This window comes from Lactuca saligna, chromosome 3 (assembly GCF_052625555.1).
Source record: "Lactuca saligna cultivar CGN05327 chromosome 3, ASM5262555v1, whole genome shotgun sequence".
In the NCBI taxonomy this organism is placed as follows: Eukaryota; Viridiplantae; Streptophyta; class Magnoliopsida; order Asterales; family Asteraceae; genus Lactuca; species Lactuca saligna.
The window spans coordinates 39,957,994-40,028,579 of record NC_136419.1 but is presented as its reverse complement, the minus strand read 5'-3'; the positions used below and the strand labels follow the sequence as shown (position 1 = coordinate 40,028,579).

Sequence of the window (70,586 nt, the reverse complement as noted above, 5' to 3'; positions counted from 1 at the left end):
TTCGTTAAAGATTACTATATGATGGACCACGATGTGACCCTCATAGATCTTACTTATTTGCTTATTTTTGTTGAATCAACAATGATTTGGCGCATTGGTCAAACAAATTTGACTGGTAGATCAACCTCCCAAACTTCCATGGACATTAACAATGGCAACATTAGAAGTCAATAAAAGTCTTCTCTTCCCAATGGAAATGGGTCGGCCAAGGTCAAATCGTTTGACCAGATGGTAAAGATAAAGGTTGTCCCATGTGTTGTTCCAAAAAAGTCCATTTGTTTCTACTGCCAAGAAGGAACATTGGTTACGGAGCTTTCATACTTACCTGAAAGATCGCAAGGATGGGAGACTTAAGATGTATGACCTTGCTTCAGGTAAAATCCATTATCTAACTCTATTAAGTTCCTATTTGTAGATTCTTAATACATGATGTGATAAGATTGCATTTTGATGTTTTGTAGGATCGAAGAAAAGAAAGGAAGCTTAAAGGATGAACTGAATCTGGTCGCAATGAGATGTATTTCAATTGCATGGTTCGATGATTGGATTTTTGAGCTGCTTCTTAGGAGTTATGATAGATTGCTTAAAAAAATTTAGTAACAGTTTTCATTTGTAATTGCGTTGTAATGACAATTTTTTATGTGTTTTATAAATAAAATAAATTTTGTTTTTGTCTTATTTATATATATCCTTGCAATGACTTTTGTGAAAATTGATGTTTGTATGTTTCTATTGCTAGCAATATTGAAAATGGATGTGATTCTTAGTTATGATATTTGTGGAAATGTCAAAAATTTACCAAATAAGGAATGATTCTCATCACCCAAGTTTCAATCGGACAAAAACTTGGAATCATACAACTTGTTTTGTGTAATGAATGAAAACCTTTGTATTTAGGAAATTTAGACTAATTCCTTGTTCACATAAGTATGCGAGTCAATTGAAGGACTAGGAGATCTAGTATACATTGTTGTGCATCAGGTCAAGTCCACCACAAAGAACGATAAGAACATTCGTCATGATTTGCTAAAAGTTTAGTAATATGGTTATGCTTACAAGATTAAGTGTAATTCTGAATCACTGAAAAGGTTTCAATGAAAAGCAGAACGAGTAGGAAGAATCAATTAGGTAGAAAGATAAAAGTTTCTCCAATCTGAAAAGAAGGGAGAGTACTTAAGTATCGTGTTTTATGATCATCTTAATGATTATGAAACTGTGTCACAGTTGATCCTCTAAGGACACCTTAGTGCACTAGTATGGCTAAGAAGAGGAATCAGAAATTGTTGAAATGGTTAAATCAAAAGGTGAATCATACATCGTTCCAAAATCAAGTCTTAGAGTCGTACTCTAAGATTGTGAATTGAGTGACATCATCTTAAGAAGGTTCACAACACACTCATCAAATGCGGAGTAGAAAATTTCTTCTTACTCTTGCACATTTGAAATTGGTGAGTTGTGATATCTTAGATAAGACAAAGACCAACTAAGACTAATTGTGTAAAATGTTTGTCTTGATAGGAACCTGCACTATCTCTTGAATATTTGTTTGTCAAAGAATGTTTCTTGACAAGAGAATCTTATATGTTAAGAGGTAAGTGGGAGTCTATATGATCTTGAAAATTTTTAAGAACTAATCAAGAGTAAACCTATTGTTAAACACTAGCACACGACTTAAGGTTTGTAACCTATCGTGTTGACACATTCTTGTTTCTGTGTCATTCTAGTTGAGTTGACTATACATGTGAGTTCTATGGGTTCTCATTTGAATGCATAAAGACAAAGCACCTTAATCCATGAAAGTTCATTGATATGTATGAGTGAGCTGCTGAACAACTTTGAAGCAATGGTAAGCCCTTGCGCTTCCAGATGGCAAGAAATAAAGATTGAACAAGTTCAGTGCATATGAGTTTGGATTTAAACGTTGTCTTGTGATAATGGTTATGACAAATTCGCATGGATAGGAATGCATACACCATAAAATCTAAGTGATAAGGTTTCTCTCCGCTTCATGAAAATGATTGCGAGGAAACGCTTTCAGTAGGAAGATTTTAAGGAGATAGCGATTGTCTAAATTGCATTCTCAAATTCGATTTTGATTACAGCATCCTTCTTCATAGTTTAAATTGTGAGAGTTGGCAATTAGTTTGAACAATTAAGACTTATTGTTATAAGTTCTGAAATTGTTTAGACACACATATGAGCTTTCTCATAAAAAGTGTATGAGCTTGGATAAAAGCTTATCGAAGCGTTTCATATCAGAAATATGAACTGTTTGGTTAGAAAGTCAATAAGTATTGATTTCTAGAAAATCCAATTGATTTCTGAATATATATCAAAACTAGTTGGAGCATAAGTGTAATGCTGATAATTATAATGTTAGTGGGAGCATAATTATGTTGCGAGTTAGCAATGTTAATTATAAAAATACATAAAACTATTATTTTATTATTAATATATTTTTTGATGGGATGATTTTACCGTGTGATTGGAGTGAAGACAAAATTTAGTGATTGAATTACACTATTTTTGCGTTTTATTTGGTGCAAAGGTTGGATTTGCTCTAAGGAAAGGAAGAAGGAAAAAAAACTATGTATTTAAAGAAAAAGAGCACCTAGCTATATGCTATGCCTTTTAGCCATTCTAAAAGACAATATTCCTTCCTTAAGCATATATATAACAAATAAAAAAATTAATATTAAAAATAACCATAACACATTCAAAATATTATTAAAAGACAGGTATATGTTGTGATCAACTCAATTTTGATTTCCATTATTTACGAATATCGTCACACATGACATATATAGTCCAACCAAAGTGGACGTTGGTATAATTAAATCGAAATCCTCATAAAACAAATAAACAAAAGTAACTTGAAAAACCAAAAAGTCAAAAATGGTATCTCATAACATGGGTCATCGGAAGAGATTTTATATTACTTTTCATGGGAATAATGCTTCAGCCCTACATCCTTTTTAATCAAATTAATTAATATGTATCAATAATTTTTATTCAAATTCATTTTTAATTATAATATCACTGAATAATAATAATAAATTATATTTTTTATTTTTAATCACTTAAAACTCTTTAAAAAAACTTAGATGGTGTTTGGATAGGAAAAAAAAAATCTTATAGCTTATTGTTTATCCTCACAGTTATAAATTAAGTTTAAATATTTGGATATGAAATATTAAAAATCAGTTTATTATGGTGGGGATAAACTAAATAAACTAATTAAGCATCCTCTTCTTATAGTTTATAGTTTATTTCTAATCCAAACATTTTTTTTATAAAAGTTGTTTTCTCACACCATTATAAACTATAAACTAATAAGCTTATTTCTAATCCAAACACTTTTGTTCGGTTGTAGTCAAATTTTATTTTTTAACTTAAAACCGATTACATACAATGACATATTCAAACCTTTTGATAACTTAATAGGGTAAATTAATACAATGATATATTCAACTTTTTGATAACTTGTAACGAGCAAATAATACAATGACATATTCAACTTTTTGATAACTTGTAACGAGCAAATAATACAATGACATATTCAACTTTTTGATAACTTGCAACCTTAAACATGATATAGTAAAAGTTTGATTAATTCAAATTAGACATGTTCAACTGTTTGCATGTTCTGCAATGCATGCATGTAAATGTACGAAAAGGGAGAGAGCAGGTTACCAAAACCACCATTATTATATATAATTCCAACTTTATCCACTGTAGTCTCTCTTTCCAGTTGGCAAATGAATGATATTTATATAGAATAAAATAATATAAAAAAATCTTAATCCTACAAGTCATTGAAAATCACAGTTATGGCACAATCCCAACATCTCCAACAACTCATGAGCTTATAAACTAAATATCCATCAACTACTTCTTTTCACGATCAACGGTATGTCTTGTGTGTTTTAGTGTCTGTATTCTTCTTTTATGTCTTATACATGCATAAGTAGCAGGTGAGATTTCTGATCGACATCTGGAATCTTACTTCTACTTTCAACTAATCTCAGTTTTATTAATCAATCAAGATAACATTGATTAGATAGTTTAATATGATACGATATGACTTAAATCCAGGTGTTACTTGTTTGCATTCTCTATAAATTCTATCCGAGGTTAACGAATCTGTACAAAAAGAAGTGGGAGAGAAGGTGAAATTAAAGGCGACAAAAATGAAAGGATTTTGCTTGATCATTCTGGGTGTTCTAGCAATTCTTGGATCAGTTGAAGGTGATTTGGAGATGGGATTTTATGGGAGTTCATGCCCTAAAGCTGAAAAGATTGTTCAAGACTACGTGAATCAACATATCCCCAATGCTCCATCGCTTGCAGCTGCTCTTATCAGAATGCATTTCCATGATTGTTTTGTCAGGGTTAGTATGATTTTTTTGCATTCTTTTAGCAAAAGTTTTAGCTGTGTTCATAATTTAATCCATAAGTTACATATAATGCAGAAAATTAAACAACTTAAGTGCATCACAATATGTTCAACTTTATAGAGTTCAATAATGCAATGTTCATATCATTATTATATTTTACATATCCAGTAAACACCAACTAAACATTCCACATTATTCAATTTTTCCTGTATTGTGGATGATATAATAGATAATGTTATGAAATAGGCATTTCAACTTAAATCCATTTTTTGTACGATTTTACCTTTATTTAGTGTTTATAATCACTTTCACAAGTGTGCCATAGCTTTTTCAAATATCATTTAAACGTCTAGAGAAAAAAAAAAAAAAAAAAAAAAAAAAAAAAAACATAGCCTTACTATAGCATGGTATTCAAGTCGTTCATTTTAATTATTGTGGGTCCTGTTTTTTTTTTTTTTTTTTTATTTCTTCTCTGCTAATTAAGCAGGTAGACCCCTGTACTTTCACGTTTTTTATGCATGCGAAATGACTATTATTGTCTTGGAGCCCTTAACTTGACACGACAAATTATCAAGAATTCAATATAGGTTCTTAAAGTGACAATCAAAATATGACACGTTGTTTAGTTTAATCAAAACATAATCTGAAATGGATATTTTAGTTTTGAATAGTAAAATGACCATTTTGACCCTGCTAACATTATTGTTGTTTGGAAAATGGAATAGGGTTGTGATGGATCAGTGCTTTTGAATTTCACTTCAGCCTCAGGGAACCAAACTGAGAAAGTGGCAGTTCCAAACCAAACAGTTAGAGGGTTCGATTTCATTGATAGATTGAAGAGTTTGCTTGAAGCAGAATGCCCTGGCATTGTTTCTTGTGCTGATATCGTTGCTCTTGCTGCTAGAGACTCGATTGTTCTTACTGTATGACCAATTCTAACATTTTTTTAAGACCCATTAAATTTAAAATAAAATATAACAATAACGTTTTTTTTTTTTTTTTTTAAATTATTATTTCCGGTTTAATTAAATAAAGGGTGGCCCTTCATGGAGAGTGCCTACGGGTCGAAGAGATGGACTGATGTCAAACGCATCCGAGGCATTAGCCCAAATCCCGGCTCCATTCGACAACATTACAATCCTCACACAAAAGTTTGCAAATAAAAGTCTTGATTTGAAGGATCTCGTCTTGCTTTCTGGTGTGTATCTTTTTATATGTTGATTCAATTAGTTTATGTAAAAAGATTATTCTTCCAGTAACCCTTGACCTGACCCACACTGATCTCATGTTCCCCACTTGGCTGACAAAAGCTCAGTCATATTGAAATTGAAACTCTTAGACTGCTCAAACTGTAACCTTTGGCCGTTTGTTTTGTTTCAGGCGCCCATACTATTGGAATCTCACATTGTCCATCGTTTACGAACCGTCTATACAATTTCACGGGTGTGGGCGATCGTGACCCGACACTGGATAGTGAATATGCGGACAATCTCAGATCGAGAAAATGCAGGACACAAAATGACACGACAACAATAGTTGAGATGGATCCCGGAAGTCGTAAGACTTTTGATCTTAGCTACTACGCGTTATTACTAAAGCGTAGGGGATTGTTCGAGTCGGATTCAGCTTTGACTAGGAACTCCAACACGTTGACTTTCATCAACCAACTCCTTCAAGGATCAATTGCTAATTTCTACACTGAATTCGGATTATCCATGGAGAAAATGGGTCAAATTGGGGTCAAAACCGGAACCACGGGTGAAATTCGAAGGAACTGTGCAGTTGTAAACAGTTAAAAGAGTGTGGATTTTGGTATAGGATCTCCGTTTATATGTTTTGGTTATTTCGTATTTAAATTTTATTGGGTTGCTTTACTTGATAGAAAACAAATAAAAACGTAATTGTGAGTTGTGAGTTTTTATTACTGATACTGTAAAATAAACGAATAAAATGATATTGAAATGGCTTTGTTTTTATTTTCCAAGTACTTAATATTTTGTCGGTGGCAACATATAAAAACGACATAGTTTTGACTCGATACTTCATACTAGCCAAAATCACGTGGTCACCTCAATCCAACATTCCAACTACATCCGGTGTCTTTCTTTAACCCTTTATTTTCCATCAATTCCCTTAATTGTTGGATTTCATCCCATAAACCACATTTAGCGTACATATTCGACAATAAAACATAAATCCCAGTATTCATAGGATCCAATTCAAGTGCTCTTCGAGCTGCAAACTTCCCCAAATCAACATGTCCATGATCACAACAAGCACTCAGCAACGCCCCCCAAACAGAGACACTTTGAGTCGCTTTACTTGGCATGTTTTTCACCACATTCCAAGCCTTTTCTAACTCACCTGCTCTACAAAACAAGTCAACAAGGCACCCGTAATGCTCTGGATTTGGGTTTAACCCAAAATCCCGACCCATGGACTTGAAATATTCGATGCCAAGATCGATTTGACCCGTGTGACCACAAGCTGAGATAACAGTAACAAATGCCACCCCATCTGGTTTAATTTTATTTGTTAACATGTTTTTGAAAAGTTGAATTACTTCATTGTGATTCCCGTTTTTACCATATACGTTAAGCATTGATGTCCATAAAACCACATCGGGAGATTCTGCCATGGAAAAGACTTGTTTCGCTTTGATTAACAGCCCACATTTTCCATATAAATCGATTAGTGAACTCAAGAGAAAGACGTCGGATTTTGCATTGTGAATTGTTCGAATTACTTTTGCGTGTAGTTGACTACCTAATTCGATTGCATACATCCCAGAACATATATTCAAAGCCATGGAAAAAGTCCAATTATCATAACATAAATGTAAACCAGGCATACTTCTAAGTAATTTGATACCATTCTCCCACATTTTAGCATCGGAATAAGCTGAAAGAAGTGCATTTGCGCAGACTGTGTTCTTCAGAGGAATTTCATCGAACACCTTTGCTGCATCAAGAACAGCCATTGATTTTGAGTAGAAATCAACTAAGGCACTGCCTAGGAACACACTAGAACCCCACCCGGATTTCAGTACATGGGTATGGATCTGTTTCCCGAACCCGACATCTCGAGTCAAACAAGACGCTGTTAACGAGCTACACAAAGCGTATGTGTCTATTGGAACGCCATTGACATGCATGAAAGTGAATGTTTTGAGAGCAACAGAAGGATGTCCATTTCTAACATAACAAGAAAGGATTGAATTGAAGGGAACCGGGTGTGTGAGAATGGAGGAATTGAAGAATTTGGTTAGTGTTTGAATGTTGTTTTCTCGAGAACAATTCGTATGTGCGTATGCGAGATTGGTTTGGAGGGTGTAAGAAATGAAGATTATGCCTGTTCTAAGTAAATGAGCATGGACTTTCTTGATGGCTCTAAGATTGTTTGTTTGCGAAAATTTGGCCAAGAGGTTACCGAATGATTCATTGATTGAAGCATCAAGAAATGAGGGAGTTCCAGTAAACATATAAATGTTGGAATCCAAACGTTCGACAAATAATTGGGTGTTTCAAACGGCTTGCTTTGTATGAAAGTATATTAGTCTAATCTTTGGTAGAGAGAATTGGGGATGCGCCTCCTGATTACTTTTGTGATTTTATTCATCGCTGATCGCCCCCAGAGAAAGCGAGTTTCATAAGGCCTTGTTCACAACTGGTCCTCAATTTCTTTATCACGATTGCAAAACCTGGATTCCAATACTTCCTGCTACAAAATTGTGGGTCGATTTTTCCAACTGAAACACCCAATTATTTGTTCAGAATTGGGATCTTGAGCATATCGGTTTACATACATGACCTGATGTTCCAATTTTGAAAAAAAAAAAAAAAATTAACTTGTTGAATAACAACCAATTTTACAAATGGTTCTTACAGCAAAACAAAAACTTATATACATAAAAATAAATGAAAAGAATAAACATAGTAAAAAGAACTCATTTTCATTTTATTGTTTATACAACCAAACAAAAGAATTGATTATCAAGAGTATTTCTCTATTGAATTCTATGTTGTACAAAAGAGTGGAATAAATTCAGTATTCTCAACTTAATCTCTTTCGCATTTCCACTATCGCTACAATTTTATTTCTCTGTACCAAATTCTTTTGCTCTGTATTTGTATTTTCATTTTCTGCTATAATTTCATTTCTGTTGAATTCTATGTTTGTTATTACATCTAAAAATATCCATTCATCATTCTAGTCCCACTTTTGATGTTATAACACATGAAAATGGATAACATCAAATAACATGTGATAATACCTATTATTATTTTTTTTTTTGTTTTTCGTTTTGATGTTGTTAATTTCTATTTTTCTTATTTGTTTTATTTTTTAATTTATGTCATAATATTTTAAAAAAAACATATAAATTAATAAAACATAATTAAATTAAATACTTAATTAAACATTCAATTTATAAAAATAAAATAAAAAAAAAACAAAAAAAAAACGATATTATAAAGGAAGAAAAAAAACATTGACCGAAAACATATGATAGTCCTAATGCTTTTAAAAACATAAAACCGATACACTATTCTTCGCCTAAATATCTTTGCTCGATTTTCGCCTTCATTTTTCGGATCACTTTCGCACATCCCGATGGCATATTCTCCTCGCTAGTTTGAAGAATTGTTAAATCCTTCGTCAAGCGATCTTCCTCGGTTTCTCGACGAAGGAACTCCAAATGCTCATGTAACAACTCATATCTTTTAATCGCGATTTCATTGTGGGCGTCAAATTTTTGTTTAACTTTCCGCTTACTCTTGAAGTCTACTTTCGCTTTCCTTCGCATATCGTTGAGCTCATCTTGCTTTGTCGCGACCTGTCGGTCGTCAAGGCGGGGAGATCTCTTCGATGTCATTGAAGTCATCCGGCAGCTCACCTGTGTTCGCATTGAGGTCGATGTTCGTACGTATATCTGAAATGTCGACCGAACCCGAGCCGCGAGACCTCTTGGATTGTTGTTCCGAAAATGTCTCTGTTCGATTCCATTTTAGGTCGTCCTTAACAATCTCCTAGATCTTTTCGTGCATGTTTTCTTTGCGTGCTCGAAAACGTGATCCACCTCAACATGATATTGGTCTCTCACCACTCTATAAAACATCAAAATCCTTTGCACCACTTTACTTGTGCGAGGAAAGTTTACTGTAGATGGAATTGAACTTGGTGCACTTCCTACTTATTTGAGTCCACTTGCTACTCAACATATCGTGATTGCGATAATTTTCATCATTTTTCAAAATAGTTCGAAATTTCCCGATTACAGCTTCCTAAAAAGCGATTTTTCTCATATCGTTTCCCTGAGTTTGATATTTTGATGTCTCGCACCACGAAACTGCCAACGTGTATTCTTCCTCCGCAGTCCACCATGTTGGAGGTTCTTATGTTGATTGTTCCACCGCGACCGCTTTCCCTTTCCTTATTGCTCTCCCTTTGTTGGCCGTTTTTTCCGACTCACCCCCCCCCCCCCACTTGTGTCTCGTGAACCGTTTCTTGCGTGGCTTCTATGGTATTTTGTTTCATGGTAGTGAATATGTTGAAAGGGTTTTGTGGAATGGTTGTAGGAAATTATGGTGGGGGTGAGGCGGGATTGAAAAAGTTGGAAGAAATTGAAAGTTACGGTGTGCTTCGGGAATTTAGGATGTGCACGTACACCTCATATTATGCAAAATCGAGAGAAGTGGATGTGTTTGTGTTTAGAGGAGGAATGTTGGGGTTTTGATCCATAATGATGGAATGAGAAATTGTTTGATGATTTATAAAACAAGATGAGAGAAATAATTTGGATTTGTAGGTAAACAATGAAGTTAGATGTGTATATATAGGTGTAAAAATTAGAGATAAATTTGAAAAAATATTTTTTTTTGGGTTTAAAAACGGTTCAATTTATCACCGTTTGAAAAAATCGATCGAAATCAAGTCGTTTTCACCCGTTACCACCCTAACGCATCATAACATAACACCGAAAAATGTTTGTTGGGGGCGGTGTAGCCGACGTTATAACAAAGTTTTTTGTGTGCCACCTGTAACACCCTGTTTTGAATCATTTCATAATTTGGGATCGTGATCCCAAGACCGATTATCATAAGACTTAGGGCCTTCAAGAAAGAGACTTAGAACACCCCCCCCCCCCCCCCCCTTGTGTGTGGATAATATAGGTTGGATGATCTTGGAGTTCGGTTTGTGTTTTGGAGTACAAGGGTATGTCAGTAAAATAGCAGTTCAGGTCTTTTATGAATTTTAGATTTTAGTTCAGAATGTTTTATGGCAAAGGGGAGTTGATAAAAGTGTAGAGCTTCTCATACCTTTTTGTGGATATAAAGATCATCGAAATCGGATCTGGAACGAAGAAGTTTTAGCTTTCGGAAGTTAGAGGCTTTAAGCTAAGCCTAGTATGTCGAGGGGGTATATAGGGAGTATGTCGGGCGTACTAGGCAGAAGGATCGTAAACATCTATTGGAGTACGTTGGGTGTACTGAGAATACACGCGGTGTACTCCAGTCTCATGTAAACCCTAATTTAGGGTCTTGGACCCTATTTAATGATCTTAACTTCACTCCAATCCCTCCTATCTTCAACCCCCATCCCATTAAACCCTAAATTCGAAATCTTAGCTTTTATTTGAGCTTTTTGTGGTTTTTGGTGTGATTTTTGGTGTGCCATGGAGAAGAATGAGTTCTTATTGGAAGCATTGCTTGGCTTGGAGCTTGTGGATCCAAACTCTAATCATCTTCATCAACTTCCAAGAGGTATAAAGTTTCTAAATTGATGATTCTATGTGTTAGATCTACTATATGATGTGTTTTGGGTTTATTTTGGTCCTTAGAGTCATCCTTGTGAGTATGAGCTACTCGAAGAGCTTAGACTGTTGGATCTTAGAAATTCTGAGGTTGTGGGTGCATAAAAAAAATGCCATCTTGATGGGTTTGGGTGAGTTGTGATTTAGTTGGTGTTCATATTATGGGTTTAAAAGGATAAAAATGGGTTTTGGGTCCCATTAGGGCATGCAAGGGAGTAAATTTGGTAGCTTTATGGTTTAAAACCATGTCTAGGGATCAAATCTGTGTTTGGACAACTTGACTTAACCCAATAAGAGCTTAATATGGATTTTTACGCCTCTAATGAGTACGCTGGCAATACATTTAGAATACGCTCAGCATAACGCTAGTTTTTGCATCGTTTCTTGCACGTGGTGCTTCGAGGGGTGGGTACGCGGAGCGTACATTTATGATACGTAGGGCGTACTCCCCAGAGTGTCCATTTTGGGTCGTTTAGAGTTTGTGCCTTGTTGAGCCATTGGACTTCTAACCTTGGGTCATAGATTAACTATGGGCTTTCTTGTAACTAGGTCCATGATGGTTTTTGGGCCCAATTAGGAATTTGGACCATATTGGGCCTTGGGATGCCATTTACGATATTTAGCTTTTGAGCAAATGGGTTGGGCCTTGGTTTTGGGCCCAGTAAGAAAAGAATAAAATGGTCTTTTACCCTGGATATTGAACAAGTAATTTAGATTCTTGATTGTGGGGAGATCCAATTATTAATTTGATATTATTTGATGATGTTAGCATGGGGTGTCCCGGATCAGCAGACCAAGATTTTATCTGAAAGATTCAGTGGCTTGACGTGAGTTTTCCTTCGTTGTAACCATGGGTTGAATGCACCAATGCCAACCCACTAGTTTATGATATAATGTAATGATTGTCTTTGTGCCACTTGTCAATTATGCCTGTATTTTCTTGATGACTATATGATTCTTGTTATGATATTATGTGGTAGTAGTATGGGTGAAATAGACCTAGAATCCGGTTGAAATGGACCGAAGGGGTAGACAAGCACCCATATATACTTGATAGTATCCAGTTGAAATAGATTGAAGGGGATGGTAAGCACCCAGATATGCTTGACAATATTCGGTTGAAATAGAATGAAGGGGGTAAATAAGCACCCAGATATGCTTGATAGCATCTGGTTGAAATAGAATGAAGGGGTAGGTAAGCAACCAGACATGCTTGGTTGTATGTTTTTTTAGTATGTGGTATATTGGGGAACACAATACGCTTTGTGCTTACGGTTTTCATTTTATGTTTCAAGTATCTCAATTTCAAAAAGGTAAAGTTCGGGATGGCTGCATTGCACACACCACATTGTTCCGCATTTTATATAACCCTAATGTATTTAGGTGGTCATTGACATACTCCGAGTTCACTATGGTTTTATGTTATTGCTTTGGATAATGGTTTTATTAACATAAAAATGGAAATTTGTGTTCTTAATTGTTGGGACGTTACACCACCTACGATTAACGTGTACCCTCATTGCTCGCTCTCACCTGTTTTAATCGAGCAAATCAGCCTAAAGTGATTATGGGTAAAAATAATGAATTTAGGTAGGGATGTCAAAACATTTTGTGAAACTCCGAACCCATATAAGGGATATTTGTTAAAATAATCGGGGCGGGATGGAAGCGGAGGCACAGTTAACCCCCGTTTTAATTCTGGGGGTGGCGACGGGGATAGGCAGTCCTGTCCCGGAGCCACATGGGGACCCTGTTAAGATATTATGCATATTTATGTATATGTTAGTTATATAAATATAATACATAATATCAATGATTTTGAGCTTCCAAAAGTCAACAAAAAAATCATGTTTTTAATTTGTTAGTATAACGTTTTTGAGATGTGATAACATTTTTATTTTTAACATTTAAAATTATGTTATAAATAACTATTTTAACACAAAATAATAGCTTCTTTAAGTCCAAAAAACAATTTATTTTAGCCCAATAAAATAATATCCCAAAATCTATCGCAAGGGGGGGGGGGGGGGATCCAGGAATTTTGGGGTGGGGGCGGTGGTAGGGACGGTGGGAATTTCGGGGGTGGGGCAGGGGATACAATCCTCGTCCCATTTTCCCGAGTTGACATCCCTACTTTAAGGCTCTATTTGATATGCGTCTGACCGAGTCGAGCTAAAGGCGTTTGATAAATCAATTTTGGTCATCTAACTTGGAAAGCAATAAATTATTGGGTAAAAAGAAGGAAATTAGTTCAGAGACAAAGAGAGAAGCATTTACAATTGTATCGTTGCCCTAGCGTAGGAAGTTTTAACGCCTCCAACAACATCTGTCGACGATTTGCCTCTGTCACCCAACGATCGATGCAAAGTTCTTCTCCTCTGCCACCTAACCCAACAATCGACGATATTAGGTACAATTTTCTGATTCCGATTTTTCTGTTCATGTTTGTTGTTCTCCAAAAGTTTTGATTTTTTTGTTCTTGAATGTTTGATGTTCAATTAATATTGTTGTTGACGTTTGATGTTCAATTGATTTTTTTGTTGACAATTTGTTGTTCTGAATCATGTTTGTTGTTCTCATTTGGGTTTTTGCTCATACACACTGTTTCGCTGTCAAACTAACAAATAATGGGATAAAATAGAATAATAAAACTCAAATCACTGCTACTTCATACACTAAAGATAGTATAGAGTAAGCAGGGTCGATCCACAGGAATACGAGACTTCTTATTTAGCCATATTCTCACACATCGTACAAACAATATTAAAATGAGGGATTATGTTTGAACTAGAATTAAAATTCATACAGAAGTAAGATTGAAAACTAAATTCAGTATAAGAAATACATTTCTTATTCGGATTTCTATACATGCATTATGTTGTAGGATGTAATATGATGGTGATTCATGTTCAATCTAGGTTGGTAATTTAGATATTAACAAGCTCTAATACCCAAGTTGACAAAAGTGTTTTATTCAAAACATGTTCTTTAAATAAAACTTCATTTAATTGATTCAATTCAAACAAGCTCTTGCATCAAATCATTAAATGACATTAAGATCTTGCAACAATTACCAACAATATCCAACATTCCTCATAAGTTCGGGAATATAAACATCTAATCTTTGATTACACTAATTTTTGATCTATTACAACCAATTAAGTGCATGTTACTAACATCAAATCATAAAACATATACGAATTTCATAATTTGATTAACTAGATTGATAAGAACCCTAATTTATTTATCAAGTGAAAAGAGAACCAATCAAACATATAATGAAGACCAAATCAAAGATTACTAGATGATAAAAATGAAGTCAAGTGCAAATTACAACTTAACAACAAACACTTAGGAATCTAGAATCAGAAATGATTTAGAAATCAACCACACATGTCTAAGTGAAACTACAAATCTAACAAGTATGATCTTCAAATCAACTTACAAAAAGCAAATTAAAGTGTTTCGAAAGTGTTAGATGATGATATAAACTCCCTAAAATCGCCCCTTTGAAGTTCCAAGTCGAAGTTCATTCTGAATGTCCCCAAAAACTATAGATAAATCAGAAGTTAAGATTTTGAAATTCCATCAGATCACGTTACACGGCCCGTGTAACATATGCCTTGTCATTACATGTGACATCCCCATTTTCATGACCAGAAAAGACCGATTTTGTTTATGCTTTATAAAAATCAGAGTTCTTCTTTTAATAAAAATGTTGCGGAATTCGTTCCCAGAAAAACACGATAAATACGTTATTAAAACATTTTCGAAGAAACATATTTTATTCATTTTAAAACGTTTGGGATGTCATCGTCAATACAGGAACATAAGCATAAACAGAACTTACATTTATTTACACTAGTGATCTACATCTCTTTAATCTCTCAGTGTAATGTGACTTCATATCAACACCTGTGATATCAATAAACTGAGTGGGTTAGGTTGGGAAACCTGGTGAGTACATAGGGTTTTCAACCCACAATAATATAATTATTACGTTTAAATAATCAAACAATCAACCCAATTACCCATCCCCATTATCTTCTTTATTCTTAAGGGTCTACCCTAAGAACCAGCTATTTCTCATTCATTCATTCCTAAATATCATCATAAGGAAACAACATGAAGTCCATTGTTTTCCAATGACACATTGGTCAAGCGCAACTGCTAATCTTGTCACTTAGGCGCAGCTGCCAGAATTGGGACATTTTCTATGAGGCGCTTCTGCTGGTATTGACCTTTAAACGCTACTGTCATGGTCATAAGGCTCCCTATTAGGCGCAACTGCCGATACTGTCCTTAGAGCGCAGCTACTAGGACGTTTACCGTAGATCTAAAACATCTACGGTTTGTGGCACAGCTGCCAGTGCTCATCTATAGGGTACTAGGTCCACTGTTGCCAATGTATACCCATAGGGCACTAGGTCCATGCTACTAATGTTCCTCTATATCAACTTTTATCGCTGATTATTCATCTACCCATGTTTTACCCAACATATTTTGTAGATATAAAATACTTTATACAGTTTACATCATTTAAAACATGTATAAAAATCTTTCATCAGCATAGACAACAAGTATTCAGACAATATGCACACATAGCACGTAATTTATAATAAAATACTTCATATCTATGTGTAAGATGAAAGGGACCATGCACTCACTTGATAGGTGGTGACTCAACACTCGGACAACGCTTCGATACTCTCAAAACAACTTTCCTTCCATAAAACCTAGTATCAACACCACTAGGGTTTAGTCTACCGATATCCGCGGCAAATTAATAGTTTGATTATTATTATTATTATATAAGCGTTAAATAACACTCAATATAACTCATAATAATAGCACAAATAATTATTTTAAGGTCCTAATAATGTTACTATAATTAATTAGAAGCTATATTAAAACTAACGTAGGCGTAGCTCACTTACAGCGGGTTTTTCGCAAAACCGGGCTTCGCTAGAGCAGCATTTCCCGAGCCGAATGGCTCTTTTCTCAGAGCCATCGGGCGCTCCGGGGCTTCCGCCTCGTACTAGGGAGTTACCCTAGGCTTTAGGGGGTTAGGGAGGCTTAGAGAGAGAGTTTAGAGAGAGAAAGAAGGTTTGGGAGGTGTGAAGAAGAGTTACCCTAGACCCGTCACCTCTATTTATAGTGCAAAAATCTGATGGACTCGCCGAGTAGCGGGGACCTACTCGCCGAGTTGGTCCATGTGGTGGCCTTCTGGTGGTGCCACGTGTCCAATTCTGGTTGTGCCACGTCACCCCCTATCGGGTATCAGCCTTCAAACTTAGAAAAATCATAACTTTCGCATACGAGCTCCGTTTTCGAGGTTCTTTATATCCACGCGTAGGTAAAATCAAGATCTACAACTTTTGTTTAGACTTCGTCGGCTAATTCTCGACCGATCTCAAATTTAACAGTAGGAGGCGTTTAGACTGTTAAATGACCGCAAAGAATTCATAACTCCTTCATACGGACTCCGTTTTCGTCTGTCTTTTTACCGTTGAGTTCCTATTAATGAGATCTTCAACTCTCATTTAGGTCACGTAAGCCAAAAACCGCTCGAACTAAAATTCGAGTTTCGGGTTGTACACTGCTAAGCCGAATCTTAGAAAAATCATAACTTCTTCATACGAAGTCAGATTTGGGCGTTCTTTTTATGGATTTTCTCGGTTTAACATATGCTACGACTTTTGTTTAGATCACTAAGGCTAAAAAGTCCTCCATCATAAATTCACTATTTACGCTTCCTGGTGCCGTGCCGGTTCCGTCGCGAAACTTCGACGGGCCATAACTTCTTCGTTATAACTCGGATTTCGGCGTTCTTTATATGTACGGAAACCTTGTGACATATTCTACAACTTGGTTATTATTATTTATTCTAAATAATCTTTTGTCGAAAAGTCATTTTCGACCCCTATTGCCTCTAAATTGACTACCCCGGATCTGCGGGCGTTACATTACACGGTCGTGTAATGATCCCGATGTGTTGAAAAGCTTCCAAAACACGGTCGTGTAACGTATGCCTTGCCAAAGCGCGGGTCGTGTAATGAACTGTAAGATAGCTAATCTCCATTTTTCTTCATTTCTTCAATTTTACTCTGAAATTTCACCGAGAGGTTCCCTTGACCATCCTAAGTATGCTCCAATCTTCAAATCACCCTCCTGAAACATCCACAAAAATGGTGAAATATCAATAGATCCTCGATAATGTCCTTAAATGCAAAATGAATGAATATTACACTAAAAATGCAATGCAATGCTATAAATAAACATGAAATTAGCTTATGAAAAGGTGCAATTTATGCACCTAACACACACATACATACATAACTAAATTTAACTTTAATTTTATAGATTAGTTGAAGTTGTCTCATAATATTATGATAATCATTATTTAAACAAACTCAATCGTTCTCTATTTTGTCAACAACTTGTTTAAGCTCTTAGTGTTTTATACATCTATAAAAGGAGAGAGAGGATATGTTGAGTGATGTCTGTGAAAATTTATGGAATGTTGTTGAGTTGTATGTGACAAGCATAAACACATTTTGTATAGGCCGAGATATTATGCTAAAATGTACCTTAAATAAACAATTCCAAACACCCTTTAAGTCTAATTGACTTGTGCATTCCCTTTTTCCATTTTTCCCAAATTAAAAGTTACACATTTTTTGTCTTATTTGAATGATGGATTTGTATTTATAGGATTATTTTATAACTCTCATCAATTATTTTGGTTTATAAAATAAAAGGTATATATCCTTACGGTACCGAAAGTGAAAATATTATATTTGTACAAAAAGTCGAGAGTTTAAGTCTTATTAATGGTATAGTGTACTATTATAATAGGAATAGTTTAAAAAACTTATTTAAATTTTATGTAATCATTTTTATTCTTTTATTTGGATTTTGTGATTCATACGAGTGAACATGGGTCAACATGTTGATTTAGGTTGGAAAAAAATAAATGATCAATATGCTCCCAACCCATTTGTTTAAAAAGTTGTGTTAGATTAAAGATTTATATCCATAATTAAACACGTCATCAACTCAAGGAATCCAGCACGGCTCATTATCATCCGTTATGCATTACATACATCAAATGCATTAACACCATTAACTTTTTAGAAGACAATGTATTCAAATGAAGTACGTCTATTTTAGTAAATCCGGAATTATTAAATTCAAGAATTTAATTATACTTTCGTTATGACAAACAAAATTACAAGTGCTCGCTAAGCACATTTGGGGGATTTTCCTTTGATTGACGTGGGCTCGATTCTTCGTTTCCTTTAGTGGTGAGTGGTGCCCCCCTTAATGGCCCGCCAGGCATTCCTGATCCATCGGGTCGAGTTACCATCTATCTATTTGCCGGTTCAATACATATATATATATATATATATATATATATATATATATATATATACCCTTAAGAGTATATATGTTTAGGTACCCAAACACACCGTAATACATCGTTTTATTTGATATATTCATTATAAAGTTTTTAAACTTTAATTCTTAACTTCATTTAATTTCAAGATTTTCAAAATTTCACTATTATCTTTCTCTTAAATCATATATTTTTACCGAACACCTATTAGGCTATATATATTATAATTGAAAATGAAAATTACGAGGAAGATAAATGTGAAATTTATGAAAATCATGGAAGTAAATCAAGTTAGAAGTTGAATTATAAGAATATTAGACAATTAAAATTTATATATATGAAACAAAACAACGTAATATAGTGAGTTTGAGTACTTAAGCTTATATGCCCTTAAGGTTATATTCAGTTTTCCATATATATATATATATATATATATATATATATATATATATATATATATATATATATATATATATATATATATATATATATATATATATATATATATATATATATATTCTAATTTATTAGGCCTTACTTAAAAGGATACAATCAAAACAAAAATATTTCATATTACAATACAAATTAACTACAAAAACGCTTAAGAATAGTTTTTTTCTTCAAAATTTATAGAGACAATATTTCTCAAAAAATGATGTAATATTTATGGCTTATAGAAGCTACTTATTAAGTTATTATAATTTGATATTGTTAAAATCAAAAAAAAAAAAAAAAAAAAAAAACAACTAATTTGAATGCTTAGATTGCACTTAATAGGCTTCTATCTATTTATCAGTTTATTGTGTTTTGATGGCTTATAAACTAATTAAATAATTTTTAAAATACATTTTCATATAATTGATATGGCATAAGCATAAGCCAATAAATTCTTTTAACATGAAACATAAAATTAACATTAAAACCAAAAAGAAAAGAGAGAAAAAGAAACAAGTTCCTATCCTCCCCCGCCTAATCCGCCCTGAGTGTGGATGTGTTACTTTTTCTTTGTTGATAAATGAAAGATACCGAACATGAAACACCAAACAAACAATTACCTCATTATCCACAGAAATCCATATAGGCCCATGTTTTTCAGCCTTTCTCTGAGTGCCACGTGTCAAGCAAACAACTAAGCATTACCCGAAAAGAGAACATTACTTAGAGCCCCTAGACTCTGTCTATACTACAGATTTGACCCATAATATTTTCGTTTGTCTCGGTTAGGTACCTAATTTGTCTTGGTTGAAGGCAGATTTCAATTAGTAACCACATATTTTCATTTCATCACTACTACTTGTTTTGAATAGCTTTGACTTAAAAATTATAGCGCGCTAATGAAGTTTATTGATTTATATAACAATATTTAAAAGTTGGATTATTTGTATAAAAAATTTATAGTTTTGTAGTTCTAATATTTTTAATATACAGTTCCAAAATTAGAAACATAGTGAATGTAATTGTTCTCTATATCCCCACTTTATCGTAGGTGCTGGCGATCATCCTATCTTTTACTTACCCATACGTATGAACTAAGATAATATTGTTGTATTCTTTTCTATAGCAGTTTAAAGCAAGATAAACTTGGATTGCTAATGGAGTTTAGGGAATAGTTTGGCTACTAACTGAATGTCCGAAAGTTCCCAATAAATGTTTCAACTTGTGACAAGTATGTTGATTTTAACATAGATAATTAAATTGATTAGGGATGGCAAAAGAAACCGAATCCGATGGTAAAAACCGAAAACCAACATATTAGGGTCGGGTCTGGGGTTGGTTAAGCGGGTCGGGATCGGGTTTGGTATGCTTTTAGAAAATTTTCGCGGGTTTGGTTATGTGGATGGTAAACAAAATACCCGTCCCGATTACCCGAACCAAAACCGAAACCGAAACCGAAACCCATTACTTGAAACCATTCATATATATATATATATATATATATATATATATATATATATATATATATATATATATATATATATATATAAATTTTTTGAGATAACTTCCTGTTTATTTGTAGTGCTAGTGTTTTTACATTTTCTTTATTCATAGTACTTAAAGTAACAGTGATATTATGGTTTATGAATGCTAGTGTATTTACTGTTTTTTTTTTTTTTTTTTGCCACTAGTAACCACTTATGTATCAGAACAAATATGTCTACTCTTAATCGTTTTGTAAATTATCAAAATTATTTTGGATATGAATTTATTCTTGCATCACTAAGTCTAATGGTTTTGTATTCTCATTGCATCAAAATTATTCTTAATTTGAATGTTAAACAGGGATCCCCATTACCCCGTTGGGATACCCGCAGACCCGATAGTGTTTGGTAAATGGGTACCCGTTGAGAATCGGGTCGGTGATGGGATCGATTTTCATATTCGAGGACGGGGGCGGGATTATCAAAACTCGTCCCAAACCCGCTCCGTTGTCATCCCTAAAATCGATAAGGCCCAAAATTGTAAGATTTACGAAGGTGGATTGTCCATCTTGCTAAAGAAATTATGTAATAACATGAATATCTTAAAACTCATAATTAATAAACAATGACATTTGAACTTTCTTTTATTAACAAATTAGAATAATTTTCCAGATATGTTTTAAAATAGATTGTTGGTATTTCAAGATTAAAAATTGTTGAATATGCTCCAAAATCAAACTTGATAGCTGTCATTTTTCCTTGTTCCCTAAGGAGACATTTTTTACTTGGGTTATCTATATCTATGTTTTAGAGTAATATTAGGAGTAGCATTTATTCTCCTATATAAAGGGGAGGGGAGTTAGATAGTATATTTTAGAGTAAATTACATGAATCGTTTGTCGTGTAAGTTTAAAAATACGCGTTCAGTCTTTATTTTTAAAAATTAATTTGAACCATTCTTTGTTTTGTTAAAAGTTACACGTTGCATCCCTCCAGACATAAAAGGATAATTTTTTTAAATTTATTTGTTATTTATTTATTGATTTGTTTATTATAATAAAAAAAATTATCTTTAATAAAAAAAATGCTATAAACCCTAACTCCCTAAGAGCTTCTCCAACCGTCATGCATTTTTCTGTTTTGCAGGGTTAAATTGCTCCGATAGTCCGTTATTTTGGCCGGTATTCTTATATTATGCTACAGTAACACACAAATATAGTGGGCTACTATTCATCCATGATTTTAATGATATTAATAAAATATTAATTCTATGAAGAACTTGTGGGTGTAAACTCATTACTTTTTAGGAAAAATAGTATTTTATTAATAAAATATATGATATATGTTTTTGATATAAAATTTTAAAGTAAGATTGGAATAGAACCTGTATTTTTGTGTTGAAGCAACACCATTTTAAAGATTTTGGAGGGTCATGGTTGGAGTTGCTCTAAGCACTTCGTCTCCCTCCCCCCATGTCTTCGAACTCCACCCATATCAAAATCGATAACCCCTTATGCTTCTCCGACAATTCTATCTTTGCCATCATAGTTCTTCAAAAGTGCAACGATTTCAACTTTTAACTGCAAGAAAGTTTTCAACTTCAACTTCGTGAACTTCAAAAACAGTTTTAGATTTGCAGATCTCAACAAATTCTTGAAGGATTAGAGAGAATAATAAAAGAAATGAGATGTGTTTTCCATATCTTTCTGGTGATGGGTTCTCTCATTACAAAAGAAGATCGAGATGATGTGACTTTGCTCCAACGCATCACTGTCGCTCAATGCAGGTTCTGATGCATCACCACCATCGGATTTGCATATTCCAAACTCGTCTCACCACCTTCGATTCCTGGTGGTGGTGATGCTCGATCTGAAAGCCCCAAAGTGAAATCCATCATGAACCCTAGCGCACAGGTGGTGATGGTGACCTCTCGTTTGCTCTCTCTCTCTCTCTCTCTCTCTCTCTCTCTATATATATATATATATATATATATATATATATATATATATATATATATATATCGTATCAGCAGAAACACATAAGGTATTTATTTGTGTGTTTTATGTTTCTCTGCTCTGTTTGGGAAGATGATTGAGGAAACAGATGGCAATGAATGCTCCAGGGTTTCAGGAGAAGATAAAGTGAGAGGGAGAAAACCGACAGTAGTGATGTTTTTTCCGACAGCGTACCACATCTCCGACGGAGATGCTACTCGTCGGACGTGAACAAATAAAAGGAACTGTGGTGGTGGTCAGTGGTGGGAGTCAAGAGGGTTTCCGATGGTGCTTCATTTTTCCGTTGATGGTGTTTAAGTTTTCTCTAGTAATGCAAAAGAGAAATATATATTAAATTTAATTAAAAAAATTTAATAATCACATATAATCAGAAATATAAAAAAAAAGTGAGCATAAATTGAAAAAGACATTATAGTCATTTATCTTGTAAGGAATGAAACATGCAATTTAAACCAATGAGGGATCAACATGCAACTTTTAGTCAAACGAGTGATAGATTCGAATTTTTGAAAATAGAAACAGAACGTGCATTTTGTGAGTTGTACAAGAGACGATTCATGTAATTTACTCTATATTTTATTATCATCTCTTTTTCGGTTTTATTCATTAGCGATTGTAACCTTTAAATTAAAGAGATTAACATTTAGTGTTCTTCAAGTGGGGTTTTTCCTGAGATTGGGTTTCCCACTATAAATCCGGTGTTAAATCACCAAATCAAATTAAATAATTCACATTTATTCTTGATCATTTGATTTTTTTTTTTCTCTTAACATTTTATTATTCTACATACTCATTGGTCGTATTGTTGGAACTATAATCTAACAGACTCAAAATGTCGATTTTACCCTTTATGAATCCGTTATATAACTTTGGAACCTGTTAAAGGAGAAAGAATCATAAGCAAAATATATTACGGCTCCAAATTCAACATGGATATAGTCCGGGGGTATTAGTGTAAAATTTTCATGAGGCCAATAGGAATAGATAGACATGCATAGGACCAAATTTCCCATCCAATAAAATTCTCACCCTTCTCCCCAGCCAACCCCACAACCGCCTCATACATGTTAGCCATCTCCGTCACCGATAATGGCCAGAACCGGCTGCCGGAGCAGACCGAACAGGATCCGGCGACCCCAAGAGTGTTGTCGATCTTATCTGTTGTTCTCGAAAGACTAGTGAACCGGGATGAGGTATTGAGTTTAAGCAGCGGCGGCGGAGCACCTGCACGGCTGGGGAAAAACTTGGAGGCGTTTCACGGCGTTAGACCGCCGGCAATCACGATAGCCAAGTATCTAGACCGGATATACAAGTACACAAACTGTAGCCCGGCTTGTTTCGTGGTGGGGTACGTTTATATAGACCGGTTGGTTCACAGACATCCCGGTTCGCTAGTGGTGCGGCTAAATGTTCATAGACTGCTTGTTACAAGTATAATGGTGGCTGCTAAGATTCTGGATGACGTGTATGTCTTCATTTCTCTCTCCCTAATTTACACATTATTATTTTATTAAAATATTTTAATTAATTTTATTTATTAGTAACGTTTTTATTCATTATTATTAACTCTTGTATTTTTAATGATCTTATACAAGATAATTTTAATAATTAATTTGATTTAATGCATGAAAACAGACATTACAACAACGCATTTTATGCTCGAGTTGGGGGTGTGACGAATGCCGAGTTAAACAGACTTGAAGTGGAGTTCCTTTTCATGTTAGATTTTGAGCTCACAGTCACCTCTCGTGTCTTTGAGAGTTATTGTCTCCATTTGGAAAGGGAAATGATACTATGGAATGGAACTACGACACTCAAGATTGAAAGAGGAATTCATACAACAAACACCATTGAAGACATTGCTGAAATTCCGATAGAAGAAGACATGGAAAGTTTCTCTTCACCTCTCTCAAACGGTTGCCTTACCTAAAAATTTAGATTTATATTTACATTTTTATCCCCGATTAATATTGTAAATGGGAATCACATATTTACATATATCCAAATTTGAGTTTTGTTGTATGCGATCTTTCGTAATGTTTTATATAAAGCTACAAACAACCACTTCAATTCTACACAAACAACAATAACACTTCAACTATTGTCATTGTTTAAGCAACTAACCGAGCCTCCTCGTTATCCGGGACCACGATATCGAGCCTCATCATCGGCCTGTACTTACGTGGGACCACCGCCCCCGCCTGCACACACATCTCAACCACCACCGGAGCCTTCCCATAAAACCGCTTCAACAAGCTCTTCAACGGCGGGCCCTTCAAATCCCGAACATGCCACACGTAATTTGGCGGGAAAACCTCGTCCACCGTGGCATCCTGCCACCCGTGTTTCCCGTCTCTCCATTGATGCTTAAACTCCCCGCAAAGCTTCGCGTTATGGCCCCACGGGCCCATATGGACCTCCGAGCAATACCCACACGCCTTCACACTGTATTTCCTCATAAGCTTCCCCACACCCCATCTCACTTTCTCATACGCGTTAAGTGTGGAATGTGCGATTCCGACCACGTCTGATTCCGCCGGACACGGGAATCGCTCGAGAGCACGGTGCGTGTCGAGTTCCAAAACCTCGGAATGCGGTGGCGTTTTGGGTGGTTCGATGGTTCCACCGCGGTCGATTACTTTTTTGCCCAACATTCGGATGGGTTGGGTTCTTCGGCGTGAAGGGTATTCTGGTAATTCGACACCGGCTTGGATGCAGAGCTCGACGATCGCCGGGATTCTATCGTAGTCGAATCGTGTTTCGTGTTTGATTCGGGTTCCGTATGGATCGAATTGATGGTATGATTCGATAGGGAGAAGAATGTCATTTATTGACCCTTTTACCCATAAATGGAAGCTTCTTCGGTTTGCACTGTTTGGACCATGGCAAGTCTGAATTTCATGGCCTGTGGGACCCACGTGAACCTCCCCGCATTCACTGCATAACAACAACTGTAAGTGGAATCAAATTTTGAAAAAGCTAAAAGATAAGAGAATGAATGAAAAGGTGTATGAGTATGACAAGACAAACCTGCAAGCATGAACAGGAATGACATGGAGAAGCTGTGAAAGACCTTTGATCAAGATCTTCCAAGCATCAAGAACTTCATAAGCAACAGGAACAAGATCAGGAACAAGAAGCCCGTTCTTCGGAGGCTCAAGGAGCTTTTCTATTCCTTTTTCTGCTAGCTTTTTGTTGGCTCTTGAAGTTTCTAAGATCTTCTTTAGTGGAATTGGAAATGGTTTCTTCTTTTGCTTAGGTAATACAGGAGGAAGATCCGTATTTTGAGGGTGGGTTAACCGTTTCTTGTTTCTCCGAGTATCACGAACAGGGGGGAAACAAGCAACAATGGAGGTTCTTGATTTTTTTCCCCAATGTAGTTTATGTGTGCGCTGAAACTAGAGAAATAAGAGAAATGAAGATTCGAGATGAATTTAGAAGAAGTAAATTGATTGCAATGGTTAGGTTACCTGGTGGCATTTTTCAAAGAAGAGGGATGAAATTCTGTCATTAGTATGAAGGTTATATGCAATATGGTGTTTAGGTGTGGAAAATGATCCAAGTATAGTTGGAGATAGGCCACCTAAGTGTAGAACAGTATCCATGTTCTTCAATAGTCCACTGTTGGAAGCTTCACTGTATTAGAAAGGAAGAAACTGAAAACTCTTCCATGTAAAAGAATGTAATGATGAGAGTGGTGTATAAAGGAAAACATCTACAAACACTGAGAAACTATAAATTTCTGACAACAAATCGAAGAAAAATGTTATTTGGATTGATAATTGTAACAAAAACGGATACTTTTCAACTTCAGAATTCTGGAAAACAAGATGCTAATTGAATTTAATATATCTATATTAATTTTCACATAAGGAAATTACTAGGGTTCACAATGATGATGAAAGTTCAGCTTCTTGTTCTGCTTTTTACCTAAATATATGGAAACAATGTGCTTAAATATTTTGAGATTAAGGAACAATACAGCGAATCACATAATCGCACAAAGAACAAATAGACAGCAGCAAAATCTTATGTTAAGAAAACGTTTATTAAAAATTAGGAGTGTTTTTGAGTTAGGGCTTTTTGGTAGAATCTGAATGATTCATATCTGAATCATTGCACAGGCTCTGCAAAATATGCATCTGAATGAAAACATGTTGTTTGGTTAGACATCTGAATGATGGTGCTAAATGATAAACCTTCTGAACTATTTTCTTTTGAATTAATTGCTACTCTACATTAATCAAAAGTTTGACAAATTATTACAGTAGCTATTTCTTTGTTCAAACACAGAATTTCATAAGCCAAAGTTAAATAGATACAGTGGAAGCAGAATCACTTGTTAAGCCATGAATCAATATCACAAGAGGAATCCTTCTGAACTATTTTCAGTAAAATTTCAAGCATTTCAACAACATACCAAGCAAAAATCGACATTCAGCATAAGAAGGCCACAAAATTGATTTTCAGAAAGATTTTAACATAATTTCAACGAAAAAAAAAATCAGATTTCAGCAAGGTTTCAACAAGATTTCATCAAGAAAATCATCTCAGCAAGAAATCATAAAAAAATATATACATGATTTTTAGAATTTCTTACAGATTTCACAAAGCTGGAAAGAGTGGCGCTGTGCGACGGCAGAGAAGGAGACGGCGACGGTTTGGTACCGTGTGCCGGTGATGTGCGTGGTCGGACAGGGAGACGACGTCGGAGGATGGAAGGCAGCGCTGAGTTGGGGCAAACAAGAAAGAAACACGGCCGCGCTGGAGTCGGTTGGAGGTGGGAGGAGACCGGAGGGATGAGGAAGTGAAGTTAGGTGTGTGTTTGATGGAGGCGCGAGTATGAGGAAGTGAATCAGAGCTGGCTCTTATTATGAGGCATTACGGTGGCCGGTGGCAGGATGGGGATTTAGGGGGAGGAGCTGCTAGAAGAACGGAAACGCGCCGCCGGGGAAACTACGAGTTATGATTTTCAGGTCCGGAAAAAGAAGTCGGAAAATATCTAGTGTCTAGTGACAAGGAGGCCCTCATATTGTGCTTTATTTATATAAAGAAAACCCTTGTACTATATGAAATTGGCATATAAAGTCCTCACATTATAAAATCATTTATTTAAGCCTCTTTTTCTTATAAATAAAAATAATTATGGTTGTTGAAGCAAATAATAATTATGATTGAATGGTCATTTTTGTAAACCGTAAAAATTTTTAGTTGTTTTCATAAATATATGGTAAAATTTGTGAACATCCATATCCATATATATTTATAAACAATCAAAAATATTTTTTATTCGAAAAGCGCTAACCATAGGTTCCAATTTTGACTCCCATTTCTTCCTTCCGATGTTCTATTGATATTCGTTCACATTATCCATCATACTTCTCACCAACGACTGCGTACCAAATTCATCGATCAAATCCCCTCCTTACCTGGATCTCTATCCGCAACGCTAAAAAACCCCATAACAGCTCACCAATTTTCTTCTTCCGGGTGATAGCCCAAAGTCATTAAATTGTTATCCCTAGAGCCATGGCTGATTACTCAAAGCAAAATTTGTTACAGCTGATTAAGAGAATTGGGGTTTATCTATCCACCAAGGTTTCAAAAATCTTAAACATCCAGGTTCAAACATCTAATTCATTATTCTACCACCTTTCAGAAATTTATGAGTTGTTTCAACAGTCGATACTTTTGTTAAAATTGATCTGCAGCTGTTGTTGAGGTTAATTTCATTGAATAAATATATGTTTGTGAAGGTGGAAAACCTTAAAATTAGGGTATATCTAAGAGTAATGTCAGCTGTCCGCTGTCCTGGTTGTACTCTAGCCGTAAACTGCCGTACCTTTCAATTGGGAATATTAAATTGGTTGATGTTTCATTATCTGACAAAATCTCATGCCAAAATTACTTTCTTCTCCATTGTCATTGTTACGAATAATTGATCGGAATGATTAACAAGATCCCGGTGTTCAGGATGTGCGATCTTTTTGGGCTATAGCAGGACTTGCTGTTGCAGTAATTTTTACATGGAGAGCATTAAGGTCGCCTAATGGATCTCAAAGAAGACAACCTAAACGACAATCCCCCTCACATAGCAATGAAAATTCGTTACCTTCTGGTGTTAGTTCATCTTCCCAAGATTCAAGAACACAAAATGCTACGGATGAGTTTTTTCAGCCTGCAAATGTAAATTGCAATCTCAACAGACATTCTTTACAAAAATCTTCTCATTCAACTATGTATTGTTTGGCTTTTTACTTACAAATTGTTTGATTTATTGCTGCAGGCTACTTTGGGACAAATAGTCAGGCAAAGATTAAGTGATGGAAGGAAGGTATGTTTGTTTAATTTGTGAAATATCTAAAATACTCTTAAGGAAATACAAATAAACTAGTAATGATGATTAAATAAATGCATGATGCTATATAATTTTACTCATTTACATAATGGTTTTTGTTATATTGTTGATTTTGGTGCAGGTAACATGCAGGTTGCTTGGGGTTATACTGGAAGAAAACACTCCCGAAGAGCTTCAAGTATGTGACACTTTCATGTCATTGTCTTTTTTACACATTAAAATCTTGATAATGATTAACATGACAATAATTTTGATTTTGTTTCTATAGAATCAAGCAACAGTGAGATTATCTGTATTGGAAGTATTGTCAGAGATCACAAAGTATTCTGATCTTTATCTCATGGAAAGAGTTCTTGATGATGAAAGCGAAGTAAGTATTTCCCTTTTTGGGTATTATCCGATTACTATAATCTATATATTAAGGTCTAGTTTAAGCAGATATTAAAGCATTATAGAATAGATGTTGATGAATTTAATACTTTTTGTGTATACAGAAAAGGGTTTTAACATCATTGGAAAATGCTGGGGTTTTTACAACCGGTGGCCTGGTGAAAGAAAAGGTAATGAGTGTAAGACATTTATTGTTTATATGTTATAATTTGTGGATCGAGTTAATAAAAATGTCAACTTTATTGTATATGTGTTAATAATTAGTTGTGTGATGATATGTTGTAATGGCAGGTGTTATTTTGTAGTACAGAGAATGGGCGTATGTCTTTTGTTCGACAGCTGGAGCCAGACTGGCATATAGACTCAAATCCAGAAATTACTTCTCAGTTAGCGGTAAATATGTTTACCTTGGCTTATTAGTTAAATGTCTAGAATACCCTTCAATGATGGCAATACTACTGCAAATCCAAGTCATATCATCAATTCTTTAGGGGGTGTTTGGCTAAGCTTATTTTTCGAGCTCATTTTTTATAAGCTCATTTTTTCAAACTTATTTTTCAATTTTTGAGCTTATTATCACTTACACTAAGAAAATAAGCCGAACTCATGAAAAATAAGTCAGTAAATATGAGCTTATAAAAATAAGCCATAAATAAGCTTAGCCAATCCATTAAGTCAAAAAGAAACAAGCCCTTATAACTAATGCATTTGTTGTTATTTTTCCTTGAAATGATTACAGAGGTTCATCAGACAGCAGGTTCACATTTCGACAAAAAGCCAACAAACTTCATCATCAAATGTCTTCAACTCTTCATCATTGGAACAGTTTTTTGGTGGTGTTTGACTATTGGGAAGAAAAAAGAAGTCAATGTTAAGCAGAGCTCTTTCTACTTTCTTCTCTTGTTTGCATCATACTCATGCCTTATGAAGAGATTCAAAAGCTTGATGGTTGTGGATTAGATGTGGTGGTAGTTTATGTAAGACAGTGGTTCTTGATTCCTTGTGTAGTTTTTATTAGACAAAAAAAAAACACACGAGCTAGTACTACAATGACCCTGTTTTTTCAGGCTTTTAGATTGTTTTGTAAGAAAGAACATGTGAATTACTATTGATGTTATTACACCACCTTAATAAGCTTTGCATGTTTTTTTTTCATCAAGCGTCTGTATGAGTAAATGATAACACACATTTATAGAAAAGAGTTATGGTTTGGTAACCTTGATCCCTAATTATATGATATATATATTTAATTTTTAAACCAAAAACATACAAACATTCAAAAGCAGTGATCCAAGGCCTAAAAGTGCAATGCAAAACTTAAAGTAGTATTTACAAAACTTTGGAACATCATCATCAATCCTCATAATCATAATCACATGTTTCTTACAGTTACAAATCCATGAATAACTAAGAGTAGTCAAACAATATCCACATCCAGCATCTCATCGTCATCAACATCAACATCATCAACCACATCCACATTATTCTCATCATCATCTTTTCCCTCCTTGTACTGCAAAACCAAAATCCAAAATCAAAAAATAAATCTCACATGAAAGCCATCATGCTAAATCCCCACTATAATAACCTCCTACATCCAATCATGGTCTTGGCAAAACTGTTTTCATTATTTGTCAAATGTCTAAAATACCCCCTTCAATAATGGAGAATCTAATCTCTATCTGAAAATGAATAAAGCTTTGCAATTTTAGTTGGGTAGATACAGTATTATCTATATGTTATGTCAACTCTCTATTAGTAGTCTTAATTTTGACCTTGAATATCAAACAAACTTTTTTCAATACCAAACTTGACATGAACATATTCAACTCCAAAGGAAAACAAGAAATTACATCAAAAGGTAGATTTTCAGTTAAATTAAAAGGAATGGCTTTTGATATTCAAAGTCAAAATAAATAAGGAAAATACTACTAGAAAGCAAAGAATTTTTTTAAAACAGCTTCCATTTTATGCCAAACTCTCAACTCATAGTTTCTTATGAAGTTGGCAAATGGCAAGTACTACAGAGGAGCTTTTTAAGTAAAATTATATAATTCAGAAATCTAAATCTTAAGCTGTTTCAGTGGTACTTTGATGATGACTGATAGTCAAGCACACTTGTTCTAATTTATGCATAAAGGTAATGTAGCAATTCTTAAGAAATTAAAAGCAAAATGAAGATAACTACTTATCTGACCTGTTGTAAGTAAGCAATCTGTTTCTGTCCAATTGGAAGAGGAAGAGGAGGTGGAGCTGGAAGTGGCAACTCTCCCTCATTCTCTTCATCCACAAAAGTTGTTGCCATTCTAGTAGTGGATTTTGCTTCCTTAAACTGCTCAATTCATTCAAAAATAAATACACATCTATCTAACAGCTAAATTTCATGATTTTAATTGAATTATAATTTATAAATTTATCCTATAATACAAGATATTTTTTTAAGTGGGAAAAGGCACCTTATTATCTCCCAAGGGAAAGCTGGTGAATGTGTTCTTTCTTCTTGTAGGCTTGTCATAGTTATTAACAAAAGGCCTAACATTCCTTACTTCATTGTTTTTCTTTTGACCAAGATGTGGGTCCGGGTCCCATCTAGAATGCCTTTCACTTTCAAATCTCATATTTCTACCACCAACCCATTCTCCTGTTAAACAAATCAGTTTCTTAACTCTGTTTCAAACACAAGACAAATTCATAAATCATAAATGTTATGTTATGTTACCTTGTTTTGATTTTTCATCAGCATCATCTACCATGTGAACCCTCATCCTTTTCTTGCTAGGGGAATGGCAATCCTTCACTAACATCTCATCCTTTCTTGGTGAACCCTTAGTAGGCTTATTATCATATTTGGGGCTCATTAAGACATTTCCTAAAGTCTCTTCATCACTTAATAATATATTAAATTAATGCTAATATCCTCTTCATTAGCAGCAGCTCTAGCATCAAAACCAAGCTGATCCCCAAGTCTTTCGAGACGAGCTTCTGATCTATATACATATTCCAATACCTGTTAAAAAACAGTTAAGGAAATACAAGAAAATGGAAACAGATCCTTGCCTTTTCAGTTCATCTTGTAACTTTGAGTGGCGATGATTTGCCTTCACAAATTTCCTAATTTTGGAGGAAATTCTGAAATATAAAAAATAGAATTTGTAAAAAGCAAAAAAAAAAAGGAGTAACCTAGTAAAATATAATAAAGATTGGCTATGATCCATGAAATACCTTCTACATTCCTCTTTCTCTATGGACAATTGCATATCAAGCTCTTTAATTTTGGAATTTAAACTATCTTCTTCTTGGATCCTTTCTTCCAAATAGATCTAAGCACCATTATGTTGATGAGAAAATATACAATTAACACTTGAGAAAAAAGGAAAAATAATTAAATAATTAAATAGTAGTCCAATTAACTCACCTGCAGTTGTTCCTTGTGATCTTCTAGCATATCTATTTCAGATTGCACATGCTTCAACTAGAAGGAAACACAGAAAAGTAAGCACCTGAAAGGTTTGACCTTTATAGTCAAACTAAAAAGATTGGTAATATAACCTGATCATCCTTAATTTCTGAAGATGAGGCTTTTGTTTCTCTGCCTTGCTCACCCCCATCTGATAATTTAAAGCTTCCGGAATATTCACTTTCACCATCGAAGTGATGTCTCTTTCTATGACTCCATTCACTGGAAAACACATATGAAATAAAGTATTAAGGTTATAAAGACCAAATATAAGTATCCTTTGCATTTAAGAACATAAAACATAAGCACTGACAATCACATTTCAAGTTAAGTGGATAATTTGACATGTTTATATGTAATATGCCCAAGTCTGTAAGTTCAAATATAACCTTGATCATGATTTAAAATCCAGAATTACAAATGACAAGCATTAAAAAAGAGCAAGGTAAGAAGGAAAGACAGTGTATGTTGTTAAGGAGCTTAAATAATAAGCCTTAAAATCTGGAATGTAATTGTTGAAAGTTTAAGGTGTCAAAAGAGAAAATGTGTAACATTTACAGTTACACTAAGCAAGCAAGCAATTGGCATATCATGACCCCGAAGCCTTTTGTAACCTATGTAAAAGCTCAAATGGATCTATAACCATGTTATAAACATAATACAAGTCTTTTAAGATTAAAAAGATGATTACTGAATCAGAACTGGATAGAAGTTAAGTCAAGGTGAGTGTTTATTGATTTACATGGTGTATATGTGCTATGTATAAATGTTTATATGCATGAAAGAATGTTTATGAAAGTACTTGACAATGGGTTTATGCATATATAAAAAGATAGGATGATATAGCATATGCATACAGTTTACAATGGATATACAGCATGTATAAAACTGTTTTTACATACAAGTGTTGCCATTATGATATCCAACATATGTGATATAGAATGAAAGGTTGTCTTGCCTATGTATAACCCTGGGATAAGTGGAAAAGTATGGCTTACTTATACTTTACAGTGCGATCTCAAATTTTAAAAGTTGAATTGTTTTAGTATATTGTATGATGTTTTATAAAGATTAACATGTATTTTGAAATGTATTCAAGCATGAAACCTTAACTAATCACTAAGCATAAAGCTTTCATATTCATGTATGCATCTCAGGATCTAGAAAGTAAATAAAGACCGGTAACAGCTTTTGATGTACTATAGGTTACTGGGTTCTGCTTCTGCAATTCTACTTTAAAAGCTTTCAAAGTTATTTATGTATTTGAACTATAATGTAATAGAAATATTGTTCAAAATGAAAAAATAAATAAATAAATCCGTGGACAAGAGATGTAAAAGATAAGCATGCGAAAGCACCCAAAAGTGAAAAATGGGTATCACAATAAGTCTAACCCAAGAAACATATTAGCCTACTCAAATATTCAGGTAACTTCAGAACAAAAAACAAATAAAAAGAGAATTGAGAAAGGGGCAAAAACAAAGAGAGAGAGAGAGAGAGAGAGAGAGAGAGAGAGAGAGAGAGAGATAACTTCAGAAACACACCTCTTTTTCCCAAATCTTGGAGAACCATGTCCTGCAACATAACAAAAGTTAGTTTCACAAATAAAGAAATTGTACAAACAAAATAAGAAGTGAGGATATTGAAGAAGTTTGGATATAAAGCTAGAGGTAGGTTCTAACCTTGAGATGGGAATCTGTCTCTTGCATCTCTTTCAAGAGAGTTTCTATGAGGTGGAGAGCGATGTCTGCCAAGCTTATCTCTTAAATCCGCACCTCTGTAGTCCTGCCTCCCTGCAAAACATGAAAAGAATATTTCCAGTATGTTGAAGATGAGTATCCTCTTAATCATTGCAAATAAGATAACCATGTGGGCCATAGTCATTAGCAAAATATACACCTTACCATTAGATGGAACCAAATCTTAATAGAATAATGAAAAGTTATGGTGCCTAACCTTCAATCGACTTCCAAAGGGGTCAATCCATAGAAACTACACCTCTCATATAAAACGGAAAGAAGTAGATATGTAATATATCCTAATTTTGAGGTATAATATTGAGAATACTTTCACATGTCGTGGAACGGATAAGAAGATGATAGATTTTCTCTTCTTGAACAATATGAATATAATATTACAATATGTCTGATATTCTCCTTGGCTGTATGATGTTCATGAAGTGAAGGAGTCAAGAAGACAAAATAGCAGAGACTCCATCCCCATGAATGTGAGAACTTAAGAGAAAAGTGTTTGAATGTATGAAAAAATCCATCTGATGACGTGCAAGTTATGGAAGATAGAATGAATGCCCATGAAGATGAAGTTCCCGAGAATAATACCATAAGCAGCAATAAGAAAAACCAACCAGCAACCCCTTCTGATGAAAACATAATATGCCTGTTGGATGATGTCTTGATAATTGATAATGGGATAAGACACTGCTGATACAGTTATGAGTCCCAACAGAAAAACTTGATGACATATCTCCAGTCAATCAAAGATAAGTTGGAAGTTTGCTGTTATACATATACTCATAAAAGCATTATCTATCTGCTGCAACCTGTTGACTTAAGCTAGATTTAAGAGAAGTTGAACTGCAGCCTAAAGAGCTCAAAGAGAGTTGTAGAAGCTCTAAGATATATCAAGGATCAAATGGCCACTTGGGAAACAACCAAAATGCAAGCATGGGCCTACTGAAGTAGGTTAGATATTAAACGGAAATGCAAATAGTTAGATCATTAGATGCGAAAACCATTCAAAAATCAATGTATAAACTTTAACAAATGATCATAACTGGGAAGCATACAGGAATTGGTAGTTCCATGAACCTTCTTTACCCTATCAATTGAAATTTAATATACAACGATTGATAAATCATAATGGCAGCAATAGTATCTATCCACTATTAGAGTACCATTGCAAATTTGCAATCAACCAATTTAATCGTTTATTGAACATTTCTCTCGAATATGTTATTCTATCATTATCGCAGAATGGTACCTAAAATTAGAGAAAGGGACAGAGGGTATGCTAGCGCTAATCAACTATGGTATGTGGTCACAAACACATATATAGTGGTCATCGTTACCCTAGTGGCCTCCTGCAACATTTAACGACTCTCAGATCCTGATATCACTCTCTAACCGTATGCTAGCCCTAATTGAAACATAACTGGTGTTAATGATAAATTAAAGCGAAAATGCGTACCGTTGAAGGAGGACGAAGAAGTATTGTAGCGACGCAGCTCGGCATCCCCATGGGCAAAGGAGCAGCTCTGACGATGGCATTGACCCTTTCTATACAGTACGCATATCCTCGTTTTTAACAGCTTCTGTCCCACCATGATCGATTCGATTCCAGAACTAAATATATGCAGAGAGATTAAGAGATTTATGCTTATCAATCTCGGTCCGTTGACGCTATGAATGTCATTCAGAGCAAAAGGAAAAGACGAACTGCTGCGAATGGAAACTCGAAAAACTCCTAATGCTCATCAGTGACTCCGACCTCAAAATCCCAAAGGAACACCCCCGCAGAGAGACTAGGGTTGTATATTGTTGTGATATCAAATTTCAATTTTGCTGAATTGCTATTTTTTTTTTTTTTTTTTTTTTTTTTTTTTTTTTTTTTTTTAATTAGTATTAGACTAATATAGTTGTTATTACCGTTTAGAAATAGTTTTTTTATCGGTTTTATCGGTTTTAACGGGTAAAAATGACTATTTCTAAACGGTAATAACAACCATATTAGTCTAATACGCACAAAAAAACCTTAGTGACCTAATACGGGCAAACTGAAAACCTTATTACCCTCTTAAGTCATTAACCATAATTATTTAGAAAACATGCTTACTAATCAATGTGACTGATTTGTTTGATTGAAAATAGTTGCTTCCATTTAAACTTATCTCACAACTTTTCCAGAACTTCTAAGTCCAGAAACTCATTTGATTGATGATATTCATTACATAAATATGCAACATTTTATCAATAACTTCTTTTTTATCATTTAAATGTTTACATGAACACATCCATATGCACAAAAACAAAATCTCACTTTGATACCTCTCATCAATGTCTAACGAATAGAAATGTAAAACCAACAGTGACTTGCAGATGATGCCTATTATCAATTATTTTATAAAAAGCAAAACCACAGCATGAACTAAGAAATTGAAGTTGCAAAATTAATCAAAATCAGCACATAAACAAGGGATAATGACTTGGGAGGGTAATAAGGTTTTCAGCTTGTCTGTATTAGGTCACTAAGGTTTTTTTTGTGCGTATTAGACCAATATGGTTGTTATTACCGTTTAGAAATAGTCATTTTACCGGTTTTAATGGTTAAAAATGACTATTTCTAAACGGTAATAACAACCATATTGGTCTAATACGCACAAAAAAACCTTAGTGACCTAATACGGACAAACTGGAAACCTTATTACCCTCCTAAGTCATTAACCTTAATTTTAAAGACATTGAGAATATATGACCATCAACAGTAAACTACTTCGTTTAGAACCCGCGTCGTCCTATATAACCTACTACTCCTCTATATGGCGAAGCTCTTCATCTATAGTCGTCCCTTTGGGGACATCCGATAAAATTGGAACGATACAGAGAAGATTAGCATGGCCCCTGCGCAAGGATGACACACACAAATCAAGAAATGGTCCAAAAATTTTTTTAACCCTGATTGCCTTTTCAAATGCTAATAGAGTTCAATTGCAATTCTTACGTTTCAGTAGTTCATCTACTGAAGTCATAATCAGACAACATGTGGATTCTATGTTCAGATTGATCTTCTTGTTGATGTCTTCAACCATTTGTGGCAAGTAAGTGTGATCTTTCTTTCTATAAAGTCTCCTTTAAGTTTTTTACTTTTCCTGTCATTAAGTTTCATGCTTTATAAACTTCCGTTTATGTGTTGTATATAGTCTGTATGTGTTTGTTTATAAACTTCCGTTTATGGGGATCCCGGTTACCCCGTTGGGATACCCGCAGACCCGATAGTGTTTGGTAAATGGGTACCCATTAGGATTCGGGTTGGTGATGGGATCGATTTTCATATTCGGGGATGGGGGCGGGATTACCAAAACCCGTCCCAAACCCGCCCCGTTGCCATCCCTATTGCTAATTGTTATGTGCTTTAAATATGTGCTTAGTGAGAGTATCTAGCAGGATCCTTAGAGAGAGAGTTATGAGTCGGGAGATAATCTAGGATAGATACCTAGATGAGCATATGGGATATCTACTAAGAGGGTAGTATGTTATTCATGAGAGTTAGAGTACTTGTGAACTGGGATTCTAGGAGGCGGACTTGGGGTGACTACAGGTTGGTGTGGAAGGTAGTATTGGGCCTGTACTACTAAAAGTACCGAATATGTATGCAACCCAAGTAAGAATCCTTAGGATGCTAAGGAACAAGTAGGGACGAATGATCGAGTGTGGGTATACTCGAGCAAGTCTCTGATGATTTTTGTGTTATGTTTCAGAGACATCATAGTGGTTACACGCCACAACCCTGGGAGCAGTGAGACTAGTGATTATGAGATACGCAGGATGATTCATGAGGAGGTGGCCGCAGCCATACGCGAGGAAATTCCTGAGATGTTTGGGTTTATTAAGACCACACTATTTGAGACGTTTGATGAGCGATATGTTGTTGTTACTAAGGTGGCTGCTGCTGCAGCTGTCGCCGCTGCCAGGCCACAGGGAGGTGACTCGTTGTTGTTTTAGGAGTTTAGTAACACGAATCCACCAGAGTTTAATGGGACCCAAGATCCGATTGCTTCCATGAGATGGATCTATGATATAGAGGAGTGTTTTTACACATGTTCATGTCCTGATCAGTTGAGGGTTCAGTTTACGCTGAACCATCTTCGCACGGGGGGAGAAGGACTGGTGGAAGTTTGTGACTACCAGTTTTACTCGTGCAGATTATGCTGCAGTGACATGGGAGAGGTTTACCCAATTATTTCGAGATGAGTATGTTCCCCCTATGTAAAGGGAACGTTTATCCCAAGAGTTTCTGTCTCTCAAGCAGAAGACAGAGTCTGTGACTAAGATTACGAGGATGTTCCATGAGAGGACGTTGTTTTGCCCTGAACACGTGTCCACTGAGCATGCATGTGTAAGTCGGTATCTAAGCATATTGAGGAGGGATATACAAGAGTTCATGGCGAACTCTTCATATAGGACATTGGTTGAGCTTCATACCAATGCCATACGGAGGGAGATCGAGCTAGAGTTACAGACCAGAGAGGATGAGGAGTCCCAAGGTAGGGATTGGAGACCAGTGCAGTCGCAGTCGGCAGCAATGCGGGCTAAGCCCGTTGATACGAGGACTGAGGGCCAGAAGGTTCGCACTTGTGGTAAGTGCAACAAGAGTCATGAGGGATCGTGTCGAGCGAGGATTTGCAACAAATATGGCAAAGAGGGGCATATGGCGAAGGATTAACACAAGGGGTTTTCAGTCTGCTTTCACTGCAACCATACCGACCATCGGAAGGCTGAGTGCCCCCAGCTTCTTCAGGGATCAGCACAAGGATATGCACCTGTTGCTTTATGTGATACTAAGAGTCGACCTACGAAGGTCGAGACACCGAGGGTTCGTGGGAGAGCCTTTCAACTAACAGTAAAGGAGGTCTGCGCAACACCTGACGTCGTATCCGTTACGTATTCTTTATTTATATTCCTTTGAGATGTGTTGTGCTTATATTATGTTGTGTATAGGTACTTTTCTTGTGAGTTATGTACCTTCTTTGATGTTATTTGACACGGGTGCGAGTCGATCCTTTGTATCGTTAGCTTTTATTCGTCACATCAGATCCGACGTGAGGCGTTGATTCGACCTATGAGGGTTCTATAATCGACGAGCATATAGTTTTTGCTACTGATGTGATCTAAGGGTGAATGTAAAAATTAAAATGTATAAGTATTTTATATCTACAAAAATGTCGGGGTAAAACATGGGTATATGTACTAAGACGATGTGTGATAAAATGATGAGAGGCCTCGATGTTGTTGTTGTTGATTCTGTCATCTAGCGGAGTATGGATGACGACCACAGACTCTTCTAGATAGTCCAGTGGAACGTTGGCAGGCTTGCTTGTAGGTGTTTGTGAACGATGTGTTCACCAGTGTACTGCATCCCCTACATGGTTGCCTTAAGGACATTTATTGCTGAGGAATCCCCTTAGTATTAGTGTCCATCTCGATGTTGATCCTTAGTCTAGGTCCCTTATGATAGGTGTTTTAGGGACGTAATGTGAGGATAACGGGAACGGGTAATCGGGTTATTGTTGGTTGATGAAATTAATAAACTTATTTATTGTGGGTTAAAAACCCTATGTGCTCACCAGGCTCCCAAGCCTGACCCACTCAATTTCATGTATTACAGGTAGTAGCGCTCGAGCATAGATGTGATGTTTTGGATAAGGATTACAGATATAGGCTTGTAGATACGAAATAATGTAGTAAGACTTATATTATACTGTTTATGTTTTTGATCTGTATCGAACATGACATCCCGAGTCTTTTTAATGAAATAGATTTCTACGGAAATGCTTTGATAAATCTTTATCATATTTTATTTTGGGAACAAATTAAGCAACACTTTTATGAAAAATATTACTCTGATTTTCAAACAAGCATAAACAAAATCGGTAGTTTTTGGCCGTGAAAATGGGGATGTCACACAATGAGAGAGTGTCATAGGCTTGCGGGGAGCCATAGCCTTCGTTGGTTAGTGTGAGGGAATGTTATGATACTACGAGGTATTATTTGCTAGTTAGAGCATGGTGCAAAAGAGTTTTTAGGCTTGGGTAGCCTTATTCTTCGAGTTTCAAGAATCTGGTGGTCGGACCAGGGGCGCGTTTGGAGTCTTCATTTTTGTCGGGGATCGTTATATTTTGAGTTAAGTTGTGGTTATCGCAATCGAAGGGAGTTAGAGAAGTGGTGTACGCGTGGGTTGCGGGTCATGGGTCATGAGTTGAGTGCTTTATTGGGATGAGTGGTGCCAATTCTATGTCGGACCAGATGCTTGAGTTTGAGTTTGGCTTGGGTGGTGAATTGAGTAGGAGAATGAGATTTCGGATTCAGAGATGGGTTTCATTTTGAGGAGTATTGGATGTCATCTGATGTTTTAGACTTGAGTGGGTCAGTTTATTTGTATGGGAAGGACCGCGAGGCGCATGTAACTAATGAATAGTAAACAACAGAGGTCGAGGGTGAGACGATTTTACTTGGGATTGTGGTATTCGTTTGGGGTAAAGCAAACTTCACAATGGACTGAGATAGTTTCTGTGAGAAGAAAGTCAGTGAGACGTTTTGGGGCATGCAATGGGTAACCTTTGGAGGTTCAACTGTGGGGTCGGGAGCTGACCTGGTACTCAGTGTTGAAAGGGATATTGGAGAGGGAGTCGGGGCTTATGATTTTAGATGTCTGAGGACACTTCTGAGTGAGCATGATTTTTTTTATGTTCGAGGATAGATTGTTGAGAGCTCATTGTTCAGTTGGGTTCTAATAGCAGTACAGTGGATGAGTCCCTGGTGAGATGTGAATACTTTCGCTCATTGGAGTATGATATGGATCGTGTAGTATGTCTGGTATGAGTGATCGGTGGCAAATTGTTGGGCTTTGACTTGTTTCTAGCAGTTGAAACGAGAGAATCAGAAGTGGTATCGTAACGGCAGAAGGGTTTGTCCTCTTCCGGGTTTGGGAGTTCTTGTTTGGTTTCAGGTGTCCATGTAGGAAGTTAATTGTGTGATATTAGATCTTTTCGGTGGTACTTTTCGGGTTGTTGGGTTCGATCTATGTGACATTGAAGAAGCGATTTTGAGGGCGAAATCCAATTCAAGTATGGGGGGATTGTAACATTTAGACTTTCAAATGCATTAATGTGTGTTTATCTTTGAGATTTATGGAGTGACTCAATGAGTTGTGAGTCCAACTCGCCGAGTAGGGTCGGGTTGGCCACGTGGAATTAATGAGTGGACTCGACGAGTCAGAGAGTTGACTTGCCGAGTAGGTGTTGGGCAGAGAAACCCTAATTTCTAGGGGTTGGGGCCTATATAAGGGAACTTATAGCCTCATTTGCTGCTCACTTTCACTGAGAGTAAACCCTAATGTCCTTTGAGCTAGAGAGTGTGAATGTAGCTAATTTTGGGGTCTTTTGGTACATTTCTTTTGAAGAGGAGGGAAGGATTCATCAAGAAGCGAGAAGGGGGCCAGCGGATCAGCGTTATTTTGTCCAAGAGCTTCTGTAGAAGGTAAAAAGTTCTTACATTTCTCCTTGTGGTGATTAGATCTCATGTTTTGATGAATAGGGCTTTCTATCACCTTTTTGTTGAGATATGGGTATATGGAGTCCCTTTCTAGGACTAGACTTCAGATATGGACCTTGTGAGGTCTAGAGGGTCCAAAGGCTCAAGCTTTATTCAGTCACTTAAAGAGTTATTGTGTTTGGTGCCCTTGTTGGAGCATGTAGTGGCATTATGAGTCTTATATGCCATGTTTGAACGTAAAGCTTGCAGGTTTACGTGACAATCGACCCTTAGGATGGTAGATCTAGTGTTTGGAGTGATAGATATGCCTTAAATCATCTGAAGGAGGAATCTGATTGAAAGGACTCGCAAAGTCTGTGGCATGACTCGGCAATTCATAACTCGACGAGTTGGGGGTCAACTCGACAAGTTGAGCTGGACTTTCTTAAGACTTCTGAGGAAACGAGGGGACTCGATGAGTCGCAAGAGTGCACTTGTCGAGTCGGGTCAAACATAGATTATTGACTCGAGTTTGACTTCTGTTGACTTTAAGGTTTGGTCAACATGAGTAATGGAGACCGTGGAGGGGTAAAATGGTCTTTTACCCAATTCAAGAGTTAGAGAGAGAAAGAATAGCCTTCAGTTAATAGAGTCATGAAAAAGAGTATTAACTAGAGATATTCATCCTTGTGATAGGCGGAGGCTAGTTCGAGATTCGGGTGCGAGGTTATTTGCTTGTTGCTCGCAAGGTGAGTCTTCTCACTATATTTTACCTTGAGTGGTATTTATGTGTGACCAGAGGGTCTTATGTGCTTACTTGAGTTATGCATTTTGTTTGTCTAATATATATGTTATGTTATGTGATACCGAGACCGGACCAGAGGGTCCAACGAGCTATGAGACGGGATGGTCCTCACTAAGACCGGACTAGAGGGTCCAACGAGCCTTGGGACTGGGGGGTCCCACTGAGACACATAGACCGGAGGGTCTTACGGAGTTATAGACTCGAGTGGCTAATATGTTGTATGTGGTATTTGGGGGAACTCACTAAGCATCGTGCTTATCGTGTTATGTGTTATGTGTTTCAGGTTCTTATCAGGATCACGTGAAGGTATCAGCTTGATTGTACACACCAGTGAAAGAGTTATGTTTTGAAGATCCTAGATTTTAATCAAACAATTATGGAGTTTCGAATTTGTAAATTAAAAAAATGGGATTTTTGTGAAATGTGTTATGAGAATTATGCGATTTTAAATGAAAATTTTATTTGAAAATTTACGGTGTTATAGTATGGTATGTGGTAGTTTGGGGAGACTCGCTAAGCTACGTGCTTACAGTTTTCAATTTTGGTTTCAGGTACTTTCGATAGCAAAATGTAGAGCTCAAGATGATTGCATGACACACACCACAACTTTAAGCATGGGATGATCTACTCTGATGTTTTCACATGTGATTTTGATACATTGATAGTTGTTATGATATTTTTTTTTTTGAGATACATGATTTATGATTTTTATATGATTATGATATTTATGGTTTTATTAATAATTTAAAAAAGAAATTTTTGGACCGTATTTTTGGGATGTTACACGATAGAGGCAAGGGTCGATTCACATGCAATAATGATGGTGATGATTTGTGTGTGGCGGATGGTGGTGGTCTGTATGTGGCAAAGGGCGGCGTTGGTGGCAAAGGGCGATGGTGGTGGCAAAGTGTGGTAGTTGAGGTGATATGTAAATATGAGAGCTTTTATAACAATGGTAACCGACCCTAGAAGGTAAAATCTGGCTAAAGGGCAGAAGTGAAATAATTTTACAGTATGTTTGGCTATTAACGAACCAAAAAATGACTTTAGGTATAACCGACTTTTTTGTGTAAAATTGGAGGATTTTATGTTAAATAACCAACATAAACATAAGTCAAAACTGCAAAAATGGTCCTTATGGTATGTATTGTTTTCTAGGTTTTTTTCAAGATCTCAATTTTTAAATACCTTTGTTTGTGGTTTTAATCTCTCGGTACACTTAAATAACTAATATACCCTCGTGATGATTTATTTTAATGTTTTTTCGATTTAAATTAATATTTCATTAAATTAAAATATGGGGTCTCTTTGAAAATATGAGGGTGTTTGGGAAAACTTTTAAAATGATTTTTTGGACTTTTAACTTTTTTAAAAAGTTAAAAGTGTGAAAAGTTGTTTAGAAATTATAAAAAATCTTTTAAAATGATTTTTTGGCAAAAAGAAAAAGTTATGGTTTTAAAAGTCAGAATTTGTGACTTTTGGTTTTTAGCATTTGCTCTTTCAAAAGATAATCCAAAGACATTTTAAAACTCACTTTTGGAAAAAAAAAAAAAAAAAACTATAAGTCAAAAAGTCATTTTATTGAAAATGACTTTTAAAAAAAAAACAATCTCAAACACCTCCTATATGCATACTAGAAAGCACAAATGTGTTTTTACACAGTTATCCCAATGGTAAATCGGAACCATCAAACGCATTTGTCGGCTCCTTCGTTTGAAGCTTCAATATTACATACAGTGTCATGTAATCATCAAACACAAACTCCTGGTATGATTGTTCTTTCTCTGCTGTCTCCTCCAACAACGTCGTGCCAGAAAAATCCTAGAATCATTTTCCTGATTATATAAACATGCAATCAACATTCGTGTTCCATCCGTCTGAGTGATAACTTTGTGCATGACACTCTTATACTTTTCATTAATAATCACTTGCAATTCGATAAGCAATGCTCCATTATCAGTTAAGCATCGATTGTAAATTTGATTAGAATCGTTAATTTTGTGATCGATTTAAGGGTTTAGGGTTTTAGATTAATTTTGGTCACCGAGATCAACGCACCTTCGCTTTAAGTTTGTCAATTAGATAATTGTTTTAATCGATTCAATTCTCACATATTGATTTTAGTTCTTTTGTTTTGTTAGTAAATCCTTTTGTGAAATTCTTAATCTCGAATCTATGCAGTTGAGTTGTAAAGCCACTACATATCAATTTGTAATTGTGTGTTAGAGATTTTAAATTTGTCGAATTACTTTGCAATATCCCTCTGTATTAAGTAATTAGTCAACACCTTTAATCCAGTCTACTTACAATCATAATCTCTATGCAACTATGTTGATGATTCTCACTAATTTGTGAGCTTCTCCGGTAATGATTTGGTATTACCAAACTTTAATGTCTGTTTAATCTTGATTCTTAGAGAACTTTGATTTGGACTTGTGTTTGAGTTTCAGGTGTTCTTGCAAATTTCAGGAACCAATGGTTAGACTACTCACTTTTGGTTCTCAATCGTGATGAAGATAAAGATGTTCTTGACTGATGATTTCAGGTGTTCTTGGTGGGCTATTTTATTCTTATTTATTTATAAAAGAAAATCAAATAGAGGCAATTTAGTTATTTCATTTTTGAGAGGGATCAAATCCACAACAAAACATGCTAAAAAGGACCGTCAATCCAAAAGTTTAGTAGTTTGGGCATTTTTTTGGAAAAATGCATACCAAATGGACCATTTTTGCATTTCTGTCTAAACATAAACATAATATCAAGACAAATTGCAAAAATAATCCTTGTGGTTGGCAAATTTATGTGTTTTTGGTCCAAAACGAAATGTTGGTGCACCAATGGTCCAAAATTGGATCTTTCTATTGTTTTTGGTCTCTATCTACTTAAAAAGACCATTATGTCCTTATAATTTGTTTTTCCATTTTTTATTATCAGTTTTTATTCAAAATAAAAAACCCCCACCATACTCAATTTCCCTTCCCGTTCAAACCGTAGCCTATTCCCAAATTACAAAAAAAATTGGTTGTCGTCTACAACCTTGATCGAAGAACCTACACAATTAACGGTGCATCTACACTCGTCTAATCGTCTTCCACCATCGGCAATCTCTCCCACTGCCTCCTCCTCCTTCCTTTAACCCGTCGACGCCTTCTTAATGAGGAAATTGATTTCTAGAACCATTTTCAATTTTTGGATCTGAGGGAGGCAATTTCTGGAACTTAAAACATTTGAAAAGATTTTTAGGCTTTGATATCGGTTGTAGGTTTGTTCTTGATTTTGATTTGGTATGGTTTGGTGTTGAATTTCAGTTTGATTTGAAGATAAAATTTTGTGGTTGTTGGAGATGAAACGTGAAAAGTGGTATGAGATGGTGTTTGTGGGTAGAGGTTGATCGAAGATAGTTGTTGTTGAGAAGAGGTTGAAACACACACACATAAACACATTATCCTTACTGTGTCCTCCCGTTCTCAAACAAAATGAAGAAATCGAGCATCAATAGAGAATTTTCTTAAATTGCTGAAATCCTATAAGTTCTTGAAGTGCTTCGATGTATTCCATGTTCAATCGATTTTTTTTACTTCTTCGATCTGTAGTTTTCTAGTTATTGTGCTTTGATGTCCACATCGAGGAGATGAAATTAAACATATATTGGTGGTGTAGACGGGTGGTAATGGTGTTGATCAATGGTGGTGGTGGTGGTCGGAATGTAAAAGCTGGCTTAGGCGAGGAGTCTCCAGTAGCTTATGTGGTGAAAGATGGAGGAAGATATGGTGGCGACAATTTATTAAAGATTTTGAGGTGGTAGTGGTTGATGATGGTGGAGGCGATGGATTGAAGTCCGGTGGTGGGTCTTTACGAGAGAGAGAGAGAGAGAGAGAGAGAGAGAGAGAGAGGTGGTGGGCTGTTGACTTAAGAGTGGGGTGGTTTTTTTGTTTTTTTAATTAAAATAATAAGAAATTAATTAAAAGAAATTAAAAAAGAATTAGTTAAAGATATAATTGTCATTTTAGGTAGGGTATGGACCAAAACTACGAGAAAATGATAATCATAAGGATCAAAACCACACAAAGTATCTAAAATCTGATCACTGTTACAGTACCAAAACTTTTTGGACCAAAACCACAAATTTTTGTCAACCACAGGGACCATTTTTGCAATTTTATCTAATATCAGTATACTAATACAGTAAAATCACCTAATGCGACGTGAACAGCATAAAAAATAAAGTGTTGCCGAACGAGAGAGATTCTCTAGTATAACATAGATAAGTATAAAATAAAAAGATGTTTGTAAAAGATTATAAAAAACAAAAGTCATACATGGATATTTGTTAGTTCCAAAATCCACAATAACTATTTGATTGAAGAACTTGAACAGACAGTCGAACACCAATTGAGTTGAGAACCAAATGTTTTTTTAACAAAATTATTTTTTTGTTTCATTACATTTTGTCTTAGCAAGTTAAATTTTCCAAATACATCTTTAACATTATTTTATTCAGTTTCAAGAGACATAGGTTAATTTTTTCATAGGATAGTATTTGTGTCTAAAAGAGAATCTTACATTGATCAATATAGTACAATATATAAGAACTATTAAAGATGACATATCTTGCATTTATACCTTTAAATAAGGAGGAAGTGGTCATTTCTCTTCATTGTAATTATCGTTCCCCTTATTGTTGATGACAAATACTTGCCTGCAATTATTCTTACCCCATAATTTCATCATCATTATCCTATAAGTAACCACTTAGAAGAACACCAACAAAGTAAACCTTAGCAAAAGTCATGGCCCATCTCCCTCTAGTAGTAACTTACGTTTTCTTGGTTGCAATTGCATCCGCAATATCTATTCATGCAATTGCAACCCGCAAAACATTTCTTTCTTGTATGAATAAATCCTTTGTCCCGTTTGCTACAACCTCAAGATACGTCTACACACAAGACATGCCAATGTACTCATCCCTAGTGTCTTCTCAACACAACCCTAGGTGCTCGAATTCAACCGCATCTAAAAGACCAGTTGGAATTGTCACACCAGAAAACGAAGCCGAGATTCGTGCAACTATTCTTTGTAGCCGAGAACAAGGACTCCAAGTTAGAATCCGAAGTGGTGGCCATGACTATGAAGGCCTTTCATACCTTTGCAAAACACCATTTATCATTATTGACATGAGAAACCTTCGTTCAATTACCATCGACATTAAGCACGAAACTGCATGGGTCCAATCGGGGGCCACACTCGGGGAGCTTTACTACCACATCGCAAAGAAAAGTCAAACTCACGGGTTCCCGGCGGGGATATGTCCAAGTGTCGGCGTTGGCGGCCACTTTAGCGGTGGAGGGTTCGGTGCCATGGTGAGGAAATACGGCCTAGCGGCCGATCACATCATCGACGCTTACTTAATAGACGCGAAAGGGCGGCTCGTTGATCGGGAAACAATGGGTGAAGATCTTTTTTGGGCAATTAGAGGTGGTGGAGGGGCGAGCTTTGGTGTTATTGTCTCATGGAAAATCAAACTCGTTAGGGTTCCACCAAAGGTTACGGTGTTCAACGTTCACAGAAGCATGGATCGACAAAATACCGAAATCGTCCATCGATGGCAACACGTTGCGCATAAGGTTCAAAATGAACTTTTCATTAGAGTAATTATACAATATATACACGATGATAAGAATACATCCGTTCAAGCGTTGTTTAACTCGTTGTTCTTGGGAGAAGTCAAAGATCTAATCCCGTTAATGGACAAAAGCTTCCCGGAACTAGGGTTAGAGCCAGAAGATTGTACCGAAATGAGTTGGATAGAGTCGGTTCTCTACTTTGCAGGATTCACGAGTGGGGAACCTTTGGAGGTGTTACTTGGAAATGAAACTGACCCTTACGTAAGCTACTTCAAGGCAAAATCCGATTTTGTGACGAAAACTATACCGAAACATGTATTTGAAAGAATACGGAAAAAGTTCCTTCAACAAAAACTTGTGTTCTTGATAATGGATCCGTATGGTGGACGGATGAGTGAGATCCCAGAATCTCGTATTCCATTCCCACATAGAGAAGGGAATTTGTACAACATACAATATTTGGTGAAATGGGAAGTGAATGGTGTTTGGGCATCAAAGGAGCATATACATTGGCTTAGGGCGTTGTATAGGTACATGGAACCTTATGTCTCGAAACACCCGAGAAGTGCGTACCTTAATTATCGAGATCTTGACCTTGGAACAAACCTGCATGCAAACACGACTTACTCTGAAGCTCGTAAATGGGGTGAGAAATACTTTAAGGGAAATTTTAAAAGGTTGGCTCAAGTTAAGAGGAGTGTAGACCCATATAACTTTTTTAGAAATGAACAAAGTATTCCACTTTATTAAGGGAGGGAAGAACATATGTATCAGTTGTAAAGTGGATAATGTAATTTGCCCATGCATCTAAAATAGCTTAGTTGTAATTCAGTAAATCAATAATTGCTATATTAGTTCCATATAACCAACATCAAAATCCCGATTGCTATTTAAAACCAGATAGCTAGACTACAATATAAATTATCATCAGGCTGATAGATTTATATATAAATGATTATTATTAAAACATCAATTGCCTTAACCAAATTGACTTCCTTTCTATTGATCCCCTTCGAAAAGATGTTTTTTCTTGTTTATCTCGATTTGTGGCTCCTAACCCTCAACATAATTTTGACCAAGCCACGTAAGCAGCCTATTTATCAAAAAATACAAGTAACAAACTTGTTTTTCACTCTACTGATTAAATTTGACAAAACAATAAGCGATCATAAATTACGAGTTTTATTGCAACTGAAAAATATTGAGCTTTAAGTTGAACAAAGAAACCATGTATCAAATTTGGGTCCAAGACCGACCCATAAGGCCACAACTGGTCTAAGACCAGCCCATTTTTTTGGGCTGTCCAATTCAAGCCCATATAGCAAAAACGATCAATAAGCGTTTGGATTTTTATGGTAAAGACTAAAGACGGGTTCAAGAATAGTATTTAGAAATATGGTTCATTATAATCTTTGTCGATCTAAGCGTATGTTTTTGAACCAGACATTACAAACAAAAGCATTAAAACACACCGCCCATATAAGGTTTGTATTTTTAATGTAACGACCGGTTCAATGATGGTAGTTTACTTTAGGACTCCAAACAACTTTTTTTTTTTTTTTTTTTGTGGGACAGTGATTTCAAAGATGATGTATAAGCGTAAACAAGTTGTAAAGCCGAAGTAAAATTTTTATGGACTTGGTCTTCTCCTCCACCTACTGAAAAGTAATTAATCAAGTGTTGTACCCCACGTAAATAAATTCCATAACCACCCATACCCAACACCATTTATAAGATGCTCTCATCACCATATATATATATATATATATATATGAAGTTCTGGAAAAAGAAATTGAAAGCACAGGGCCTGGTTATGTTGATGGGTCGTAGGGTCCTCATTTGTCATGGTGAAGTTGATAACATGCAAAAAATGATCAGTATAATTTTAAAAGCCCAAATTTTTTGTAATCCTAAGTTCAGTTCCAAAAATGAAGTCTCGCATAGCTTTCTACTTTTCTAGTCTTGTAACAATTCTGATTACCACCACCATGATCTTTGTTTCCCATGGCAGTAATGAAAGTGATTATGAGGCGTTGTTGCAGTTCAAGTCGATGATCACGAATGATCCACTAAGCTCATGGAACACTTCCTTTCATTTCTGTGATTGGAGTGGTGTTTCATGTGGGAAGCGTCATAGAAGAGTGACTTCTCTAAGTCTGAATTCGCAAGGCCTTCAAGGCTCATTGTCTCCTCATGTAGGGAACCTGAGTTTCCTTGGACAGCTTGATCTCATGAACAACAGCTTTCAAGGAACGATCCCTAACGAACTCAGTCGTCTATCCAGATTAAATTTCCTCTATCTTGGCATTAACAAATTCGATGGCGTCATTCCAACCAACTTGTCTCATTGTTCTAACATTGAAAGGCTTAGTCTTGCTTCCAACAAGCTAGTCGGAAGCATTCCCAAAGAGTTGGGTTTTCTCTCCAAACTTACTGCTATTAGTGTTCAGGATAATAACTTAACAGGTGGACTCTCGCCTTTCTTGGGGAATATAACATCGATACAAGTTTTCTCTGCAAGAAACAATCCGTTGGGTGGGAGCATTCCAGAAACCCTAGGCCATTGGAAAAGCTTAACAGAATTTTACTGTGGTGGTTGTAACTTATATGGAAACATCCCTCGTTCCATTTTTAACATCTCGCTCCTAACTCGTTTTTCCTTGGCTAGGAATCAGCTTACTGGTGATCTTCCCTCAGCCATAGGTGAAATGCTCCCTCATCTTGAGCTCCTTCAGTTGTCAAGGAACCTGCTGACTGGACCTCTTTCACCCTCGATATCTAATATGTCCAACTTGACATTTCTTGAAGTGAATAACAACAATTTTAGCGGGAAGCTGACAATCGACTTTGGAAAACTAAAAAATATCTATTTTCTCTCCTTAGCTTTTAACAGCTTTAGATCTCGAGAAGCCGATTCTATCAAGTTTCTTGATACTTTGGGAAATTGCACTAGATTAGAGCTGTTACGTCTTGATAATTGCAAGTTTCAAGGAGTGCTGCTGCCAACAACAATTGGTAATCTTTCTGATCAACTCGGTCTTTTGAATTTAGAAGGCAATTATTTATATGGAAACCTCCCTTCAAGTATAGGCAATCTAGTTGGCTTAGAGACTTTAGTATTAGCACGTAATGGATTCACAGATAAAATCCCTTCCACCTTCGGTAAGCTTCAAAAGCTACAGATTGTTGATCTATCTAGAAACCAATTTTCGGGGCCAATTCCGGATGCTATCGGGAACTTATCATTGTTGATAACACTTGATATAAGTTTCAACAGATTGGAATCGCATATTCCATCAAGCATGGGAAATTGTCATCAGTTATCGGAGTTGTATCTTAATGATAATAAACTCAGTGGCAAAATACCTATACAACTTGTTCAACTTTCATCTCTAAGCATAGCATTAATTCTTTCTCGAAACAATTTGTCTGGGTCACTTCCAATACAGGTTGGGAAACTCACGATGTTGACTTCTCTGGATTTATCTGATAATAATTTATCAGGCGACATTCCTAGTAGCCTTGGTAGTTGCACTAGCCTTGTATTCTTCTCCTTAAAGGGAAACCTATTTCATGGCATGATACCATCGTCATTAAGTTCCATGAGAGGAGCTTCAAAACTCGATCTTTCTCATAATAATTTATCGGGTCAAATTCCTCGATTCTTGGAAGGGTTTATCTTATTAGAATATGTAAACCTGTCGTTTAATGATCTTGAGGGTGAAGTACCAGTGATAGGAGTGTTTGCCAATGCAAGTGCATTCTCCATTTCGGGGAATACTAAGCTTTGTGGTGGTTTGGCTGAACTAGGGTTGCCCAAATGCAAGAAGATGAATAGAAATCATAAAAAAAGGTTTCCTTTGTTCATAATAATACTCATTCCGATTGCATCCACTCTTTCCATCGTTTTATGTTTTGTGTATGTTTGGTGTAAGAAAAAGAAGGACCAACCGAGTCAATCATCGCCGGAACCACAATCCAATATGCAAGTATTGTCGTACAGTCAACTTCTCAAGGCTACCAATGGCTTTTCTAAAGATAATTTAATCGGCGAGGGTGGCTTCAGCTCTGTTTACAAAGGAACCACCGATCATGATGATAAATTTGTTGCAGTCAAAGTTCTACGTCTTCAAACTCGAGGAGCTCACAAAAGCTTTATAGCAGAGTGTGAAGCATGGCGGAATATTCGACACCGAAATCTACTGAAGATACTAAATATATGTTCAAGCGTTGACTTTCAAGGCAATGAATTCAAAGCTCTAGTGTATGAGTTCATGCCCAATGGGAGTTTACATGATTGGTTGCATTCAAGCTCAACTAAATCCAGACTCAACCTTCTTCAACGAATAAATATCCTCATTGATGTGGCATCTGCACTTGATTATCTTCACAATCACTGCCTACCAACCATCGTTCATTGTGATCTAAAGCCAAGCAACATTCTACTTGATCATGAAATGGTGGCTCATGTTGGAGACTTTGGTTTAGCTAAATTTCTTGGAACAAATTCAAACCAAAATAGCACAAGTGGCATTAGAGGAACAATTGGGTATGCACCTCCAGGTAAAGTTCACGTATTCCTTAAATTGTGCTCATATTTATTAATTATGTTAATCATGTTAATACTTTTTTCTAAAGCAATTGCTTATAAGTTACAGAGTATGGTATCGGTAATGAGATGACAAGTAGTGGGGATGTCTATAGTTTTGGAATACTATTGTTGGAGACGATGACAGGGAAAAGGCCGACAGACAACACCTTTAATGAAGGTCTTAACATTCATAAGTTTGCTTACATGGCGTTGCCAGATCATGTAACCGATGTTATTGATCATGATCTTCTGAATTTTCTTCAAGAGGATGTTATTGATACGAAATGTATCTTAAAAAATGCAAAGAATATAGAGGAATGTTTGTCTTCAACTATCAAGATTGGAGTATCATGCTCCATGGACTCTCCATCACATCGGATGAAAATCGAAAATGTTGTCAATGAGTTGCGACGTATTTTGGATATGCTTCTGAATATGTGAGGTGTCATGTAGTTGGTCAATATTGTGGGTATTAATTGTTAAATATGTATGTATTTGAGTATTTGGTGAATCTTCTTGATGGTATGAACAATGAAATAAATGGATTGAATGTATTATTTTGATATTCTGATTATGATGGTCTTTAAGGAAAAGATAAATGTTTGGTAGGTTTAAAAAATGGTAACAAGAATCTATAACTTAAGGTAAATAACAAACCTCTGTGATATATTTTTAGTTTGGAGAACAAAAAATTTATGTCTTAGTTTTTTAAAAGAAAAAACTTGAATTCCTTTAAAATAAAATGTTAGCTCCTATAAAATTATTTTGAAAAAGAATATTTTTCTAATATAGTGGCATAAACAAACATGTAACTTCTCTATTAATTTGGATACAAAAAATATTCTTTAACTTTTATAAAACTCCAAAAACATAATTGAAAAAAAAAAAAACATTTTTACAAAAAACATTAAATTTGAAATTTTGTTTTTAGCTGGATAAAGTATTTGATAAAAAAACACAATTTAAACATTTTTTAAATATTTAATAGAGTTATATCCTAAGATTTTTTGTCGGGTTTGGAAGATGCTACACTTTCTGGAATTGTGTGTTGTTAATGACTCCCAAATTTATTTATGCATAGGTCAAAATTCAAATCATCATACCTGTCGCATAATATTAAATCCAAACATATTACAATTCATAATATAAATAAAATTTTCATTTATAACCCCTCATTTAATATATTATTTTCAGGTCACCATCCTATACCTATATTTGAGTGAAACATCTGTTTGAAAAAAAAAATGATAACAAATTACGATCATAATAAAGTTTTGATTATTAATTACTTTTCAAATCAAACGTTGTCACCTTAGCACACTTAAATCATACCTTTTGACTATACATCATTTTTATTTTTTTTACCAAGACTTAACCTCCCAAAAATTGAATGATTATATTTAACCATTTTATATATAGTTTTAAATTCATTTCAATGATGTCAACCGATTGTAATTAATATTTATAATTTCTACCCTTTAGTTTATTTTATATTTACAATTTCCTCCCATTTAGTTTATTTGTTATTGTAACATATAAAATAATATTTATGACTTATTCGTTTTTTATTTGATCTGATTACACATTACAATATTTTATAATTTTATAAAAGTAAACAAAAGATTAAAATATATAAATTATATTTTAAAAATAAAAAGGATAAAAATAGAAGAAAATCTGACTATAAATCTAAATTAAATATATAATAAAGTACGGACTATGGTTGTTAAAATCGCGATCCTGATCGTAGGATTCTACGATCCTACGATCCTAGGTATGAAAAATAATCCGGATCGTAAGATCGTAGGTAAGATCGTATTTTGGGTAGGATCCGATCTTACCTTCCCTTGATTATTATTATTTTTTTTGCAAATGAAAATTAGATTTACCACTTTATGTCTTTTAATCTTTATTAATTTACCATTTATCATTTTATGTTGTAACTTATGATTAATATTTTGAAGTTTTTATGACTTTTAAATGAAAAATTAAATGTTTGAAATATTTTTCATGTTTAAAAATTATAAATTAAAATTATGTTTTATTTTGTGGGATCTTGATCTCGATCCCGATCTTGCAAACCCAAAAACGATCCTACATAGAATCCCAATCTTTACAACATTGGTACGGACACACAATTCAAGACAATTCAGATATATTTTTTTATCCAGTGCACATTGCAAAGATAGTGACGAATTTTAGCATGTTTAATCATAACAAATGTAATATTTTTCTTATAAATAGACCCTTCAAAATCATTTTCATCATACCAAATTTTGGAAACTAAATTATTTTAAGTAACAACATGAATTGGCCTGAATATTTATCATAGTTTGATGAATTAAATTATGAGGTGTGTTCATTTATTACTATTAAGATATTTATGTTTATGTATATCATATATTCATATTTGTATCTATTGATTGCGGTAACAATATTCACACTAGCAATGCACCTCAATATTGTGATAATGAAAGCAGTAGTTATTCCATTAGTAACACATCAAATTTTGAAACCAACATGGTAAATGTTTTAAGTTTATTAGTAGAATTATTAATCAATGAGTTTATTAGTTTCTAAAAAAACATCATTTTCAAATATTCAATTATCATGAACAGTTAGACTGGTTCAAAAGACGGCGCACCGAATTTGGTTACGTTATTGTAATAAAAAGATTCACTACTAAGGTAACTATTTATATTTAGAAGGTTACTCGTAAGTCGTATCCAAGACGTCTTTCTGAAAGTGAAACCCAAATAGTTGAAGATTTGTTAAGAAAACATGTGAAACCACAAAATATATTATATATATTAAAACATAAAAATATAGAAAATTTATCCACTCTTCCAACAATATAGTATAATGCAAGCCAAAAATTCAAGAAGAATGGGAAAAATGACAAAACTGAAATGTAGGTTGTTATGTCTTCTTAAATAAACATGACTATGCTTATTACAGTCATGAAGATGCATCACCATACGAGCTTCAAGATTTATTTTTGCTTATCGAATTTCATTAAAGATGTGTACATTCCCGTACGTGATGCTAATGGATATTGCATACAAAACAAACATGTATGAGATGCCCCTCTTTGAAATAGTTGGTGTCACGCCAACTAATATGACTTTTTGCATAGCATTCATCTATATGCATAAGGAAACATTTGGTGATTAAAGTTCCCCCTTGTAGGTGTTATTCGAGGGTATATATTGGTCTACAGGTGCCTTGGTAAGTCTTTGTAAAAATGATGTGTAGTCAAAAAGTGGGTCTAACGTTTGATTTGAAAAGTAATTAATAATCAAAACCTTATTATGATTATAACTAGATTATGACCCGCGTTAAACACGGGGAACACATAAATAAAATGCAAATTTATATAGATATTACAAAATAATTATAAAAAAAAGTAGGGTTATTTGTATTATTGAAATGTATAAAAATTACACTAAAATAGGTAAATATATATAGCGTTAAAGGACCTCTTTATAGACAACATTTTTTGTTTTATTAGTTCAATGACCTTGTTTGTCACATATAAGTACCTTCGAACATTTTTTACTTGTGACACGGAAAACAACTATATATAACCAACCATGCGTGAAAATGGGTATACACAAGTATAATCCAATATTTAACAATGTACTTTTAAAATACATTGTTATTTTATGGCTATATTGCAAAATATAACTTTTTATTTCAAAAAATAGCAACTTATTTATGTTCCTTCAAAATGAACCACATAACCCCCCCCCCCCCCCCCACACACACACACACAATATTAAATATAAAGAAACTATAACCAATAAATCTGCAACGAAGCTAATCATCTCCCTCCACTTCATCTCTAATATCATATCTTTTTTTCCTTAATCTAAGTTATTGTCACTATCATCGACAATGTTAAGATTCATTGATGGCTTCTTTTTTATTTTAAGGATAATATGACATAAATCATTTATCAGGTCCATCATTTATGTTTATATCTTCATTTTTTTTTTTGTTGATTTTGATATTCCTTCTTCAGTTTACAACCATCTTTTTTTTTTTTTAGGCTCCTTTTTTTATGAAATAACATTTTTTTGTGACATTCTTTCTACAGTTTTGAGTATGTGCAGGTATGTTGATTTTTTTTGAAGTAAAGAAAGTAGGGTTTTTGTTCGATGTTGGTTCCTAGGTTTGGTTCTTATTTTTTGTGATTTCTCATAATCCATTGCGTTTTATTTTCCATCTTTATCTACAATCTTTATGTATAGAACACTTTATCCATATAGTCATTCACTATAGAGTTTAATGAAGGAAAAAAGAAACACCCCTTTAGTTTTATATACTTTGCAAATTATCGAGCCTCCATGCAAAGCTTATAACATAATGAAAAAAAACAAAAAACCCTTATGAGGTAAATGTCAATTACGATTCTACCCGTTTTCCTCTTGTAACAATTATCTCACTTCAAAACATCTACTTTTGTGTTTCAGGATATTATTGATAGCATGAAAGATCCAAGCATTGTTGCATTTTGGTTAATCACAATGCCTCAAATTATGGGAGGATTTAAATATGGTGATGAGGTCAAACATAAAATATGGTGGTAATACAAGGTTCTTCTATTTCTTATTTATTTATTTACTTCTTTTTTAATTCAACTTTATTACAAAATTAAATAGCTTCTTTTGTTGATATTAGTGTTTCTTATTTAGAAAAATATGTGATATGATCAACTTCGTGATGCTATAGCAATGAGAAAACTTGGATGAGCAGAAAGTGAGATAAATTTATAATTTATTAACTTTAATGAGAAATTAATTAATTATAATTTTGTTATTGAATTTGAAATACAACATGGATTATATCAATGGATCATGAACGTGCAAGAAATGATCCGGTGGTAGTAAAGAACATTCCTTACTATAAAGCAAATAGCAAATTAGGGGCAGAAGTGATTTAGCTCAATCTACTATCATGACCTCAAATTAGGGAGCCTATTTTCATCTTTCAAAACATGCTTATATTTAACTTTAAAGCTCAAGTCAATTGTTGAGAAGGTATATTTTTTATTCTTATTTTGTTACTACCGGAGGCATAAAAAAACTTTCTAATGAGGGCGTTCATCTCTTTTGTACAACCCGTCTGTTATATTATATCATGTCATCTCTTGTCTTGTCTATTGATTTTTTACAAAGGTATACACACACATGTAACATCATAATTTCATTACATATAACATCCAATTTTAACAATGAGTTTACTGTTTTCGAAAATAGGATCATAGTTACCGATTAAAAAGATGGAACTAAGATATCATGCTTGAAAAGTGTATTGGTTCATAAAAATATCCGAAACTTTTGAAATTTGAAATTAATAGTTTCCGAGATTTCAACATATAATGTATATGGAAAGCAATTTTGAATGAAAATAAAGCCTAAATTTAAGGTTTACATTAATAAAGAACCAATTATCGTTTTCATTCAATTCCTACATTTAATTTCTTAATATAACGGATTGACTTCTTGTTTAATCAAGGTGACGTAAGCAAATTGATCTAAGGGTGTAAAACCTATAAAGAAAACACAATTAACGATCCAGATTGTTTTAAATGATGTGATAAGGTTTCTCTTTTAATAATATTTAGAGATTGTTATATTTTTTTCCAGAAAGATATTTCACATATTTGGGGTTAATAATCAAAACTTTATTATGATTGTAATTGTTATCACTATTTCACCCCTTTATAAGTTTAATGCAATTTTTTTGGAATGTTGCATGTTACTGGAATTTCATATTTTGATCTTCCCTTCAAAATTTAATCCCATAAAACACAATGGAATTGTAATTTGGGTTTAGTCAACACTCTTTAGTAGAATAAATTTTATAAAACCCGCACTAATCAATACATTTCATTTCTATTCCTGTCTCCAATATTATTATTTTTTTTATTTATATAAAGTGTTTTCACTAATATGAACTTAGATGTTGTGGTTAAGGCCGGACAGAATGGGAGCGGGGAACGGGTGCAGGGAGCTTCCCGCCCGGCGGAACACCGCACCGTCGGTGCGGGGAAGCGATGTGCGGGAAACGAAGAGGGGAGCCTCTCCCGCTTTCTCTCTCTTGCTGCGATTAGTTGTAATTTCCTTTTTTTTTTGAAATTGAACCGTTATTCAACGGTTAAAAAGTAATTTTTATTATTTTATTTTTTTATTTTTTTGGCTATAACGGCTAATTGTATTTTTTTTTTTAACTTTTTTCCACCCTTATAAATACATACATATTAAACATCAAACATTATTCACGCTACCTTCTATTCTCTATTTTCTTCTAAAAAAATGAATCCCGACAATCAAACCCCAACTTCCGATCGAAGGAAAAAAAAGTTATGGTTCGAGTATAATCATCCCTTCTCGAAACATTTTTGCTATCGATTCATCCCCGCAAGGAGTTTATCGCCCCCAACTCGATGTTCCCATTCAATCTCCACTACAATTTCAATACTAAAATGTTGGACAATATTATTCGATGCAAGTTCCAAATGTTTCGCCGCAAATGTTTTCAAACTTTGTTGTGTTTCCGGATCAACAATCGTCAAATCAACCTCAACCTCAAACTCAAACCCAAACCCACCAACAACACCAACTTTTTGACGAGTTGGATGACTCGCAAGAAGAAGAGATGGTTCCCGAAACCCAACCTACACCACCCCCACAAAGACGTAAAGGGAAAAAAACAAACGCGTGAGGGTGTTGCACAATCGGGAAGACAAAAGCCGACTGCATGGCTTCCACACGAAGAGCTAATTTTGGTCAAAGTTTTGGCTGACATTTCAGAAGATTCGATTCAAGGAAACGCACAACCGGAAGAACATCTTTGGTTTCACATTTTAGAATGGTTTCGAGAGGAGCTAGAAAAAGGCGACGACTACCGTATGAAACATCAACTGAATTCGAAGTTTCGAGAAATAGTAAGGGGGTTTCAAAAATAACAGGTTGTACAACAACCTAAAAACCCAACGGAAAAACGGTCAAGGACACAAACAAATACTTCAAGAAGCTTTGTAGTTTTACCTTAAAGAAGTCGGAAAACCATTCAAGTGGCATGATGCTCGGGTCGGTCTAGATTTAAATCAGGATGACGAACTCGAGCTCGAAGAAATTGTCCGCCCAATGGGTAGGGACAAAGCGAAGAGAAAGGGAAAAGAGACTTTTTCGGGTGCATCTGATTTCAACGAGGAAAATGACGAAATGCGGAAAATAACAACATCGTTTCATCGATATAATCTTAATTTCTCCGAACATTTGGCGTTCGACAGAGAAAAAGAAGAAACAAGAAAAAAGGAGCGGGCGGAAAGACAAGAAATAGAGGATGTGAAGTTTTTGATGGAAAACATCGATCATCTATCGAGGCCGGCTCTCGAGCTCGTGACGAAGAAGAGGGAAAAAATTCTACAAAAATATTTTCCGTAGGTCATTCTTGGTTTGTTTGATTTTTAGTTTGTCTTTTTTCTTAATAAAAAAAAATTCTAGTTTTTTTAAATTTTAGGTTTAATTTAACTTTTATTTTAATTAATGAAATGCTTTTTATTTTTAACTAAATTTTATGTTTAGCATTAATTTAACAACTACAAATCATAAACAAAAAAAAAATTAATAATAAAAAAAAAATGAAGGAAGAACTTCCCACCCATTCCTTGAGTTTTAGATGAGGGAAAAAAAAGTGAGGAAATAAGGGATATGATCCACAAAAAGTGAGAGAAGTTTCTCTCCTACTCCCTCCTATCTAAGAAGGTTTTGAACATTTAGTTGAATGAAAAATATCCAAATAGTAAGGCAAAACTGTTGGAAACCATGTAAATATGAGCAAAAGATGAATTTTTTACTGGGTGAAACTAATAGAGCTCGACCCATTCTTGGTTTACAATAACAATCTATGTATTACCAAAAGAATCACCCATAGTAAGTAAATTAGGTCATTAACTTTAAACATGTAAGCACCAACAAGGGAATGAATGTAATTTGCATTACGGCTACTATGACTACAAAATTGTTTAATTTCAAGTTTCAACAAGAAGACTCTCTTTATGAAACACCAGCAGCAGGAAACAGCCTAACAGACATCGCCTTCTGCTCATCACTCAACAAATCAAACCATTTCTGTATGCAATCAATTGCACTTGAACAACTCACAAACCTCTTATTATTCTTATCACAAATTTCTTCAAAACTCAGAGGCGTTGTACCCAATAAAGAATTCACAGCTGCAAATTGGACCCTTAAACTCATTTTCCTCGATGTGGTCCCGGTTATGAACCAACTCAATTTCATTCTAATTTTTTCCACGTCACCATCTTCCAATCCATTTCCATGAATCCCAAGTCTGTTACATTTACAATTATCCAATTAAAAAAAATTATAACAAACAAATAATTAAAACAGTCAAAAAAAACTAAAACTCACCTTGCAAGTTGGCCTAGAAGAACAAAAACAGCAGTCAAAGGCGTTTCAACTACAAACACTTCCAACAGCTTCAACACCTGACTAACAATGTTCTCACAAACCCAACCCCACTTCTGCATATCCAAAATAAAATTAACATAATTTATTTAAATGAAAAGTTAAAACTACATATACATATACATATACATACCATCTTAGATGCTATTAACTCCAAAAGTGACAAAACATCCCCAAAATCAGACAAATCACCATCAGAAACTGTTGTTGATTTCAGTTTATTCAAGAGAAGCGATGCGACTTCTTCCATGGAAACAGCACCAATTAGAAACGGACACTTGGCGCATGATGATGATGGGTTTTCCTTTTCATGGTATGTGACTAATGAACTTACTACAGTCATTATTAAACTGTAGTCACCTACTTGGGATAGTAATTTTTCTCCACATATGTAACCAAAGATATGTAGAAATGTTGAAGTTGAGGGAGTGGTGATGTGGGAAATGGTGTATGATGTTTCACATATGGAGTCAATTCGGTCAAAAGCTACACAAATTGATGCTAAAAAAACTGCTCCAATCACCAGCTGTTGCAATGAAGCTTTGGAGTCTGATGATGATAGTGACTCGGGATTTATATCACTGTGGATTACTACTCTTTCATTGATGATAAATTCTTGAATTAGAGTAATAAGATCATCCAAATTGCATACTTTTTCAAAAATGCTTCTTGTCTCTACATCAGACATCACTGCACATAGAAAATAACAACTGAATTATAAATATATACAAAATAGAGTAAGTTACATTTTTGCTAGCTGATTTCTTTGCAATTTTGATCCCTAAAAGTTCTCTCTTGGGATTTTGGTCCTTATTTGTGGTTTTTGGGATCAATATTGCAGAAAATAGTTATTTTACTAGGACTAAGGATAAAAAAAATACTACAGGAATCTCAAATAAGGACAAAAATTGCACTAGAAAACTTTATGGGATCAGAATTGCAAAAATCAACTATACCCAGGGACCAAAGGTGTGATTTACTCTAGAAAATATGAAACTAAGATAACACATACCTTTCTTGATTTGTCCAGAAAAGATATCAATGGTCTTCAAAAAGCTCTCATCTAAGACATGGTTGACATTAGTCAAAGCAATGCTCAAGGGGCTCTTCAAGAACAATGAGAAGAACACACAGACCTTTTCCCTGAAAAATATAATTGAAAGAGAAAAAATGGTTAAAAATAAGCACATATTTTATAAATTCAAACAATTTAGCCAAGAAACTTACTTGGGTGAGAGAATTTCATCAGCAGAAAGAGCAGAAACTATATTTGTAATCATGTGATCACTCTCAGAAGACACACAGCATTGAGTCATCAAAGCTCCTATTGTATGAAATATCTTGGAAAGGCTGACACTGTCCTTGATTTCTGGAAACACAACAATATACTGACAAGAATCATTGACACCTGGCAACAACCCATTTGAGCAATTAATTTCAGAAGGTCTAGAATCTTCTACAACATCTAACTGGATGTTTGGAAGAGTAGGTGAAAGAGGCCTTTCAACTGCAAAACGGTATCTTTCCTCCTCAAATTCACTATCCAAACTAAGCAACTTCATATAATCATCATCCAACATTCTCTTAAAAATCTCAACATTCTTCCCACAATTTTCAAGATTATCATCATTACTTAAATCAAAATTTTCATCACCAACTGTTTTTTTTCCTGGATCTTCCTTTTGCTCGATAATCTTGCAAGAAGGTGGCAATGTAACTTCTTTCAATGGTTTATCCACACCACCTACTTTTGTATACAAATGCTCAATAGATTCAGTTGCATTTAGGGTTCGCTTTCTTTTCCTGTTTTTTCCATCTTTGTTTTTCAGTCTAAGAGGAGTTTTGACATCATTGTTTCCAGCCACCAGTGCATCATTTCTTGCTGTAGGAAGCTCACTAGACAACCTTGAAATAGGCAGCTGTTGATTGAAATTCAGTTTATTACTTTCATCTGGTTTAGTGTTGGAAAAAACACATTTCCCCTGTGAGCCCACCAACTGTCGATCAGAAAAAGATGACATGCTTGAAACAAGGGCATAATTGTCTACATTTTTTTTGTTAGAGCCTCCAAGGAGAGAGTCCATTTTAGTAGCAGTACCTGAGGTGACTTCAGTACATGTTCCAGATATAGGAAGTGACACTACAGGAGATCTTGTAGAATTTGGCTTCATAAGTTCTTTTCCACTCTCAGGGTGCATAAATTTCCTCTTTGAGTTTACATTTCGATTCTGTAAAAAAGAAAAATGTCACTTACTACATCCAAGATACTGCATCAATGCAATGAAGTAAAAAAGTATCTCAACCTCAATAACAAGATTTATGAGTTACTAAATAAATAAAAAAACTAACCTGTTCCATGCAAGATTTACCAGCATTGCAGATTTCATAACAGCTACAGAGTCCTACACGATTTGAAAATCGAGCAAACTCCAGCTTTAGTTGATGAAGCTCTTTTTCAACTGCTTTTTTGCACTTCTTTTCAAGCTCAGCTACCTGATTAGCATGCTTCACTCTCTCCTTTTCAAGCTTCAGCCTTTTCTTTAAAAGTTTCATTTCATCATATTTACCTTTCATATCTTTTTCAGTCAAAACACAAGAAGGGTTTGTTAAGTTTCTTGAAGAAACATCATTTTGAATCTTTTCACTTCCAATTGTAGTCATTTGTTTGGTATCTTTTTCCTTCTGTTTTGCTTCCATCTCTTTCTGCAATTTAACATACTTCTGTTGACACTCTTCTAACTGCTGATGAATCCGATCTGCACGTTGTTTCTCCTCCAAAGCATTTTTCATATTCAATTCTGCAATCTTTTGTTGTTCTTCATATTTCTTTTTCTCTTTTACATACTTTTTTCTTTCAGCCTCAAGTTTCTTGTTTGCTTCTTTAAACTTTGAACCTTCTAAAACCAACTTAGATCTTACCTCATCTGCCTCACACTTTAATCTTTCACATTGTTGTCCAAATTCCTCCCTTTTTTTCTTTTCAACATCAACAAACTTTCTTTGCTCATCAGCTTTACTTTGTTCTGTTTTCAACATTTCTCGCATTTTATTACCTTTTTTCTTCTCCATTTCAGCTTTCTTTGTCTCAGAGTCTGCTCGTTTTCTCTCATTATCAAGAAGATTTTTAAGTCGAGTTATTTCTGTTTCCATTTCAGATACACGCCCTTGAAGGGATGTAATTACATCCATATCCTCGGATTTTGGAGAAGACAACTCATCCCCCAATGGAACCTTCTTCTCAGCCATTAAAACTTCAATTTCAGCTTCAGCCTCAGTCTTTGCAGTTTTCAATGCTTCAGCTCTAATCTTCTCCATATCTGCTCTAGCACTCTCTTTTTGAAGATCCTTCTTTAGCTGTTTCTTTTCTGTTTCCAAATTAAGCAACTGTGCTTTGAGCTTACTTAATTCCTTTTCAATCTTGTCTTTTTCAGCCTTAGAACTTTGTAATGCCTCATCGGCTCTTTTCTTTTCTTCTACAGCTTTCTTTCTATTGGTAGCTGCAACACTTGTTTCCTTCTGAAGCTGCTCTCGTAGGCAATTTATCTCCTTTTCACTTTCAGAAACACGCCCTTTGAGAAGTGTAAGTTCTTCACTCACATGTTCTGGTACTGAACCTTCTTTTTGACTCAATGATAAAATCTCAGACTTCAGTAAGGATATCTCATTCTCCAATGAAACTCGTGCAGCTGATTCTTTTTCTTTATTCTTCCTTTCATTGTCAGTTTGCAGCTTCTCTTCCTCGCAAGCTGCAAAATAAGTTAACATCAATTACTGATCCCAAAAGTTGTTGTTTCAACCCTAAAATGTCATATAATGAGGTGTTCTTCCATTTCTCCCATTTGGATCATATATATACACCCCGTTTGGATCATATATATACATAAACCTTTCTACCTCACAAAATAACATTTACGATTGCATAAGTAATATAATATGCAGATCTAAAGGAGTGCAGAAACAATGTATACTTACCCTTCTTGAGTTTCTGAACATCATCTTGCATCAATATAAACTGTCGCTCATAAAGCCCGACTGCCTTCTTAAGCGCGGCCCTAGCATCCTCCGTCTTCTTGCACTTCTGTTGCACTTTTAACAGTCTATCTTTCAACTGATATCAAATTGTATTTATTGGTACACAATCGAAAAGATTTAAATAATTTAGGACTGGCTAACCAAGAATAAAGAAATGCGAGTGAATTCTTGAAATCAAATGTAGTTCTTGAGTGATTACGATTAACTAAATCAACAAATATGAAACAAAAAATTCAAATGAATTACCTCGCTACAACAAGGATTGGCTGTAGATTCATCTTTCAATTCCAAATGCTCCGCCATGTCTGCTGATCCTAGGGCTAATGCCCAATGGTAGCTACCGCATCGATTTCGTTCGAATTAGTTATCTAGCTGATTTTGGCCGTTGATCTTTTTCTCCCCCGTGGCGTCTACTCGTCTACTGCTTGTGCTAAACCCACGCCGGTCGCCTGTGTAAAACCCTTTCTGTGTCAGCCGCTTTCCTCAACAAACGGGTCGGGTTATGTTCATTCTTGCCGAATCATACTTTTAACAGCCACATACTTTCATGTTTTCTCACATCGACCACTATAGTTGTAATTCTTAGGTATAATTGTAATAAATTAATTTTTTTTTTGTTTTTGCTTATACAACCCGTCCCAAACCCGTAAATAATATTTTTTTACATTTTGCTTAAATAGTGAACCACATGGTTTTTTGTTATAGATTCGTCGCTGGTAGACAAGTTACTTTTGGCAACTAATATTCTTCTATTATTGGAAAAAGGTAACTGAAAGGCATTCCATGTATGTATACATGAAATGTGATTTGCTGTTCCACAACGTATGTAGTTTTTAATAGTAGCTCCGCATGATTTGAGGTTGTCGATAGTTGGTGATCAAGTGATTATTGTTGGATTGGGTGTCTAAGCCCATAACTATAACGGATGTGTCCTTGATTTTATTATGAGCATAATCCTTTTGGGTTGCCTTCACACGTATAACTTGACAGGATGACAAGGGGAAAGAAATATAGAATAGGATTTATTATATGAATAGTAAATTGGTACTCAGAATGATTTTATTAGTATATTACAAGTTTAATATATTATTTGGAAATCATATTATTAATTAGTAATTAATCGGAAATTAATTTGATATTAATTTTGGGATTAAAGGAACTGATTAATAATGAAGGGACTGTTTTGCATATCATTGATAGTTGCAAAACTGGGTTGATGGAATCCATAAAGTAAAGTGGACGAAATTTTATAGGGAAACCCTATAGATTTCGTCCAAGGGCTCTAAAGAGGGAGTCTATGAGCTGCTTTGTGCCGAAACAATGTATTAGGGTTTCCACCTGAAAACCCTAGCAGACATAGCTATATAAAGACCCTCATACATGATGAAATCGGCCTTAAGCTTCAAAAACCCTAAGGTGGCTGATTTTCACCTCTCTCTCCAAGTTATCCTTTGCATTGAGTGTTTGTGACTCCATTAGAGGTGCAACACTTGGGGCACTAGGCTTTCAAGAGTCAATGATCAAGCAAGGATTGTTCTTGTTATTGCTACATAACAAGTAAGGTAATGATCAAACCCTATTTGACATGTTAATTTCGAAATTGGGTATGCTAGTCATAGGGTTATTGCTTTGGAGTTTGGATTTGCATGTTCAATAGAGAAAAACTTAGATCCAAAGCAATCAGGGTTGCATGTGCACCATATGAATGTTGTAATACTTAATACCCATCAATTATATCATAAGGAAATCTCATCATGTGGTCATATTCACAGGTTTGCTGGTTATTGGTTCTTGAGTTTCAGAAATTACTTGTTGGCATTATTGTGTTTTAGTGTGTAATAGGTATGGAATAGTTTTCGTGTATCATTTATTGTAATACCTACCATGGGAACCCCCACATGGTCTTAACTACTTGCCATGGGAACCCCCATATGGTCTTCCTAACCACAAAAATGTCACATACGCTAAGAATGCAAACAACTAGGATGTCATGGAAACCCTCCAAGGTCTTACACCAAATGTTGGATTAGGTGTCTAAGCCCATAACTATGTTTGGTATGTACTTGATTTGATTATGAGCATGGTCCTTTTTTGTTGCCTTCACTCATGCAACTTGATAGGATGACAAGAGGAGAAATAGTATAATATATTATATGAATAATAAATTAGTACTTAAAATGGTTTTATTAATATATTACAAGATTAATATATTATTTGGAAATCGTATTATTTAATTAGTATTGATCAAAAATTAATTTGGTGATCAAAAGAGACTGATTAAATAAAGGATACTGATATTGCAATTAACTGTTAGTTGCTAGTTGGGCTATGGAGTCCTAATAGAAGAGATTGGATGAAAACTATGGGAAACCCATAAGGATTTCGTCCAAGGGGATTTCTAGAAGGGATCCATGGATTAGTTAAGGCCTAAGCAAGGAAATTAGGGTTTCCACCTTAAAACCCTAATAACCTCAACTATAAATAGACCCGCATACATAAGAATTCGACCCTATGCTTCTTGGAGTTGCCTTAGCCGAATTCTTCATTTCTCCTTAGTCATCTTGTTGCATTGGGTGTTCGTGACTCCATTAGATGTGCAACACTCGGGGCACTAAGCTTTCAGAAGTCAAGATCAAGAAGGATTAAACTTGTTATTGCTACATAACAACAGAGGTAAAGATTCTAACACCAATCATATGTGATTTTCGATATATATATATATATATATATATATATACATATATATACATAGAGAGAGAGAGAGAAGTAGGTTCGATGGAAAATGAACAATTAGGGTGTAACGCCCGTAGATCCGGGCTAGTCAATTAGAGACGTTAAGCGTCAAAAATGACTTTTTGATCGAATATTATTTTGAAGGAATAATCTTAACTAAGTTATAGAATATGTTACAAGGTTTACGTGCATATAAGGAACGCCGAAATCCGAGTTATAACGAAAAAGTTATGACCTGTCGAAGTTTCGCGACAGAACTGGCACGACACAGCGCGACGTAAATATTGAATTTACGTTAGAGCGATATTTAGCCTTAGCAATCTAAAAGAAAGTCGTAGATTTCTTTAAACCATGAGCGTGCATAAAAAGAACGTCCAAATCTGACTTCATATGAGGAAGTTATGATTTTTCTAAGTTTCGACTTAGCGGTATGCAGCCCGAATACTCGATTTGAGATCGAACGGTTTTTAGCCAAAACAATCTAAATGAGAATCGAAGATCTCATTAATTGTAGTAAAACAATAAAAAGATAGGCGAAAACGGACTTCGGACGAAGAAGTTATGAATTTATAACGAAGTTTTTCTGTCCCGGCCTTCTAAAATTAAATAATAAAAATAGAACTCAAAATTAGCCAACGGAGTCTAAATGAAAGTTGTAGACCGTAGTCTCACCTTCGCGTGGATGTAAAGAACGTCGAAAACGAAGTTCGTATGCGAAAGTTACGCAATTTAGAAGTTCGACGAGTCAATTACGCCCAGCGTAATTTGAGTACGCCCAACGTACTCAGTCGGATGCAACTTGTCTGACCAACACTCGAGTGCCACCAGTCGACGCACGCAATGACGTCAAAGTACGCCCAGCGTACTGAGTATGCCCTGCGTAATTTGAGATTACACCCCGCGTAATCCCAGACCCTCAGCCTATAAATAGAACTCGAAATCAACCATTTTCTCTTGTTCAAACTCTTTCTTCTCTCTAATTTTTGCCTTGTTTTGCGTGCCATTTATACCCCGAAGCCCCGGTAATATTTCCGAGCCCCGAAGCAAGATCCGAAGCCCCGAAGATCTCGAGAAGTGCGATTCCCAAGCCGAAGCTCTGCCCGCGAGGAGCCCAGTTTTTGTGAAGATCTTCCAGATCTACCGAAGAATACTACTACAAGTCGTAGTGTTGTCCGATCATCTTCTAATCAAGTGAGTGTGTGGTTACTTTCTTCTAACACATAAATATTAAGTATTTGCTATAAAATACGTGCTATGTGTATAATATAAAGTTGTTTATATGTGTGGGTGTATAGTCCCTTTCATAAACACGGGTATAATACAAGTATTGTTTGACTGTATTAAGTATATGTTTGGGTGAGTGTGTAGTTACCTTCTTTTAACACATAAATATGAAGTATTTGTTATAAAATGCGTGCTATGTGTTTATATATTGTTGTTTATTTGAGATGAGTGTGGGATGGATGTTTTATATAGTTTTTAAATGAGTTAAACTGTATATGTATTTTATATCTACAATTATGTTGGGTAGAACATGGGTTGATGAGATAGTTGGTATGTGATAAAACGATGAGGTATGAAAGATGATTAAGAATGATATTGGCAGATGCACCAATTAGAGAATATCATAATACTAGCAGATACGTTTAAGAATAATATCGGTAGATGCACCAAGTAGTGAATGTCGCAATCCTGACAGATGCGCTTATAGGATAATCCTGGCAGATGCGCTTATAGGATAATGTCGGCAGATGCGCCTAAAAGATAATGTCATAAACCTGGCAGTCGCGCCTCATAGTGTATGACGTAATCCTGGCAGAGGCGCTTAAAGGATAATGTTGGCAGATGCGCCTTATGTAGCAATGGAAGTTTGTGCTAATTCCTTAGGTCAATCCTTAGGAATGAATGAATGATGGGTAGTTGAATTCCTAGGGTAAAATCCTAAGAAATAAAGAAGATAATAGGGATGGGCAATTGAGTTGATTGTTTGATGGTTGAATATAATAATTATATTATTGTTGGTTGAAACCCTATATGCTCACCAGGCTCCCAAGCCTGACCCACTCAGTTTTCTTTGTATCGCAGGTATTAATACGAAGACATATTTCACAGAGAGATTTAAAGGAGATATAAATCAATTATGTAATTAAATGTAAGTTCTGTTTATGCTTATATGTCTGTATCGGAACATGACATCCCGAGATTTTATTATTAAATGAAAATACATTCTCTTCGAGAAATGCTTTGATAATTTTTATCATATTTTGTTTTGGGAACAAATTCCGCAA

The 70,586-nt window shown here is 35.1% G+C and overlaps 9 protein-coding genes and 1 non-coding gene across 15 annotated transcripts; 6 read left to right on the top strand and 4 right to left on the bottom strand.

Annotated features, from left to right (window-relative positions):
- Positions 1-3,805: 3,805 nt before the first annotated feature.
- Positions 3,806-6,373, top strand: LOC145035778 (peroxidase 3-like). Of its 2 annotated transcripts, none has more exons than XM_078984288.1 (5): positions 3,806-3,910; positions 4,096-4,391; positions 5,123-5,320; positions 5,433-5,595; positions 5,778-6,373. In XM_078984288.1, exons 2-5 carry the CDS (start codon positions 4,191-4,193, stop codon positions 6,191-6,193), a joined length of 978 nt encoding a protein of 325 aa, XP_078840414.1. In that variant the 5' UTR covers positions 3,806-3,910; positions 4,096-4,190; the 3' UTR covers positions 6,194-6,373. The 2 variants fall into 2 exon arrangements, with proteins under 2 accessions (XP_078840414.1, XP_078840415.1); XM_078984289.1 differs by having other exon boundaries at positions 3,860-3,974.
- LOC145035777 (putative pentatricopeptide repeat-containing protein At1g03510) lies at positions 6,349-8,002 on the bottom strand. Its single transcript, XM_078984287.1, has one exon. It carries the CDS (start codon positions 7,876-7,878, stop codon positions 6,463-6,465), a length of 1,416 nt encoding a protein of 471 aa, XP_078840413.1. The 5' UTR covers positions 7,879-8,002; the 3' UTR covers positions 6,349-6,462.
- A 15,536-nt stretch (positions 8,003-23,538) lies between these two features.
- Positions 23,539-24,563, top strand: CYCP2;1 (cyclin p2;1). The gene is made up of 2 exons (XM_078984286.1): positions 23,539-24,006; positions 24,177-24,563. Exons 1-2 carry the CDS (start codon positions 23,606-23,608, stop codon positions 24,469-24,471), a joined length of 696 nt encoding a protein of 231 aa, XP_078840412.1. The 5' UTR covers positions 23,539-23,605; the 3' UTR covers positions 24,472-24,563.
- On the bottom strand, positions 24,464-27,564 carry APO1 (APO RNA-binding protein (DUF794)). 4 transcript variants are annotated; one of them, XM_078984285.1, is made up of 4 exons: positions 27,142-27,564; positions 26,012-26,177; positions 25,572-25,933; positions 24,464-25,478 (listed from the first exon to the last, which is right to left on the bottom strand). In XM_078984285.1, the coding sequence occupies exons 2-4, from the start codon at positions 26,144-26,146 to the stop codon at positions 24,653-24,655; spliced, it is 1,323 nt and encodes a 440-aa protein (XP_078840411.1). In that variant the 5' UTR covers positions 26,147-26,177; positions 27,142-27,564; the 3' UTR covers positions 24,464-24,652. The 4 variants fall into 4 exon arrangements, with proteins under 4 accessions (XP_078840411.1, XP_078840409.1, XP_078840408.1 ...); XM_078984283.1 differs by having other exon boundaries at positions 25,572-25,939; positions 26,012-26,206; positions 27,142-27,563; XM_078984282.1 differs by having other exon boundaries at positions 25,572-25,939; positions 27,142-27,563.
- A 268-nt stretch (positions 27,565-27,832) lies between these two features.
- On the top strand, positions 27,833-30,444 carry LOC145035773 (peroxisome biogenesis protein 22-like). Its single transcript, XM_078984280.1, has 8 exons — positions 27,833-28,163; positions 28,515-28,727; positions 28,828-28,875; positions 29,021-29,077; positions 29,168-29,269; positions 29,394-29,459; positions 29,581-29,682; positions 30,029-30,444. Exons 1-8 carry the CDS (start codon positions 28,071-28,073, stop codon positions 30,131-30,133), a joined length of 786 nt encoding a protein of 261 aa, XP_078840406.1. The 5' UTR covers positions 27,833-28,070; the 3' UTR covers positions 30,134-30,444.
- A 145-nt stretch (positions 30,445-30,589) lies between these two features.
- LOC145035772 (Zinc finger C-x8-C-x5-C-x3-H type family protein) lies at positions 30,590-36,302 on the bottom strand. The gene is given in 12 exon segments (XM_078984279.1): positions 30,590-30,802; positions 31,487-31,621; positions 31,746-31,930; positions 32,009-32,189; positions 32,192-32,276; positions 32,347-32,418; positions 32,512-32,609; positions 32,705-32,761; positions 32,839-32,968; positions 34,291-34,321; positions 34,429-34,539; positions 35,954-36,302. Coding segments are annotated over 12 exon segments (1,317 nt in total). The 5' UTR covers positions 36,090-36,302; the 3' UTR covers positions 30,590-30,706.
- Positions 36,303-37,326: 1,024 nt separating this feature from the next.
- On the top strand, positions 37,327-37,429 carry LOC145038084 (U6 spliceosomal RNA). The gene has a single exon (XR_013679154.1). It is a non-coding gene; the product is annotated as a U6 spliceosomal RNA (small nuclear RNA).
- A 10,178-nt stretch (positions 37,430-47,607) lies between these two features.
- Positions 47,608-49,191, top strand: LOC145035399 (berberine bridge enzyme-like 22). The gene has a single exon (XM_078983945.1). It carries the CDS (start codon positions 47,608-47,610, stop codon positions 49,189-49,191), a length of 1,584 nt encoding a protein of 527 aa, XP_078840071.1.
- Positions 49,192-50,237: 1,046 nt separating this feature from the next.
- LOC145035771 (receptor kinase-like protein Xa21) lies at positions 50,238-53,606 on the top strand. The gene is made up of 2 exons (XM_078984278.1): positions 50,238-53,004; positions 53,100-53,606. Exons 1-2 carry the CDS (start codon positions 50,370-50,372, stop codon positions 53,471-53,473), a joined length of 3,009 nt encoding a protein of 1,002 aa, XP_078840404.1. The 5' UTR covers positions 50,238-50,369; the 3' UTR covers positions 53,474-53,606.
- Positions 53,607-61,021: 7,415 nt separating this feature from the next.
- On the bottom strand, positions 61,022-66,052 carry MEE22 (maternal effect embryo arrest 22). Of its 2 annotated transcripts, none has more exons than XM_078984276.1 (8): positions 65,812-66,052; positions 65,506-65,641; positions 63,883-65,279; positions 62,761-63,761; positions 62,546-62,676; positions 61,667-62,223; positions 61,477-61,589; positions 61,022-61,396 (listed from the first exon to the last, which is right to left on the bottom strand). In XM_078984276.1, the coding sequence occupies exons 1-8, from the start codon at positions 65,866-65,868 to the stop codon at positions 61,099-61,101; spliced, it is 3,690 nt and encodes a 1,229-aa protein (XP_078840402.1). In that variant the 5' UTR covers positions 65,869-66,052; the 3' UTR covers positions 61,022-61,098. The 2 variants fall into 2 exon arrangements, with proteins under 2 accessions (XP_078840402.1, XP_078840403.1); XM_078984277.1 differs by having other exon boundaries at positions 65,506-65,619.
- Between the last annotated feature and the right edge of the window lie 4,534 nt (positions 66,053-70,586).

What these genes read in the sequence shown, in the direction of transcription:
- LOC145035778 (XM_078984288.1), top strand. Translation starts at nt 4,191, where the DNA reads ATGAAAGGATTTTGCTTGATCATTCTGGGTGTTCTAGCAATTCTTGGA. An exon ending in TCCATGATTGTTTTGTCAGG is followed by an intron (nt 4,392 to 5,122) that starts GTTAGTATGATT and finishes AAAATGGAATAG; the next exon opens with GGTTGTGATGGATCAGTGCT. An exon ending in GAGACTCGATTGTTCTTACT is followed by an intron (nt 5,321 to 5,432) that starts GTATGACCAATT and finishes AATTAAATAAAG; the next exon opens with GGTGGCCCTTCATGGAGAGT.
- LOC145035777 (XM_078984287.1), bottom strand. Translation starts at nt 7,878, where the DNA reads ATGTTTACTGGAACTCCCTCATTTCTTGATGCTTCAATCAATGAATCA.
- APO1 (XM_078984283.1), bottom strand. Translation starts at nt 26,146, where the DNA reads ATGGATACTGTTCTACACTTAGGTGGCCTATCTCCAACTATACTTGGA. An exon ending in TCTTTGAAAAATGCCACCAG is followed by an intron (nt 25,940 to 26,011) that starts GTAACCTAACCA and finishes TTATTTCTCTAG; the next exon opens with TTTCAGCGCACACATAAACT. An exon ending in ATTCCTGTTCATGCTTGCAG is followed by an intron (nt 25,479 to 25,571) that starts GTTTGTCTTGTC and finishes GTTGTTATGCAG; the next exon opens with TGAATGCGGGGAGGTTCACG.
- LOC145035773 (XM_078984280.1), top strand. Translation starts at nt 28,071, where the DNA reads ATGGCTGATTACTCAAAGCAAAATTTGTTACAGCTGATTAAGAGAATT. An exon ending in CAAAAATCTTAAACATCCAG is followed by an intron (nt 28,164 to 28,514) that starts GTTCAAACATCT and finishes CCCGGTGTTCAG; the next exon opens with GATGTGCGATCTTTTTGGGC. An exon ending in TTCTTGATGATGAAAGCGAA is followed by an intron (nt 29,270 to 29,393) that starts GTAAGTATTTCC and finishes TTGTGTATACAG; the next exon opens with AAAAGGGTTTTAACATCATT.
- LOC145035399 (XM_078983945.1), top strand. Translation starts at nt 47,608, where the DNA reads ATGGCCCATCTCCCTCTAGTAGTAACTTACGTTTTCTTGGTTGCAATT.
- LOC145035771 (XM_078984278.1), top strand. Translation starts at nt 50,370, where the DNA reads ATGAAGTCTCGCATAGCTTTCTACTTTTCTAGTCTTGTAACAATTCTG. An exon ending in AATTGGGTATGCACCTCCAG is followed by an intron (nt 53,005 to 53,099) that starts GTAAAGTTCACG and finishes TATAAGTTACAG; the next exon opens with AGTATGGTATCGGTAATGAG.
- MEE22 (XM_078984276.1), bottom strand. Translation starts at nt 65,868, where the DNA reads ATGGCGGAGCATTTGGAATTGAAAGATGAATCTACAGCCAATCCTTGT. An exon ending in GTAAATCTTGCATGGAACAG is followed by an intron (nt 63,762 to 63,882) that starts GTTAGTTTTTTT and finishes TCTTTTTTACAG; the next exon opens with AATCGAAATGTAAACTCAAA. An exon ending in CTTCTAGGCCAACTTGCAAG is followed by an intron (nt 61,397 to 61,476) that starts GTGAGTTTTAGT and finishes TAAATGTAACAG; the next exon opens with ACTTGGGATTCATGGAAATG.